General features: G+C 37.4%; 1 protein-coding gene across 2 annotated transcripts; it reads right to left on the bottom strand.

The window, feature by feature from the left end:
* Positions 1 to 34,331: 34,331 nt before the first annotated feature.
* Positions 34,332 to 67,933, bottom strand: LOC125823424 (putative tRNA pseudouridine synthase). 2 transcript variants are annotated; one of them, XM_049502809.1, is made up of 8 exons: positions 67,728 to 67,933; positions 67,619 to 67,654; positions 59,524 to 59,636; positions 59,265 to 59,413; positions 36,511 to 36,655; positions 35,639 to 36,061; positions 34,649 to 35,075; positions 34,332 to 34,433 (listed from the first exon to the last, which is right to left on the bottom strand). In XM_049502809.1, the coding sequence occupies exons 1-8, from the start codon at positions 67,918 to 67,920 to the stop codon at positions 34,417 to 34,419; spliced, it is 1,503 nt and encodes a 500-aa protein (XP_049358766.1). In that variant the 5' UTR covers positions 67,921 to 67,933; the 3' UTR covers positions 34,332 to 34,416. The 2 variants fall into 2 exon arrangements, with proteins under 2 accessions (XP_049358766.1, XP_049358765.1); XM_049502808.1 differs by lacking the exon at positions 34,332 to 34,433 and having other exon boundaries at positions 34,611 to 35,075; positions 67,728 to 67,920.
* Positions 67,934 to 72,089: the final 4,156 nt, after the last annotated feature.

The following is a 72,089-nucleotide window of genomic DNA, read 5'->3' as shown; positions in this document are numbered from 1 at the left end:
ACTAGGTGGCGTTGGAAAGAGAACTCAAAGACCTTCTATTTGATACCTTATGGGCCACCTAAATTTATATGTGCTAAAAGTTATGGTCGTTTGAAGTTGACCCCAAAACTAAAATAGAAATTTTAGTTGTACGAATCGATAGTTGACTTTTCGAAGTACGAGTTATTACAATATCTCCCCCTTGGTAACATTCGTCCTCGAATGAGATCACAAGAAGACAAAAGGAGAAGGAAAAGCATCTAACAACCCCAACTCAAGTACATAACATGCAATTCACATAACTTTAACATATTAACTTAAATAGTACCTCACAAAGGATTAGTACCTTGGTTTGGACACTCTCCGAATGGAAAGAGTTGTGGGTATCTCTTTTCATATCCTCCTTAGTCCCCAAAGTAGCTTTCTCAACAAACTGATTTCTTTATAAGACCTTGACTGATGCAACCTCGTTGGTTCTCATCTTGTAAATCTAACGATCAAGAATCTGAACAGGCACCTCCTCATAAGATAGGTTGTTCTTAATACCAATATTCTCAGTAGGAACAATAAGTGAAGGATCACCCATAAAGTTCTTCAACATAGAAATGTGAAACACCAGATGATTGTTGCTAACTCTGACGGTCGCTCCAAATCATAAGCTACATTGCCAACTCTCTTGGATATCCGGTAAGGACCAATATACCAAGGACTGAGTTTCCCCTTCTTGCCAAATCTCATAACACCCTTCATGGGTGAAACCTTAAAGTAAACCCAAGCATCCACCTCAAACTCTAAGTCTCTTCTGCTAACATCTGTATAGGATTTTTGACGACTTTGTTTTGTCTTTAACCTTTCCTGAATAATCTTCACCTTCCCTATTGCTTGATGAACCAAATCTAGTCCTATCAACTCGGCTTCACCAACCTCGAACCAGCAAATAGGTGATCTACATCTTTTACCATTAAGAGCCTCATAAGGAGCCATTTGTATATTGGAGTGATAGCTATTATTGTAAGAAAATTGTAAGAGAGGCAAGTGGTCATCCCAATTACCCTTAAAATCTATGACATATGCCCTCAACATATCGCCTAAGGTCTGAATCATGCGCACTGCTTGAGCATCAATCTTAGGATGGAAAGCAGTACTCAAATTTACATTTGAACCCAAACCTTTCTAAAAAGACTTCCAAAACTTAGCGGTTAATTATGCACCCTGAAATGATATACACAAAAACTCCATGAAGTTGGACTATCTCTTCAATATACAATCTGACATAGTCCTCGGCTGAATTGGTAGTCTTTATCGGCAAGAAATGGGTTGATTTAGTTATCCTATCTACAATTACCCAAATCAAATCATGTTGCTTGCGAGATCGCGGAAAGCCAGTAACAAAGTCCATATTAATCATCTCCTAATTACATTCTAGAAGATATATGTTCTGATCCATACACCGGGTCTTTGGTGCTCTACCTTGATTTGTTGGCAATTTGGGGCCTTAGTAACAAAATCTGCAATACACCTCTTCATACTACTTCACCAATAGACTTTTCTGAAGTCACAATGCATCTTTGTGGAACTGGGATGGGTCAAATATCTGGAGATATGTGCTTCCTCCATGATCCTTTCTTGGAGCTCATCCACTTTTAGCAGACATAGCCTACCTTGATACCACAATACACCATCTCCCCCTTGTTCAAAAGCCATCACCTTTTTCTTATGAACATTCACTTTAATTCAAGAAAAATAGGTTCTTGGTCTTGTTTCTCCTTCACTACAGACACTAGTGATGATTCATCCCCATTCATCACCACCATTCCACCTTCATTGGAATCTAACAAACGGATTCCCAAACGTGCAAATTTGTTAACATCTTTGGCCAATTCTTTCTTACCTTCCTCAATATATGTAGTACTTCCCATGGACAACCTGCTCAAAGCATCAACAACAACATTAGCCTTACCTAGGTTATAGAGGATGCTTATGTCGTAATCCTTGAGTAACTGTAAACATCTCTGTTGTTTGAGATTAAGCTTTTTCTGATTGAAAACATACCGAAGACTCTTGTGTTCGGTGAATACATCTACATGAACACTATAGAGATAGCGATGCCATATTTTCAAAGAAAATACTACATCAACAAACTCGAGATCATGATTTGGGTAATTCTTCTCATGAATCTTAAGCAGTGAGGAGGCATACACTATAACCTTACCATTCTGCATCAATACACAACCAACTCCCACTCTGGACGCATCACAATACCTAACAAAGCCTTGTGTACCCTGCGGTAGGGTGAACACTTGGGCAATAGTTAACCAAATTTTTTAATTACTGAAAGATTTTCCGACAACCTTCAGACTATTAAAAATTACTGTCTTCTGAGTCAATTTTGTCAACGGGAATGTAATATATGAAAAATCATCGACAAACCATCTAGAATAACCAGCTGAACCCAAGAAACTCCTTATATCAGTTGGAGATGTGGGTCTATGACAGTTCTGCAATGCTTCAATCTTCTGAGTGTCAACACAGATCCCTTCACCACATATAATGTGGCCTAATAACACCACAAACTCAAGCCAAAACTCACCCTTAGAAAATTAGCATACAACTCCTTATCTTTAAGAGTTTTGAGGACTATTTTGCAATGAGTAGCATGATCCTTCTCACTCCTCGAATAGATCAGGATGACATCAATAAACACGTTAACAAACATGTCAAGATATGGCTTAAGCACTCTGTTCATAAGGTCTATGAACATTGTAAGAGCATTAGTCAAGCCAAAGGACATAACGAGAAACACATAATGACCATAATGGGTCATGAATGTTGTCTTAGAAATATCATTGTCTCTTACTTTCAACTGATGGTAGCTAGATTTGAGGTCTACTTTAGAAAAACAAGTGGCTCCCTGAAGTTGTCAACAAAAATCATCAATTCACGAAAAGGGATACTTATTCTTAATACTCTTTTGTTTTGATACAACGTCTTACCAACAATGTTTATCTCTTCTCTCTTTTTTGCTTACAAAGTAGAACTAGGCAATACAATGCTTGTTAAAAGTAAAGAAGAGAATATGAGATGATTCAGACTTGTACATTTTTTCCTGTTGCAATCGAGCTCTCTTTTATAGTGTTTGGAGTCTTGAATCTTTCCTTTGAAGAGATAGCAACCCAAAAGAGTTGATACTCAAAAAAGAAGGCAAGGGATCTTTATTTTCCAAGAATAAAGCTTAAGATGAATCTCCTGTTTCCGTGTAGACTTAGCCTTGATTCTTTTGTGATCTTTAACTTCTTTGATTGAGTGTTGATTGTGATGTGTCTGTTGACGTCTTAGGGTCTAATATTAATTGATTGAGTATGTGGTTTGATTTTGCTATCGGGGGCTGCGGGTTTGATTTTGGGAAGAGGGGTCAAAAATTGGCACGTTGGGCAGTTTGGCGAGCTGGGTCGAGCTCGCCGAACCACTCGACGGTTCTCCAAAGTCTCCATTGATCGCCTTTAATTTTATGTTTTGGTTGAGTGTGGTTCTGTAACTTTCGACAAGAAGCCTGAGCTCACTCGCAAAAGTATCCCTTGATCGCCCTTTCTGCTCCCCTAACCCCTAAAACATACTGTAACTTTCGGCGGGCTAGTATGAGCTCGCCAAATGGTGTCGGTGATTCGCCGAATGGCCCTGCCTATCGCCGACCTGCTATTTTCTGGGAATTTTTTAGGCCAATCGGTTTGGTGAGCCCGATCTGGCTTGCCAAAGTATCTCAGCGACTCGCCGAGTGGTTCGGTGAGTCCTATTGCAACCTATATTCTGCATTTTTCTTGAACTATTTCTTACTATTTTCGATGTATTTTGCAGATATGGCTAGACCAAAAGTAACATGTCGAGACATGCCACCTTGCAAAAGGGTAAAGAGAATCACTATCAACGAGGATGCAATTGCATCCAAAGCAAAGGCCACAAAACTCCCTACCACAGGTGGTAAGGGTAAAGTCAAAGGAAAGGTATCGGCTCTTGAGTCACCGGAGGTCAGCTCCGACAGTGAGGGAGTGTACGCCACTCACTTTACCATCTCTGAGAGTGAAGGAGAGCACCAGGACCCTCAGGTTGCCATCTCTAAGATTGAGGATGAGCAATTGCTATTGGCCCAGAGAGCTAAGCTACATTCCAAGAGGATGTATGATCCGTCTAGGATCAGGGTGCCTCAGACCCATACCTCTCCTCCTGTCCCAAACCAGGTTGTGGTCCTAGCACCACCTGCACAGGTTCCTCCTCTGTAACACCCCGTATTCAAAATAGACAAAAATACAGATTTTGAGAAGTTGCAGATGCAACTTACGGTCACCATCCACGGACCGTAGGTCAGACCACGGCCCGTGCTGGTGGACCGTGGGTCACCACTGCAACCCCTCCCCAGCCAGCTCAGAAAATTGGCTAAGTCCCGACTCACGGACAAACCCACGGTCCGTAGATCAGACCATGGTCCGTGGTCTGTGTCCGTGGATCGAGACTTCCTTTACCTAGCCTCTGACACAAACTACGCTCGACCAGCACGGACCGTCATTCGATCCACGGTCCATAGGTCTGACCGTAGATGAGGGTCAGCAACCAGTTAGCTGAAATTTGTTGATGGGTCAACTTCAGATGGTCATAACTTTTAGCACAAAATGAATTATGTGTCCCATGACCTATGGTTAGATATATAATTGAATTATCTTTCCAACGCCACTGAGTTTGCTAAATTCCGACCTCTGAGTAAAAAGTTATGCCTGTTTTAGTGAAGCCCTGTTGGGCAGACTCGACTTACGGACCCAATCGACGGACCGTCGATTGATTGACGGACCGTCGGTCAGGTCCGTCAATCACTCCGACAGCAGCTAATTCAAGGGTCTTTTGGTCTTTTCCTATTTCATTTAACCCCTAAGATACGTCGTTTAAACCCTAAATCATGAGATTTTAATTAGTTTAAGCCTAGAAACATAACTAGAACTTACCTAAGTCAAATCATTAATCAAACTTAGAAGAATTAGAACGCTAAAAGGAGAAAAGAAGTCAAGAACCCTAGTTCAAGAACGCAGCAAGTTTCCTTCAGTTCCAACCCCGAAATCGAAAGATTTCTCCGTGGAATTCGTCACCAGGTATGTGGGATTTCACTAGTGGGTTCCTTTCGCCCATTAGGTCCCTAGAATTCAGTTAGATTCTTGATTCCATGATTATGAACAGACCTAGGGTTTCTAGAATTTCAACAGATCATCATGAATTAGTTATTTAAATGTTCCAAATCAGATTATCATGTTATTGCTTAGTTTATCGCATGAATTTCAGAACCCTAGCTATGTATTTCTTTAGTTCTTGAATTACACATGCTAGGTCAGATATTTCAGTATTCAGTTTTACATGCTTCAGTTTATGAATGCATCATTATCAGATTAATTGTTGCATTCTCAGTTTGCATGTTCAGTTTCGAGCTATCCAGTATTTACAGAAATTCAGTCATAACTAGTTAACCACTTAATTCATTGGGAATAGCATAATACCGAGTTGGACTAGGGTTTCACCGTACCCATATAGTCCCAAAACTACGAGCCACGTAGGTGTAAGTCTCCTCTGTGGGCAACATCAGTTTAGTGATCATGCCAGCATGCCTCTATACCTCTGGTAGGGTATATTGGGTCCTCTCGATGTGGCGTATACATCGGACTCCACATTTAGCTCATGTGGTTTTATGTCGGTTATTAGTAGCTCCCACAGTTCAGTCAGACTCTTTTGCATTGACCATATTTCAGTACAGTCAGTATTCAGTCTCAGCATATTATAAATTTGGTCATTGCATCAGTTAGCTCAGTATTCAGTATTTTCAGTATCTATATCATGTTCAGATTATTTCATTGCTTTATTGCTTTGTTCAGTTATATGTTATTTCAGCTTTACTCTATCCTGCATGCTCAGTACCCTTCAAGTAGTGACGCATACGTGCGCTACATCTTCTCGTGATGTAGGTTCAGGTTCTTAGTATCCAGATCACGCTTAGATCAGTTCTCGATCTTCAGTTCAGCAGCATCAGTGGTGAGTCCTCATTCTTCAAGGACTAGTGACATGTTTATCTTTATCGTTTTTAGTCTTTAGTTTCAGTTTTGCTAGACATAGTTGGGGCATGTCCCAACATTTCTAGTCAGATTAGAGGCTTATTTCAGACATAGTTAGATTCAGCTTAGTATCTTGAGTTTGATATTTCTTTTGTATTAAACTCTCAGATTTGATATATTTAGTTACAGTATATGGGTATTCCCATCTTTTCAGATTTATTTATGATTTAGCTTCCGCATCAGTTTATTTTCTTTAGTATGTTCATGATCATGCCAGCAGGGTTAGCTTGGGATCACTTGTGGTCCTAGGTCCCGTGTCCGCATCTCGGGGGTAGCTCGGGGCGTGACATCCTCCCTGGTCTATGAATAAACTAAAGGCTGATGGATTGAGGACCATCATAGAGGAGAAGAGGTTGTCTATAGATGGAGTGATAGACAAATATATAAAGATCTGGCGCACCTTGAGGTCCTACAAGTTCCAGATTTTCACTAGACCCCGTTGCCCTTACATTCTTAATTGGGTTCGAGAGTTTTACACTGCCTACGGAGCTCTAGTGCAACAAGGGAAGAGGAAGGCTACCACATTCAAATCGGTAGATGATGTGGTCGTTAGGGGCAAGAAAGTAAAGTGTGACAGTGATGACATCAACGCAGTTTTGGAGTGCACCAGCAACATTTCAGATGACTATCAATACATGATCAAGACAAAATCATTGGAGACTATGAAAAAATGGTTGTCCCCTCTGTTATCTGATGGTACTCCTAGGTGGATCGAGGCTGGATCGCCCATAGAAAAGAAGGACCTCAATGTAGCAATGAGGTACTGGTTTGGCTTCATCAGTAGTTCTATCATGCCATCCCAGAATGAGTCTATCCTCCACCACACGAAGGCAGCCTGTCTTGGTTGCATCATTGATGCGACAAGTCAAAACTTGGGTATGATTATTGGCCAAGAAATGGCCATGAGGGCTAGGCAGCATTAGACTTCACTTTCGTTACCAGTGTTGATCACCAAATTGTGCAGACGAGCCCAAGTGCCTCGCGATGAGAAGAAGGACGTGAAAGTAATTCCCACCTCATATACTGACATCCAGCGGATCGAGGCTGAGTACTTAAAGGATGTGGCTGAGAATAAGAAGGCAGCCCCGATGGATTCTTCCCCGAATGTGGACATTGAGACTCTATTTGCAAAGACAGTATTGCATTGGGCCTTTAGGTATATCTAGTGCTACCCCTTTCATTACTCTATGTTCCTCTACCGCTCTCTTGCCTCCTAGGTATGGTGCTAATCTTGTTGCTGCTTCCCGACCTACACTCACCCAAGCTGCGATACTACGGATGGGAAAGCTAGCCCATTCTGCTGATAGGCGTGCCTCCAGGCTAGAGGCTACAGTCCCTGGGATGATTGAGAGAGCCCTTGATGAGTCCAAGATTTGGACTCATTTAGGGCTTTGTTTATATAGATTTAATGTCCTCAAATGCTTAATTTGTGCCAATAACTGGTGTAAAACCCTTGATTTTTAGGTATATGGAGGGAGGAACAAATCAAGGACACTAAAAAGTAAAAAGGAGCAAAACAGGTTAAAGAATGGAAGATGGGCGAGCATGAGAATCGCCAAGATCACTCGGCGTGTCGCCGAGTGGCTGATCAGACCGCCTAAAGTTCCAATGTGCCAAGCTCTGAAGGAAAGAACCAAGTTGGCGATGAAAAGGACCAGTCGGCGGATCGTCGAGTGATTCTGCGAAGCCAAGATAGATCGGCCAAAGTTAAAGAACTTGAGGATGCTGAATGCCAAAACAAAACGGTGATAGAAGAGACCAAAGGGCGGCTCGCCGAGTGAATCGGTGAGCCCGACTTACTTCACCAAATGAACTTTAGTAGGATATATTTGGCGACTATAAATACATTTTTGAACATTCAGTTTCATATCTTTTATCAATTTTTAGCTATCAAAAGAGTTTTTGTTAAGTTTGGAACATCTTGAGACATTTTTCTCTAGCTTTCCTTAGCTTTGAAGGATTGAAGAAATTTACTTTTGAGAAATTAGAAGTGGGTCTTTGAGAATCTTCAAATTGGACCTTTGTAAAGACGAAAGCTCTCTTACCTAGTTGATGGATAATCAGTTTGGTAACGGTTTTTTGCCTTTTTATGATGTCTAGCTAAAATTCCAATTCTTGGGGTGTGATTATGTGATTATGGGCTGATTTAGCTTATGGGTATTACTAATTGTTAGTTTAAATGCTATTTAAAAGTGAGTTCAATCATTAATTATGGTTTAATTTAAGAATCATAGTTGCAAATGCAGTTCTTCCTTTGTGTTCTTGGCTTGCTCAAGAGAGAGGTTTTAGAACTAAAATTATTGATTGATGGTTTGTGGGTATTGGGTTGACTTGGGTTTGGCTCAAGAGAGTGAATCCTAAACCTAATCCCACACATTCTGTAACGACCCTAAAAACGAACTAGTGAAACTAGAGCCTCACATGTGAGTGAATCCTATGTCTTTTTAGTATTGTTTAAGTTGTGTATGGGATTAGTCCCGAATTTTGTACTCTAAAATATTAGATGGTTTTGAGACATCATGTATAAAGTCTAGAAAGTCTTCCGCTTGCTATTTTTTTTTTTATGAAATGTTTTCTTGGTAAAGAAAGTTTTTAATTCCTTATGGTTTTAGTGTCTATGTGATGAATGAATGCTAAGAGGCTTGTATTAGACCTCTTTGAGGTCGAGTACGCCGGTTACGAGTAGGGGGTGCTCCCGGGTCGTGACAATCTTGGTATCAGAGCATAAGTTTTCGGGATGTTTTTAGGTTGTCTCAAAACCACATCTAGTAGAGTCTTGTTCATAATGTGAAGCGCGCCACATTATGAATAGGAGGCTATTGGGTGCTAAGAAAGTTTCACTTCTTCATTCTTTTAGTCGTGCCATGGAGTTTCTCCCTATAATGTCTTCCCTTGTTCCGTATGTGATGGTCATTTGAGTGTAACCTTTGAGGATGTTTTAATGTTGCAAGGGTTGAGGGAGAGAGAATGTTGGTTGTGATGCCAACTATGACTTGGTGACTTAGTAGGTGTGAGGTGAAAGATTGTGGTGATGACTTTAATATGAATGGGATTCCTTTGGTTATGCGTGTTGTTGGTAGTATCCGACTTAGTCATGAAGAAGTTTTGTGATGTGTTGAAGGAATCTGTGAAATGTGTGGTGATTTAGAAATGCTAGGTGTAATGAGTATAAAAGCCTAGAGTTGTTTTGATCCGACCTTAGGATGGAAGGAGGTGAATTTGAAAGAACTAGTAAGAGTTTCTCCTAAGTGGGGGAAATATGTGGTTAGATGATAAGGTCTTTAAGTGTGGTTGATGTTTATGAGTTAGGCTTAAAGGATGTTTTCATTACAAGAGGTTTAGCCAATTAAAGAGTTGGGTAAGAATGGTTTTGGTAAGATTGATGGTATGTTGAGTAGTGAAGTTGTTGAGAAGTGTTGATATCCTTACCTACTTCTATATGTGCTTACTCAAGCCTAAAACAAAGAGTTCCTAGAAACTTGGGTTATGTTTTGGAGTCTTATGTGAAAAAGAGTTTTCCATGGTTTCCTTATGTCATGCATGTTTTAAATGAAATCTTGTTAAATGAGAAAATGAGTTTTCATAAATTTATGTTCCTCATGTTGATGTGCATCTATAATGATTTGCCTAAATGTTGCATGAGTTGACTTATGAGCATGTTTAAAAGTGTTTTGATGATGTTGCCTCAAGTGCTTCTATGAGAAAGTTGCATAATGTGCATTTAACATAAATTGTCTATTTGTTTTATGAGGTGATAGTGTGAGCATGCTTACTTGAGTTTTGGAGAAGGTTGCATGATGTGCTTTAATGAGAAAATTGCATATTATGTCCTTTGATGTTATGAAGTGCATGAGATGATTTAGAGAAGGAAGTACCTCCAATGAAATGAAATGAGAAATGAGAAAAGGTAAATATGATGCATAAGGAGTTAGTAGATGTTGTGCCTACTTTCTTGAATTGCATGAAGTTATGTGGGACTTTCTATGTGGAGTTGATGTTTCCTCCTATATTTATACATTTGTATTGATGTTGTATGCATGTTGATGGGCTGTTTACTTGAGTCGTTACCCCTTATGTGTTTAAAGTGTCATTCGAGGACGAATGTTCCCAAGTGGGGGATAATGTAACGACCCTAAAAATGAACTAGTGAAACTAGAGCCTCACATGTGAGTTTGGAGTTGAGAACTTGATGAAATGATGAGAAATGACTTTTGAAGTTTAGTTTAAAGAGATTTGAGGTCAAACGTCAAGGAATGACCGTGACGTCCGGAAACTATTCATTTGAGCTAGTGAGTTGTAAGGGTCAACTTTAAATAGTCATATCTTTTAGCTCAAAACGAATTAGGTGAACCATTACCTATCCAATTAAAGGTCTCCGAGTCCTCTTTCCAACGCCACCGAGTTTGCCCAATTCTGACTTTGGAGTGAAAAGTTATGCCCGAAATAGGAAGCACTGTCAAAAAGGACGTGCTTAGACGGGATTAGGGAAAACTTTTAAGTTTAATTTTGTGGGTCCTTAATGCTTTTCCTAAGTTTAGTCTCTATTATTCTTTGACTTTCCAAGCAATTATAAAACCCTTTTTGACCAAAATTCTTCCATTTAAATCACTCCAATTAGGAAGAAAAAAAGAAACCCTTCCTCTTTCAAAAATGTTCTCTCTAGAACCCCATGGAAGATCAAGGTGAAAGATGGAGCTTGGGTGGATGGTGGCTACTGATTTCTTCTCCAATTTCGTTTGGTTCTTGAAGATTAAGGTATGGGGACTCTTCATCTTTGATTCCTTCTTCAATCAAAGAGTCAATCCAAAAGATTTCAAAAGTTGTTCAAAAACTCAAAATCCTAATTTCGATTCTAGCATGGGTTCTTGCATTAAATGTTTTTTAATGATGATTTATGTTATTATTGATGGTTTAAGAAAGGAAATTCCATGAACTCATGTCTTTGCAAATTTCCTAAAGTTGGCTTATGAAGTGGGGTTATTGTTTATGATTGAATGATGATAGAATTATGCTTAAATTGAGTTGAATAGTTGATTTCTATTATTATCTATGCTTATCTATTGTGAATTATTGGAGAGTTGAGGAATGATGATTGTGGCTTTGGAAAAGGGTAAGTTGGCCTAACTTCATTGTTAATGTAGAATTGATATAGAATTTTGATAGATTGATGTGTGATCCACTTATGGTGGAGGTGTCTACTTATGGAGTGTATTATGATTATGGCCTTGAAGGCATTATATGAGGAATTGAAGTGTTGACATGATATCATATATGTGAATGTGATGCAAAGGATTGTGATGAGGTGTTTATGTAATATTCTAATTGAAATTACGTATAACTTTAAAATGAGATGAGGGATATATATATAGGTGTATATGTATGCATTTTGGGCAGCACACAAATTTTTGGGCAGCACCTTTGAAGGACAGCTGCCCAAGGGATAGACATCACTTGTTTGACTATATATTTTCATCCCTCCTTTAGTAATTCCGTTTTCCTTAAGCCTTAGAACCTTAGAAACTTATCTAAATATATTGTTCTTCAAAATCACAAGAGAAAACTTGGTTCTTTTGGCTTGAATTCGAGACACACACTTCTTTTTGGTAAGTGACAAAATCTGTTTCTGAGCTGGGTAGTATTTGGTATTTTATGCATATCTCTCGATCTAGAACTTAGTTTGTAATGAACAAATATGATTTGGAAAGATAACTCGTATACCTACAACTCTTATGTTTATGTAAAATGCTAATTTAACTGTTATGGATACTAAATATGGGACGCAACACAGGGCAAGTTCTGCCCAGATTTCGGAAATTGAAATCCTGCATGTTCAGCTGTAGTGTTTTGAATATATCTTTTTGTACAAAATGTATTTTGTGGTGATTCTTGTTTGTTTGCAACCTTAAGAGATGTAGTTACATCTTTCATGAAGGTTATAAAGTCTAATTTTACTGTTTTCCTGTTCAAATCTAACTTGCGACTTGGGGTACCAGGCTGGACAGATTCACTGTTTTGGGAGCATATTTGTATTTGTACATGATAGACTTACTTGCGATGATGATCCTGTTTTACGTCGACATTACTGAACTAATAGAAGTTAAATAAGTTATGTAATTATATTTTTAAGGTTATATATACTCGTGTACAAGCTGAGAACCTTGATACGTTGGTCGGGCTACGGTTTGAATTCTTGATGTTTTGTCGGACTGTTTCTATGCTAAAGCCCGAGGTTTGTGTATAAACTTGTACTTGTACTCTTGTTAGTTTCTTGTATATTTGAAGGGTTATCTTGATACCTTGGCTACTTTTGTCACTTGGCATTGTCATATTGGTATCCCTTAAGGCATTAAAGATGCTTGTGTAACTCACCCACTTGTACAGATTGTTTGATCACCTAGCACTCTTGTTGGGACCTTGTCCTTCTTGTGGCTGTGACTTTGTCACGCTTGGCATGCCTCTTGATTCGGATCATTTGTCATCTTGACTCTGGATTTTTAGTCCGTCTTATGAATGGAAGTTGTCCATTTTAAGTACGAACTAGAAAGCCATTTTTAATATGGTTCTTGGTTCTCTTGATTCTTGGGCTTTGACCCTTCTTGATACAGGGCGTCGACCCTTCTTGATACTTGCTCGTGCTTGGTGTGACGACATGATGTATATATTGGGCGAGTCTTGTTATTGAATCTCTTGGAAATTGGTGCTATGAGCATTCTTGACACTTGGATCTTTAAGTGTAGAACTTGATGCCCTTAATGTGAACTCTAGTTTACTTGATAGGTTCTACACTGTGTAGGTAGTAGTATGGGATGCTATCTACACATGACGCAAGTAGCCTTTGAAGGTGCTAAAGTGAGTTCTCTAAGTCTATATGACTAAAGTGTGAAGTCCCTTAAATACATGAATATGTCCTAAATGACTTTAAAGAAGAATGTTGACTTATTGTCTAAATGATTTGTTGAATGAATAGCTTATGTTAATGAAGTGAGTTACTTGGTATGCTACCTTGAAGCATGATGGTTCTTGTCTATAGTAACCTTGAGGAACACTTAGGTGTGTATGAAGAGGTTGTATGGGCGGCCATTTCATGTCTCACTCAAGTGTGTCTTAGGGTAACTTTAGATAAGGGTCCTTGGATGATGAAATGAGTTACGTGGTGAAAATGTTGAGTATGTCTATAATGTGGTTAATGTCTTATATGTTGGTTGTGTTCTATAATATGTCTAATATGTCAATGTTCATGAAGTTTTACTAAAATGGCATAAGGCATGACTTTCAACCAAATGTCCTTTTTAGCATGTTTTTGCATGGTTTCCATACTTAGTACTTAATTGTGCTAACCCCTTTATTTCCCTTGTTGGAATAAAGTGTAGGGATTTGGAGATGATGACATGTCATGGCTATTTGATAGGTTTCTAAGTGTTGAAGATGAAGACTTGGTGAGTCCTCATATATTCGAGGACAATACCCAATATGTTCTTTTATGTCTTTTTAGTATTGTTTAAGTTGTGTATGGGATTAGTCCCGAATTTTGTACTCTAAAATATTAGATGGTTTTGAGACATCATGTATAAAGTCTAGAAAGTCTTCCGCTTGCTATATTTTTTTTTTATGAAATGTTTTCTTGGTAAAGAAAGTTTTTAATTCCTTATGGTTTTAGTGTCTATGCGATGAATGAATGCTAAGAGGCTTGCATTAGACCTCTTCGAGGTCGAGTACGCCGATTAAGACTAGGGGGTGCTCCCGGGTCATGACACATTCAGCTCGAGAGAGTGAATGGATTAAGGTGTGGGGTGCTCTTATTTTGCATGCTTGTTGATGTTCAGGAGAAATCAACCTGATTTGGGTTAATTGTTCGAGAGAAAGTTTACCTCCACTATAGTCTAGCCTACTCACTTATATCTATCTATTTTCTAATAGTTGCAATTACCCATATGTCTATATTAGCCTATAATCAATCACATCCCAAGAACCTGTCTCATTATTGTTAATTCGTATTATTTTTGACTGTTTGTAGTTGATAATCAAAAACCAAAACCCCCATTTGATATTCGTGTCACCCCCTAATTTGAATGATGTCTTTATTCGATAATTTTTATTCCTATGACTGATTTGACCATGTTCATACTTCCCAACTGAATCTGTAACATGTACCGCATGTGGAATTCGACCCCAACTCATTTAGTTAGGTTATATACTGATTAACGATCGTTGACACTTAGAATTGGATGAAGTGTCTTTGAAAATGTTAAAACTAATCATCATTCACTGCTGCTGTAACACCTCTTCGTGTGTCTATTGATACCCTCGCGGCAAGGATAGAGGTTTGTGAGAAGGGCCAGGGAACGACTAATGAGGTGACTGCCCTAAAGGCCGCAATTGCTGAATTGAGGAAAGACGTGGACCAGCTGAAGTCCATGGATATGTAGATGATTTTTGGGACTGTGGAGATCCCCGACTGATGTTTGCGTAATCAAGACACAACTTCCAATTCTAGTGTCTACGATCGTACAATAGTAAAATAACCCAACCGAATGGGTTGGGGTCGAGTCCCAAGGGAGCGGTTCTGAGAATTAATGGTCAAGCACGAATTCACTTTAGTCAAACATAACTAAAAATCATTAACAAATAAAAACATTATAAATTAAAGGATTTGACACAAGTGTCAATTATAAAATGGGGGGGTTTGTAGCAAGTAACAACTAAAAACAGTGCAAATAAGAGAATACGAATTAGGAGATGGGGATTCTTGGTATGTGATAGGAATATGGGATAAACTAGACAATTGGGTAAATGCTATTGATAGAAAATAGTTGAATATTTGTAACTAGGCTAGACCATAGTGGGGGTAAATTCTCTCTCGAGCAACTTTCCCCGAATCAACTCAGTTTCTCTCGAACACTGAGTTGCCACTTTAAACACAGCCTCCGCCTTAGCCCATTTACTCTCTCGAGCTGAATGTGTGTGAGAGGGACTAGGGTTCACTCTCTCGAGTTGAACCTCATGTCGACCCAATACCATCGGCCATCGATTTAGTAGTCTTGGTTTTCAAACTCTCTCTAGCAAGCCAAAAACGCGAAGATGAAGTCGTATTTGCAACTACAACTTCACTACGTTCAAACACAACTACTAAACGAAATCACAAATAAACAACAAATAGACTAAAAATAAGCAATACCTAAGAGTAAATTTAACTCATATTTACATAATCACACCCCAAGAATTAGGGTTTTAGCTAGACATGCTAAAGAGATAGAGATCGATACCAAAAGGTGTTACCATCCAATGGGTATGGAGAATTAAGTCTTTAAACAAGTCAAGGTTGAAGAATCTTGAAGACCCACACCCAATTTCTTGGAGTTGAAACCCTTCAAGAACAATGTCTCCCAAAACATAGAGCTAAAAGCTGGAAAATGTAAAAAATGTCTAATATCCGTCTAAAATTTTTTACAAGAATAAAAACTGAACTAGTATTTATAGATTTCAGAAAATGTGTTGTGAAGGATCCACTCAGTGCAGTTATTCCGGATCGCCGATCCACTCGGCGATCCGCCCTTTGGTCTAGTTCATCGCCGTCTTGCGTTAGCCTTCAGCATCGTCGTGTTTTGGATCATTAGATGACATAGTACTGCTTTGTAGAACTGCTCGGCGACACGCCGACTACTCTTTTTCACCGCCGATTTGATCCTTTCCTTCAGGGCTCAGCACACTGGAACGATAAGACCTATTGGCGACTCGCCGAACCGGTTCGGCGATTCTCAGATCTTCATTTCTTCGTTCTTTTAGCTGCCTTTATTCCTTTTTTGCTAAGTGGTGTCCATGCTTTCCCTCAAACTCCAAATACCTGAAACTTAAGGGTTTTCATCAGATATTGAGACAAAATATGCATTTGAGGATACTAATTCTATCAAAATATAGCCCTAAATGAGTCCAATTTGAGGACTTATCAACACCTCCAACTTAAACTTTTGCTTGTCCTCAAGCAAACTCAAGTTCAGCCACTCAAAAATGAGGTCTCAAACAGTGCTACACAAGACTCAATCATGAATGCACACAACAAGACTCAATTTACTTATACAAAGATCAAATGTGTACCCAAAGATTCAAGTTGTGACACATCAATATCAAAGAATCTCATGCTCACAATACTTGTTTCAAATGCAAATTCAAGCTCAACCAAAGTGTTCAAATGCCCTCACATAAGGAATGATTCCATATTCACACATAATGATTTGCAATTTAAAGCTTCGTAATCAAATGCAACGCTCACACTCACAAAGATTAAAAGAATGCATGATTTCACCCATAGGTTTCCCCGTATTTTCCAATCAACATTTGTTTCAGCTCACTCAAGATCAAAAAGGTCTTTTTAAGGCTTGTAATGGGGATGAGTGCAAAGGTATGGTCATTTAGGCTCAGTGACTTTCATTCTCATGAAATGTGGTGCTCACAACACTTCATTTCCTATTCCTTCATCATTCTCTTTAGTGCTCATAAGTCATCCAATTATTCACTTCCCATGGATTTTTGGAAACCCCATTTTCTTTGTATTTTCACAACTTTATTCCACTTCTTTTTCATTCTTTTTCTTTTTCTTTCTTTCCTTTTTTTTGGTATGGAGGGGTTCCATTTTTCTCAAAACCATGGGTAAGAAGGACTTTCTTGCACTTCTTGATTTACCCTTTCTTTTCACCACACCCCGAACTTAGGCTTTTGGCCTAAGTTGGCTATTCAACTAACCAAAACTTTATGAGGATTAGGGGTAATAGATAAAGAAAGGTTATGTTTGCATCAAGTTTCTTGCAAAGAAAGGTAAGGTTCAAGGGGTGTTAAAAAGAGATTCACACAAGCTCACAAGGTAGGCCACAAAGAGGAATATGTCAAATTGGTTCTCACTCTCAAAATTTGCCTAAGATCATCTCAAGAGTTCACATCACTTTAGTTAATTGGACCAATGGGGCAAATTCTAGGATTCATCATATGCACAATTCATGGTAAGCTCATCACACTAGGCATTGACACTACAGTCAAACAAGACTCCACAATTTTGCTAGGGTGCAACGGTCATCACAAGAGACTCAATTTGATAATTGGCAAGTCACAACGAGATGCAAAGAGTTCACATATTGTCTATGCAACTTCATTTGGTCTCGTTGTAGCCGCGCATTCATGATCGTTCAATTGAGAGCACTATTCAATTTATCGGTATTGATTGAAACCGAGACTTCAATTTTGCAAATGAACAGCCATATTCAACACACGAGAGGTGGCAAAATTTTTTGGAAGGGTCAAAATTATTTTGCAATTTTAAACAAAAGGAGCCACAAGCTCAAACATCCACAAAAATAGTATTAACACAACATTATAGCTCACAACCCAAATACTCAAACAAAACACGATTCACGAGTGGCACACAAAGGTAGGCCTCACCCCACCACAATAAAAAAAAACATTTGTCCTCAAATGCAAATAACAGAATATCCAGAATTTAGAATAAAGAAAGACAGAGAGGGAGGTAGAGAAAAATCATGTCTACACAGTCGCTCCATTTATCTGGGAATCAGTGCCCAATGTGTCGGTCTGGAATTTGATAATAGCTTTCGGAGCTTTTTCAGAAGATTCAGCGGCAACTGACTTACTAAGATTGTCCAAGTCATGAGCCGCCAAAAAGGAGTGGATAGCTGTGAAGAATCCACGTCTTCACGAGGGAATAATGGGGTCTCGGGGATTTGTTCTCTTGCTGGCACTGGGTTTCTTACCCTCATTATACGTTTTGGGAGGATTTGTTGCCTTTGTATTTTTCCTGAAATTTTCGCTCTTATTTGTCGGGTTGGCATATCTCTTTCACCTACTTTCGGTCTAGCCATTTCTGCAAAGCTTCGGGAAAAAGTTAGAAAGTATTCAGACAAAATCAAGGCAGTTCAATTGCAGAATCACTTCGCTGAACCAATTAGCGAAGCGCGCAACCACTTAGGCGGTTCGCCGAGTGCAGTGCATAGAGAATACAAGGGTGCAGACAAAGGGCAAACCAGAAATCTTTCGGCGAGACGCCGAATGCGTTCGGCGACATCATGCTTCTCACCGAAAGTTACAGAATTCAACATCATATTTAGCATTAAATTAAAGGCGATATGGGGATTTTAGGCGAACCGCCGAGTGGTTCAGCGAGCTAAACCCAGCTCGCCAAATGACCCAACGTGCCTGCTTTTGACCCAACTTCCCGAATTCAACCCTACAACCCCCGAAAACAAAATTAAGGCATGCACAACTCAAATTAGGCTTAGACCCAGTGACAATCATGCACAACCCATGATTTTTCATCTAATTTAAAGCGCAACCTTCAGGAATTAACTATTTAACTTAGTACAGGAAAAATTTGCGAACCTAATAGGCAAACAAATATTCTAATCCTATCATAGAGGCCTCGCACACATCATCAAAGTAATGCCATTTCATTTGAGTACAACTTTCAATACAAGAAGCTTAGGGCTTGGAAACCAACATTTGGTGCCGATTAAGATGCAATTGAGATGCTAGGCAGCAATGCAATCCAAATCCAAGCACAAATCAATGGAAAAATACTATAGAAATGCAAAAATATAGAAACTAAAGTGCAGGTGTGAGTTTGTGAAGTTCGAAAGTGAGGAAAAGTGAAAGAGTTGGAAGTTTAAACCTTTGGCCTTTTAAAAACCATCTAGTTCTCGCCCATTCGATGACATTAATCATGCTCGCCGACCCACTCGGTGACACACTGAGCGGTCACTTACCTCACCGAGTTTTACAGGACCTCCAGGAAATATGGGGGTCCAAACGGCGTACTAGATCGCTGTCACCGACCTAGTCGGCGATTCACCAATAGTTTCCTAGGCTCGCCGAATTTTACAGACTCCACTTTGAAGTTGTCTTGAGTCCCTTGAGTCAAACGGCGGATTAGGTCGGGTTCGTCGACCACTTTGGCGACTCGCCGACTAGACTTGTTTCTCGTCACCCTGCACTTTTACAAACACTTTCCACACTTCAACATGTACAAACAACACACCATTATTTTACCAAAGCAAAGTAAAGCAATAAAAAGGGTTTGGGGTTGCCTCCCAAACAGTGCATTAGTTAACGTCGTGGCACAACGTAAGTCCTCATTCAAACTTCATTCATGAGGTTTGCCATAGTGTCACTAGGCAACCCCCTTTGTTGTCTCGAGACCTCAAATATCGCATTTCCATCAGCTGGTAGTAGGCAAATTGGACCCATTTCTCAAGATTGGGTTGGATTGCAAACACTATTAATATCATCGATACCATCTCGATGACCTGCCATGCTACCATTCACCTCTTCCTCACTCATTTCCTCTGCCTAAAATAGCAATACACAAAATAATACTACAAATAAAGTAAGTATCACCATAACTAACAAGAACAAAATTTAACATAATTAAAAATTCTCAAGTAACACCACTCCCCGACACCATTTTGATGTTTGTGTAATCAAGACACAACTTCAAATTCGAGTGTCTACGATCGTACAATAGTAATATAACCCAACCGAATGGGTTGGGGTCGAGTCCCAAGGGAGCGGTTCTGAGAATTAATGGTCAAGCACGAATTCACTTTAGTCAAACATAACTAAAAATCATTAACAAATAAAAACATTATAAATTAAAGGATTTGACACAAGTGTCAATTATAAAATGGGGGGGTTTGTAGCAAGTAACAACTAAAAACAGTGCAAATAAGAGAATACGAATTAGGAGACGGGGATTCTTGGTATGTGATAGGAATATGGGATAAACTAGACAATTGAGTAAATGTTATTGATAGAAAATAGTTGAATATTTGTAACTACGCTAGACCATAGTGGGTTATATTCTCTCTCGAGCAACTTACCACGAATCAATTCAGTTTCTCTCGAACACCAAGTTGTCGCTTTAAGCACAACCTCCGCCTTAGCCCATTCACTCTCTCGAGCTGAATGTGTGTGAGAGGGACTAGGGTTCACTCTCTCGATTTGAACCTCATGTCGACCCAATACCACCGGCCATCGATTTAGTAGTCTTGGTTTTCAAACCTCTCTCTCGAGCAAGCCAAAAACGCGAAGATGAAGTCGTATTTGCAACTACAACTTCACTACGTTCAAACACAACTACTAAATGAAATCATAAATAAACAACAAATAGACTAACAATAAGCAATACCCAAGAGTAAATTTAACTCATATTTACATAATCACACCCCAAGAATCGGGCATTTAGCTAGACATGCTAAAGAGATAGAGATCGATACCAAAAGGTGTTACCATCAAATGGGTATGGAGAATTAAGTCTTTAAACAAGTCAAGGTTGAAGAATCTTGAAGACCCACACCCAATTTCTTGGAGTTGAAACCCTTCAAGAACAATGTCTCCCAAAACTTAGAGCTAAAAGCTAGAAAATGTAAAAAATGTCTAACATCCGTCTAAATCTTTTACAAGAATAAAAACTGAACTAGTATTTATAGATTTCAAAAAATGTGTTGCGAAGGATCCACTCGGCGCATTTAGTCGGGATCGTCGATCCACTCGGCGATCCGCCCTTTGGTCTAGTTCATCGTCGTCTTGCGTTAGCCTTCAGCATCATCGTGTTTTTGATCATTAGATGACATAGTACTACTTTGCAGAACTACTCGGTGACACGCCAACCGCTCCTTTTCACCGCCGATTTTATCCTTTCCTTTCGAGCTCAGCACACTAGAACAAAAGGCAAGGATAAGACTTATTCGGCGATTCTTAGATCTTCATTTCTTCGTTCTTTTAGCAGCCTTTGTTCCTTTTTGGCTAAGTAGTGTCCATGCTTTCCCTCAAACCCCAAATACCTGAAACTTAAGGGTATTCATCAGATATTGAAACAAACTGTGCATTTGAGTACACTAATTTTATCAAAATATAGCCCTAAATGAGTCCAATTTGAGGACTCATCACCAACATTCCAGTTGATGCAGATGTGCTTCTGGCTACCACCGGAGATGAGGTTCGAGCTGAGGAGGTGGCCGCTGCTGAGTCTAAGGCAGAGACGGATGAGGAACAACTCGGTGTCCAAGAGGAGACCATATATGAGGGCCTTACAAAGATTGAGGAGGCTATGGTGGATTCAACTGTGCAGATTTCATTAGCAGATACGCCCATGGCAGACTCTGGTGGAGCTAGTGCTGATGTGACCTCGGGCATTGATGCCCCAACTGATGGAGCGACTATGTAGACAAGACCTTTCTTTACCTCCCTCAATATCGTTTTTATTGACTTTTGATTATTTTGTTGCATTTGAGGACAACTGTCTTTTTGTTTGTGGTAGGGTGAGGAATTTCCATACATACCTCTTGTGTGACTATATTTTGTATATATTGGGTTTTGTGTTTTAAATTGTGTTTTTGGTTTCAATCTTGTAGATGTCTGAGCTTATGGCTCCTTATTATGAATGAAAATGGTTTTTGATCGCCAATAGATAGTTAAGTGTTATTTAAAGAGTAGATATCATGACTATAGGATTTAATTAATAAAGCTAGGGCTAATCAGTTTAAATAAATCCAGCATGAATTTTGAATCTGTATAATTAGTAAGTTTAATAATTTTGGTAATAATCCGTTTAGAGTAATTAGCTATCAATTATAGCAGGTTGATCGGTAAGTTCTGCCAATCAGTTTTAAAGTTGTGTTATCAGTTGATTATTTTAAAAAATCTTGTATGTCAATGGCTACATCATGTTAAAATTTTAGTACAAGTTTACTAATCGCTTAGACAGCATGTCTATAGGCTTCTAATAATTTTCAGCATGTTTTAAAATTGAAATAAATCTGCCACGAATTTTTCTGCATCATGATTAATTTTTTTCTGCATATCTTTCTTAAAATCTTCTACTACCTGCTACCCTATTAAGTCATGCTCGCTTATAAATATTTGTTCTACCACTTAAAATCAATTAATAATCATTTTCTGCATTTGCTACTTGCTTGCCATAGTTAAATATTGCTATTAAATAATTTTTTGCATTAATAAACTGCTGCCATTTAAAATAAACATTCTGCATTAATAATCTGCTGTTGCATTCTTAAGTTGTTTCTCTGCAATAAAATTTATGTCTGGTTTTAAATGAGCTATAATCATGTTGTGTATATCTCTCTTTTGTCAAAGTCATTGTTCAACTCTCTTTTCAAATCTTTGAGTTGACTATGACATTTTAAAAATTTGTATAAGCACTATCTCCTAACCTATAGCTAGCGGAAAAGTCAAAGGAATTACGAGGCCTAATTTCAATTTTCAAATTAAACCAAGGCGTCCCCGGGAGTACCACCTACCCAAGATTTTACAAAAAGGGATTATGTTTATTTATGTGTTTATGTGTAAACAAAATCTTTTTAGTTGTCTTCTTCAAATAAACTATTACTAATTTTCTAAGACCGACCTCAAATAAAAATTGTTTCTTTGGTCGAGGAGCGCGATTAACAATATTGTGGTATCATCCCTATAAAGAAACAACATTTTTTAAAAAAAATAAAAAACACTATTCATAATTTGCTCAATTTTCAAAAGTAATTCTTGGCACATTTTATTCTTGTTTGGGGTAGCTTAATAAATAAAATTGATTTATCTTTTATATCTATTTGTGTATAATTCTATCTTCTCGCTTATCTCCTTTAATTGTTTCATGCTTAATATTTGTCTAATGTTTTATTTATTATATCACTTAGTTCGCATGCTTAACTAACTAAATAATAACATAGACCTTAATTGCTACTTGTAACTCCCACATAAATTGCATGAGATACGGTTGAGACCCACATTTGTGGACCTCGAGGGATTTTAATACTTTTTCCTCACGACAATTTGAACCCTTACCCGATCTCTGGTTCATTGACCTTTAGTTAGATTTATTTAGGTTAGATAGATGCCCTAACGCGCCTTAATTCATTAGGTGGCGACTCTTCAATCTCTAAAACCCAAAAGAGTTATTAGGTCGTGCCCCGAAAACCTGTTTTGTGAAAAATGGGGGGCGACAATGATCAATACCAATGACTTGAATAGTGCTCTTAATCGAACAAAAATGAGTGTGCGGCTACGATGAGGCCAAATGAAGTTGCATAGACAAAGTGTGAACTTTTTGCATCTCGTTGTGACTAGCCGATTATCGAATGAGTCTCTTGTGATGAACATTGCACACTAACAAAAGTGTGGAGTCTCGTTTGATATTGGTGTCAATGCCTTGTGTGATGAGCTTACTTTGAACCCTGTTTGATGACACCTAGAGTTTTCTCCGTTGGTCCGGTTGACTAAGTGATGCAAGCACTTGAAATGATCTTAGGCAACAATTTTGAAGAGTGAAAAACAATTTGACAATATATCTCTTTTGTGGCCAACCTTGTGAGAGGTGTGAACCTTGCTTGAACCCCTTTGAGCCTTATCCTTTTCTTGGAAGAAACTTGAACAAATGTGACCCCTCTTGTTCCATTCACCCGTAACTCTCATGAAGTGTGGTTTGTTTGAATAACCAACTTAGGCCAAAAGCCTAAGTTGGGGGTGTGGTGAAAAGAGAAGGTAAATCAAGAAATGTGAAGAATTCCCTTTGAGCCATGGTCTTGAAAAAGATGGAACCCCTCCATATAAAAAAAGAGAAGGAAAAGAAGAAAGAAAAAGAAAATGAATGAAAGAGTTGAGAAATAAAGTTTTGAAAGTTATAAAAGAAATGGGGTGTCCAAAAACTCATTTGAAGTTGAATAATGGGGTGAATTTTGAGAATGAGTAAAAATGTTGTAGACAAGGAAGAAAAGTGATGTTCAGACCACATTTCATGAGGGTAGCAGCCATTGAGCCTAAATGATCATACATTTACACTCAGCCCCGTTACAAGCCTTGAAAAGACCTTTTTGATCTTGAGTGAGCTTAAACGAATGTTGATTGGAAAATAAGGGCAAACCTATGAGTGAAGTCATGCATGTGTCCATCTTTGTGAGTGTGAGAGTCGTGTGTGATTCCGGTGCTATTAATGGTTGAAGAATAGTGTGTGAATATGGAATCATCTTTGTTGTGAGGGCATTTGAGTACCTTTGTTAAGTTTGAACTTGCATTTGAAGAAAGTATTGTGAACTTGAGCATCTTTGATAATGATGAGTCACAATTTGAATTTTTAAGTGCACAATTCATTCTTGCAGAGTAAGTTGAGTCTTGTTGTGTGAATTCATGATTGAGTCTTATGTAGCACTGTTTAAGATATCCCTTTTGAACTACTGAACTTGAGTTTTACTTGAGGACAAGCAAAAGTTTAAGTTGGGGGTGTTGATGAGTCCGAGATTTGGACTCTTTTAGGGGTTTTTATATAGATTTAGTATCCTCAAATTCTTATTTTGTACCGATAACTGATGTTAAATCCTTGATTTTCATGAATATAGATTGAGGAACAAAACAAGGACACTAACAGGCAAAATGAACAAAACAGGCTAAAGAGATGAAGATGGGAGAGCTTGAGGATCGCCAAGAGCACTCGGCGTGTTGCCCAGTGGCTTATCAGACCGCCTAAAGTTCCAGTGTGCCAAGCCCTGAAGGAAAGAACCAATTTGGTGAAAGGAGCAGTTAGCGGATCGCCGAGTGATTCTGTGAAGCCAAGATAGATCGCCCAAAGTTACAGACCTTGAGGATGCTGAATACCAAGGCAGAAGGGTGATGGAAGAGACCAAAGGGCAGCTCACCAAGTGATTCGACGAGCGCGACTTACTTCGCCAATTGACACTTTAGCAGCTCATTTTTGGCGACTATAAGTACATTTTTGAACATTTTTTTAGTAATACTTTTTAGAACAATTTTGTTAGACAGTTTTCTCTAGTTTCTCTTAGCTTTGAAGGATTGAAGAAATTCACTTTTGAGAATTTGGAAGTGGATCTTTGAGAATCTTCAAATTGAAGCATTGTAAAGACGAAATCACTCTTACCCAATTGATGGATAATCAATTTGGTAACGGTTTTTACCTTTTTATGATGTCTAGCTAAAACCCCAATTCTTGGCGTGTGATTATATGATTATGGGGTGATTTAGCTTATGGGTATTCCTAATTGTTAGTTTAAATGCTATTTAAAAGTGAGTTTAATCATTAATTGTGGTTAACCTAAGAATTGTAGTTGCAAATGCAGTTCTATGTTTGTGTTTTTGGCTTGCTCGAGAGAGAGGTTTTAGAACTAAGGTTTTTGATTGATAGTTTCTGGGTATTGCGTCGACTTGGGTTCAGCTCGAGAGAGTGAATCCTAAACCCTTTTACACACATTTAGCTCGAGAGAGTAAATGGATTAAGGTGTGGGTTGTTCTTCATTTGCATGCTTGTTGGTGTTCGAGAGAAATCACTTGATTCGGGGTAAATTGTTTGAGAGAAAAATTACCTCCCTTATTGCCTAACCTACTCTCTAATATCTAGCTATTTACTAATAGTTGCAATTACCCATATGTCTATATTAGTGTTACGACCCAAGGGTACCCCCTAGACGTAACATGGCACATAACACCCCTAAAGGCACTATAAAAGCCACTTAGCATATAATCACATAAGTAAAGAATAATAAAGAGTAAAAAAACACCTTTTTCAAGTCTTTGAGAAGTTTTCATAAAAGAAAAGCGGCAGTCTACACATAGTCTCATTTAGCCATCTATTACAATCGAAGTCTCAAAAAAACAAAATAGGGTCAAAGCCCTTACAATAGGAAATCCAAAAGTTTAGTATAATAAAAGAAACGAAACAACAACATAGCACTTGTCCTCGGATCCATGAGGACATACCACAAGTTTTGGTGAATAGTCAATCCAAGCTTTGAACTAGAAGGAATCACCTCAAACACCGAAACCTACATTTTGTAGAAAAATGTAGAAGAAATATGGGTTAGTACAAAAATGCACTAATTATGGTAGCTATGCATGAAAACCTTCAACATACTTAAAAGGGACATTTTAGTTGAAATGTATGCACGTTACCAAGTTTAGAGTTCATCATGAAAATTAGTCTAAAAGCATAAGATACAAACATATTCAACATAGTGATCACCATATCATAATGGAAACAAACCATAAGCACCCTCAAAGTATCCTTGTGCAATGCATGAATAAGATCCCATACTCCTATCCACACTAAGGAAAGCTTATTAAGTGATTATAGTTCATAACACACCCTTTAGTTCATTCTATCATAGTGGAATTAGCTTTAACCGATATAGACCATGCGAGCTTAATCATGGAATCCGGTGTCTACCCCACACCAAAAAAGGGTTGTCCTACTTGCCAAAGGTAGAACCAAACTCTTAGCTTAAGTGGATCCACTAGCTAAAGACCTATATGGGCACATAGTTTATGGGATAAGGAGATAGCTTCTAGAAACCCAGACTCAACTATGGTAGAAGGTTTCCATCTCATGAGATAACTACTTTGGGAACCCGGACTCAGCTAGTGTAAAAGGAACCCATTTGGGAAGCCGGACTCAACTAGTAAAAAGCTTCCAACTCATATTCATATTTACTCGGTGCTAAGCATTAATTCCCATTGATTTCATATTAAGTCTTTACTTAAGTCGATAATTATGGAAGAATGTCTTGACACCCAATCGAACAACTCATATTAAAGCTCCTAGATTTAATAGGTGAGACAAGTCTTCAAACCTTAGAATCACTATATGTGACAAACCTTTCACATTATATGACATTCATACCTAAGTGTGTACATGAAGATAATCATCCAATCAACACCACAATTAGATCATAATATAAGCACTTTACTCTCAAACCAATCCAATTGTATATACACAAGTCTCGTACACATAGCTAGTTCTCATGCTTTACCCTTCAAGGGCTATAGATCACTTTCAACCAATCAATCTAGAATCACTACATTAGATATAGATGGTAACATGAATCAAATAACTAAACTACTACAAGTACTATTTCATAGTTACTACAATTCACCCAAATCACAAGTCATAAATTAGGGTTATGGGGAAATCTTGGATCCATGGGATATTTGATCATAAAATCACCATAAAAGAGTAATTCAATCATAATATAAGACAATTAAATCATTGAAAACGTTTTTAGGAAGAATCAATAACTTGGAGTGAAAACCCTAGGTTTTGGAGACATTTCTGCTTTGAAATTGAGAGTTTAAGGACTTCATGGATAAAAATCTAACCATGAATCAAAACTACCATACCTTATATGAATATTCTTCATGAATTTGGGTAGAAAAGATGAGTTCTTGATTCCTAGACTTCAACTTCTTCTTCTTCTTCTTCAATAGAGGTTTTGGTGAGAGAAATATTGGAGAGGTTTTGATTGGATTTGGGGATTTATGAATTATGATCTTAGATGGGTTATTTTAGGTGGTAAAAATACTTATATAGGTCTTTAAAATAAACTTAAAATGACACCACATAACCATTTAATAAAAAGGAATTTACAAAAGAACCCCTAACTTTAACTACCAAATGGCAGTTTCAAGCATGAACTATGGTTGGTGACCTATAGACCGTAGGTGGACCTGCTGGTCGTCCTGCAGGTCCGCAGGTCATGATCTGGGGCTAAGAAAAACAGGGGAGGTCCAACCTTGACCCACGACCACCACCTATGGGGCATGGGTCCATCCACGGATCGTGGATGCCCTCGTGGGTAGGTTGTTTTTTACGGCTTTTTGGGGTTACCTCAGGGACCTTCTCAAGGACCCTTGGTTGGTCCTTGGGGAGTGATACCTTGAGGTCTACACCCAAAAATACTTATATTGAACACCTGAGGTTATTTTACAACTCTAACCTTTACGTTAAACCCCATTTAGGCTACTAGTTTACACATTAGGCTCTAGCTTAGTCTTCTAGTTTTAGGCGGCGTAAGAATTAGCCTATAATCGATCGCATCCCAAGAATCCATCTCAATATTGTTAATTCGTATTGTTTGTGACTGTTTGTTGCTGATAATCAAAACCAAAACCCCATTTGACATTCGTGTCACCCCTTGATTCGAATAATGTCTTTATTCGATAATTTTTATTCTTATGACTGAGTTCACCATATTTATACTTTCCAATTGAATCTAAAACACATACCGCTCTCTGTGGAATTCGACCCCAACTCATTTAGTTGGATTTTATACTAATTTATGGTCGTTGAACACCTAGAATTAGATGAGGTGTGCTTGAAACATTAAATCAAGCATAAAGGCAATCCATCATTGATGAGGAGATGCAGCAGCAGCGGGTCCGAGAAGATGATGTTGGCCCATCTGCGTATTGAGCACTACTGGGTGTTCCGACTACTAATGAGAGCGCTACTAATGGCGTCCCTAGTGTTGATCCAGTTGGTTCCGGGATATCGGACCCACCCGCTTCTTGATAGGTCTTTGGTGCATTTGCGCCACATGTTTGTTTCACTATATGCTTTACTTTTTATTTTGTGCATTGAGGGCACTTGCACCTTATTTTGTTGGGGTGGGGTAAATGGGTTGTGAGTGATAGGGTGAAGTCTGAGCAACCCAACTTATAATCCTCCATTGGGGTTTCTTGCCTATGTTCTTTTCCCCCAAGGGACTGTTTACTTTTATGTTGAACCGGCATGTTTAGGATTGTATGTGTAGAAGTAAGTAGAAGAATGAAAGTATGATGGCAAAAGAGCATGAAATTGATACCTGTCCAAAAAATTTGAAATGTGCTAGATCTATAGGCTTAATAAATTGAATGTATTAGATCTTCATATGACATGATAAGGAACCGGTATGATTTCATGACTTAAGCTAAAACTTGAACTGGGTAATTCAATAATCCGATAATGAAACAACGTGCCAAGTGTGTAAGAAAAGTTTGAATGTTCATGCAGTATGTGCCATTCTAGAACTTGCCTCGTTGGTCCTGCTAAGATAATCTAGGCTAGAAGTTGGGAAATGATCACAGCCCCTTGTTCAAATAAGTCCACTTAAGCCTAAAAGTCAACCAAAAGAAATAAACTCTCCCTTTGATCCAAATATTTGAGTCTAACGAATACCAATTTTTTCAATACACCTAATTCACCTTCCCTAAAAATATTGTTTTGGCCCCAGTCCCTCTTTGGACATGTGCACCTTAACTTAGGCCAAAAGCCTAAGTAGAGGGTGGCCAATTCAAAAAGTTACCTTAATCTTGGCCCTGGTACAACATCAGATATTGTGCACCTCAACTCATGCAAAATACATAAGTTGAGGGTGGCTATGAAAAAGAAAACCGAAAGAAAAGGGGTATGGAAAGAGTTTTGTGTAAAAGAAACAAAACGATAGAAAAAAAATGTGAATGAAGTCAAAAGAAACAAAAAGAGGAATGACAAAAATGCTGAAAAACAAAGAAAGATGAAATAAAAGGAAAAGAAGAAAGTGAAAAATAAGAGCGACAAAGTCAAAGTCTCATCTGTGTTGAAGAGAGTCAAGGGAAAGAGCAGAAAAGAAAAGGATGTCAAGAATTGGTTGAGAAAAGAGGTAAAAAGTCAATGTAATTTCAAGGAGGGTAGAAAAGTCACTATAAAGTACCCAAATGTACCCTACCTGACCTTGAGCCTACGTTACATGCTAAGAAAGTCCTATAGTGATCCTAGTGACTAGTTTGGTGAATCTATGCAGCGAAAATAAGGGCAAGCCTATGGTATTGAGAACTAACTGTACTTGAAGTCACTTCTAAGCATGAGTGTTGAATGAATCCTTAAACTTAAAATTCATATCTATTGTGTGAAAAATGATTTCTTTTGAAGTGAGGGCACTAGTTACATTGTTGGAGAGTTGGTACCTTGGTGATTGTAAAAAGTGTATGTTGTGATGTCTATTGGTCGATCTATGTCATATTTTGATCCGCATGAGTTAGCTTGTTGAGTCTAGATGAAAAGATTTGCACTAAGTGATGGAATTGATTGAAAAAGTCGTGTGATTGCTTGAGTTTGTATGTTTTCTTCTACATAAGTGTTGTTTAGAGTTTTAGTGTGTCGCTTGAGGACAAACAACAAGTTTAAGTTGAGGATGTTGATATACCGTGAGTTTACGGTATTTTTGATGCGTTTCACTTAAAGTTTGTGCGCGTCTTGGGCTATTTTGTTATTAGAAATAATGTTATGTAATATTTTGCAGGAAATTGATTCGGAAGCGGATTAACAGAAAAATGGATTGAAGTGATAGCAACAGCAACCAACGATGCCATCGACGGAACGTAGGTCCAACGACGGCCCGAAGGTGCTGCAGTAGAAGTGGAGTTCAGGGAATTCTGACCAAGTGTGGAACCACGAGAGTCACCTACGAACTGTAGGTCAAGTGACGGACCATCTTATACATCTGTCGATGCGATTAGCAAGTATCAAGTTCCAGTACCTGAACCACAGAGGCAACCCACGGATCATAGGTCAATCAACGGTCTGTAGGTCAGGCCGTCAGTCAAGTCCGAGTCCGGCCCAATTTTATTTTGTTTTCCTAGTTGGTTTAAGACTTTAGTACTATAAATATATGTTGTTATTTCTGTTTTTGAGAGTTAGACACCATTGTAAGGTTTTAGTTTTGTTCTTTTGGGATTAGTTTGCAAACTCTTAGCAATTTAATTTCCGGAAGTTGGTTATACATTTTCCACTTTGAATTTCAATTCAAGATTTCGGGCTTCATCTATTCTAATTGTAAGTTTATGAATTCTTCCAACTTAATTATGAATTGTGAACTCTCAAGCATGAGTAGCTAAATTCACAACTAGGGTTGTGGGAACCATGAGCAATTAACAATGTATGAATAATAATTAAGTAATTCTTGAATAGTGTTTATGTGTGTATTGTTAATCCCTCGTTTAGAAGTCTTTTTAACGTAGGACAACGTTAGAACTCACCTCATTCATACTTGTCGGACCAAGGAGGTAATGAATGAGAAAATCATTAAACAACAGAGATTTAGTGGATGTTATCTAATAGTCTGATTTCAATTTAAGTGAGGGTGAAAACCAAACTAAATTGATATAATGACTAATATGGGGTAAAGGTAAGGGTTAGTAAATCATACACCCATAGACGGACTACGTTGCGTGGTGAAATTCCCTACTTGGAGGACCAATCACTTAGGGATACCTAACTTACCAACCTTGCATGACAAATACTAGGAAAGGATTACTATTATTAGGATTACTGCGCTAAGAGCTCATGGGGAACACATATGCCCTAGTTTTCATCTCATATTGATAATTCAAAATTTGAATCTTGTTTACTTGTCACTTAATCAACAATCAGTTAATTTAATTACAAAATCCCCCCTGTTTACTTTTCTCGGAAATAATTTGACTAAACGGAGATAATAGTGAGTTAAGTTTAAGTCTAGATCATATTCCTCGTAGGATCGACCTCAACCTACAAGTTGGGTTCTTTATTTGACAACGACCGCTTATACTTCTTTAGTGAGGTATAATTTGGGCGTATCAGTACTCTCTAGATGATGGACTAACTGCTGATTGGTGGAGGTAACCTAAGAACTGTAGAAGTATATACGAGTCGTAGGTGCCCAACCATAGACGACACTACCCAAACCAAATTTCCTTATCTTTCCTTTTCCTACTTTATTTAGGATTTGTTTTCTATAAATATTTGTTGTATTTTTCGTTTATGGGTTGTTAGACTTTTTGAGATATGTACTTTTGGCTTTTAGAATTATTTTGCAAACACTTTTGGCATTTAATTCTTGGAGTATAGGTTTATGAAATTTTATTTTTGTTCTTCAATTCAAGATTCCGGAATTCATCTATTCGAATTGTAAGTTCATGATTTATTCTATTAACCCTATTGTGAATTGTGATCACACATGCATGAGTAACTAAATCCACAACTAGGATTGTGGGAACCATGAGTAATTAACAACGTAAAACTAAAGTAACTCTAGAATAGTGTTTATGCATGTAATGTTAATCTCTTCGTTTTGAATGATTTTTAATGGTGCATTGCGTTAGAACTCGACACATTCCTACTTTCCCCACCACAGAAGTAATGAATTAGAAAGAGATTAAACAACGGAGATTTAGCGTGATAATCCACCATCTAATGCGGAAACCCAAATAAGTGAGAGCTAATCTGAGGTCAAGGGTAAGGGTTAGTAAAGCATACACTCGTAGATCGACCAAGTTGCGTGGCGAAATTTCCAATTTGGATGACCAATCACTTAGGAGATACCTAACTTACTGACTTTGCATGTTGAACACTAGGAAATAGTTACTATTATTAGGAATATTGCATTAAAAACTTTTGGGGAACACATGTGCCCTAGTTTCATCTCATATTGATATTATAAACTGCAAATCTTGTTACTTGTTACTTGTTGCTTATTAATACAAATGAATCAATTGTTATTATATGTTACAAATCCCACCTTTTTATAGAAGTAATCTGACTAAATGTACAATCAATAGTAAATTAGCCTAAAGTCTAGACCATATTCCTCGTGGGATCGACCCTAACCTCAATTAGGTTCTTTATTTGACAACGACTGTTTATACTTCTTAGGGAGGTGTAATTTAAGCATATCAATGGGTAGTTTTATGAATTAAATCAATTATATAGGTCTTAGGATAGGGGTTAAAACAACATAGCTTAGGTAACAAACACATAGGGGAGAGACTAAAATAGCCCAAACTTAAAAGCTGACGGGGTGACCTAGGATCCCTGAACGGTATGTATAAGTCACCACTTGTCGTTTAGGGAGCCGTACAGATCACCCAATTTCCTTGTTGCCTTAAATGGCCAGGCTACTTCACCTAAACTACTAGTGATTCCCTAAACGGACCATTTAGGGTTCCATGAAGGGTTCATGAATCCGTTTTGGGTTCGTGGACTTGCCCGTTAACCTCTTATACCTTCTCCAAAGTCTAAGGTGTTACAATAGTTGTAGCACCTTAGGTTCCGGGGGAGATCTAAGACAGGCCATAGTGACTATTGTATACAGAGTTCAGGTCAGACTTATCTGTGTGTGCATTTTGTTCCTTTGGGAGTTGGAGCTCATTTTACTCCAGATTGGTCTTCGCAACAGGTTGCTCTTGGTGACGATTGCTACGAGTGTGGTGAAGTAGGCCCTTTTGTTAGAGATTGTCGTAGGGCCCCGATGTAGTTGGCTAGGGGTGGTCTTGAGTTTGGTGGAGGTAGACATGGCAACTCATCGCGTTCTTCATGCTGAGATTCAGACTCCTATGCTTGTGGATGTTGGTCACTGGTCCAGAAAATACGTACTCACAATTCTAATGCATGACATTTTTGCTACTTCTTCAGCCTATTTTTAGTACAATAATATTTATATTACTTGAGAGTAATATGTATAGAACTACCTGTTGTAAATTCTTAGAAATAACTTGTCTTTTTTGGATTGCTTTTGTGAAAATATTACTAAAGTTTTTGGATAAATTATTTGGAATTAAAAAAAATGTTGATTTGGTCAAAATTTCTTCCCCAAAATAAGCTAATTACATAAAATGGTCATTTAGCCACTTCTAATTTCAAGTGCAATGCTTTTTCGGTATTGTTTTTCCTTTCTACTTTGTCGTCTTCCAACAACTATTGGCTTCTTCCTTCATTCATTCTTCTTTCTTGTTTCTTTGCTTCTTTCTTTCTTCCTCCTTCTTCTTCCATGTTTAAAGCTCAACTTTAAAAATCGACGTGCAATAAACCTAGATCTTTTTGAGTGAATAATATATATCAAAATACTCAAAGCATTGAGAGGAGCTCCCGTTTAAAATTTGGGACTATTTAGAGGAGATTTGAATTGATTGAGATTGAAAAAAAAAGATATATATACTTCATTGTATCAACAACGTATATATATCTCTGATACATGATTATACATTATTGATACATGATTGTAAACTATGTATACAATATCAATAGATTGTATATACATAAACATACATTATATATACATATAAGCATTTTGTTGAAAATAATTTTTGTTTTTACGTATTGATAAGTAATCCTAAATTATTGAACTTAGAGAGAGAATGAGAATTATATTGTATTTGAATTTATAAAAGAAAAGTTGGTTCAAAAATAAACTATTTTCTTCTTTGACAAACAAAAAAAAAGTGAAGATAATGGCAAGTCACAGTTACTATTGCATATGCCAAGTAGGTAGAGTAATAGTTGTCTGGTGGTCATAATAAGCAGCAATATTGATTGTGGAACAGACTTGTCGACATGCATGCCCAAAAGGTCATTTTTCTTAGAATGGCCTCCAAGTTGCCAATTTCCATCCTTGTTTTAGCAAATACCAAACAGAGGTTTTATCTTTGATTGCTGCTCCTAACAATTTGACCATCACAAGACACCAGACTCTGCACAGGAGAAACACAAATCATTTCAATGATACAATTCCATAAAAAAAAAAACTTCTGCACCAAGTACCCAATGTGATACAAGATGGTGCAGTAAGAGGCAGAAACATATTTTATTGTTTCTACACACACCTGACCTGGGCATAACATCCAGTAAGCCAGGAAAGGGGAAAGGGCTCAACAGAACATCAAATTAGTGATAATGCATAATGTACCTTGAGCCAATACTGATGGAAACTCAGTTCTGCTATCATATTGTGCCTTCCACAATTTCCAAGCAACCCTTACTTCTTCTAATTGAGAATCTGGAATGCTTGTGTTTGCATCCAGTATTTCTACCCACTCACTCCAAGGGGACTTTGAAGGGTCTAAAAATCTAGACAGCTGAGGTAACATTGTAGAGTAATAGAAGTCATCAACTGCCTTGAGAATATCATCTGATTCCAACAATGTCAACATTTCAGGTCTTATTATGTTGCCTGGATGGTTTCTCAAAGCAAAATTGTTCCCCTTCAAAACCAAAACTTCTGATGGGGCAAGGGGTAAGACAATCCTTGAAAACTTGCATAACGACATTCTCAAAATATCATGTGGTAGAAGATTGCGTTTTATCGCAACTGCTGTCCCTACCATTTTGCGTATCTGAAAAAGAGCAACAATATAGTTTAGACGCATACAACATATCTTGTCAACAAAAACACACATCACAACAAAGCACATGTAACTGAATAAAGACAAGAAACAACTGCATGTAATGAAACTCAAGAAAGTTAACAACAGTTCATTCTGCTTGGTCATTAAGCTGCCATATTGAAAAATCACTGGCCATTTTTTTGGCTCATGCATGGACTCAAGGGCGAGTATCCCATATAGTTATGTATACAACAAGCACAATAAAGTTCTAACAAATTTTGGTGTATCAAATAAAAAAAGATACCAGTGTATTTTGCAGGATCCATAAGAAGGATTCACATTTATGTCCACCCCAATTGAAATGTGTACATCAAAGCAAATGAGAATCTTGGTAATGCAACTACAATACATTTCTTCCTGTGGACAGACAGATCCTTGCTTACCAAGTGGCACCCTTGTTCAATGGACAAGTATCCAGGTGTTATAAATATTTTTAGCAAGTTCAAGAGTGTTCCCTTTTAAAACGTTTTAGAAAGACTGAACAGGGCAAAATGATAATCAAAGAGAATTACTTGATGTAACATGAATGACTCTCCACAGATGGAAACTTCAACATAATTCATGCCGAGTAACTTCTCCAATTTTCCACAATGACAGTGAAAAATCCTTCGGAAATGAGCAGAGCTAAGTTTATCTCTTGCATCGGGTTCATGGAGCCATCTTGCTTGAATTGGTATAACAGAATTGAGATCCTTTGAATGACTAACTTTTTCATTACAGTTGCCTTCTGGATTTTGATTTCCAGCCTCAACAATCGTCACAACCCCCTTCTCTTTACCGTTTTGTTCTCCATCACTTTCCTCAGACCCAGATATTTCTTTCTCACTAGAGGGCCTCCCTTTTTTTAAGAGACTGTCATTTTTTAACAAGTTTCTGGCAGGAGATTGTTTCCTGTACTTAGATCGTATTGTGTAATTGTGGAAAGGATGTTCTCCCTGCAACCCAAATCACAAACAGCAAGTGAAGAGAGCAGAATCATTGTCTTTTATCAACGGAAAACGACTAGATATCATAAAATGAAATCACTCATCTACTGAATTGGCACGTAACATTTTCTAAGTTTCGTGAACTATTTCTCCCAGTGAAACCTAAGGTCAGTCCTCTTAGGACTAATATGAAGAATAATTCTTTTTTTTTATGACAAGGAAACCTCAGCCACTACTCTTTGGGTGCACACAAGGTAAAACCCTTGCTCCTACGCAATAGCTCGCAAACCACACTAGAGAGCTCTTTAAGATACAGACCAGAGAAAATTGAAGTTTTGTAAGGTATGCCATACGAGCACGATACAAATCACTTATAAAATGAGGAATATAGAAGAAAATTTTAAAGAACATGAAACACAGCCATTAAAAGAAGATCAATCTAATAGACTTGAAAATACCTCAAAAGAATTCAGTATGTCATTAAAATTGGCTATATGGTACTCGATTTCAGAAGAAGTTGAATCATTCTTTATCCCGATGATTTCAGCAGGAATGAGATAAGAATACTTGCGTGCATTACACTCTCTTCTGGCATCAAACCTCCTGAAGCTCGTTTAAAATGAATTAACTATAAAGGAACAGAAAACAATAACTGCTATATCATTTTCAAACTGAATAAAGACATATCATACAGCAGACAGACTAACAAATGATCAAATCGACCAATATCATGCAACAATGTAATGAAGGAACCTCTCCCCCACCTACTAATAACTAACTGACACGAAAAGAAAACCATAACTGCTACATCATTTTCAAACTGAATTAAGACAAATCAAAGACAGCAGATACACAGGCAAATGGCACAAATTGACCAATATCATGGAACAATGTAATGAAGGAAGCTCTGTTCCACCTACTAATAACTGAAACGACTCAAAAAGAATACAAAATGTGAATTATGACTTGCGAGAACGGATGACATGGATCCCGAGGGACATGGATGTATTTTAGAAAAGAATACTAAATACCAGAAGTTTGGGAGAAAACAAAAGATTTAACCAAAATCAACATTTGGAGTAAACGAGCTCAGAATCGAGATTTGAAAGCTCCTGTAGGTTCAGAAAATGATTTAGGACTTGGTTGGATGGTCTCAAGGGACTCGGGAGTAATTCGGACACTTAGGTAGCAAACTAGTGAATTAAGAAAATAACAGCTTACCACGGTCAAATATATGCCTAGATGACACTGGATTGGTAATTTGAGTATTCCAACGGGTTTATAGGGTTTTTTGAAGTGATTTGCATATTTGGTTTCCATCCCAATGGATTCGGATGTGTTTGGGGCAGCAAAGGAGAGCCAATTCTTTTATTGTTGGTGCCATCAATTGTTGTTCTTCACAGTTGCGTGGACTGTGCCGTGGTCATGTAGGAGGCTAGGCTCATGACTCATGGTTTTGTGGGCTGGTAGACGCAATCGTTAAGGGATTGGAATGTGTCCCAGGGGTCACCGTGGTCGCGTACGGGGAGCTCACAGCCGCGAAGTGCAAGGAATCAAGGACCCACGATCGAGAGAGGTGGGCCTGACATTCATAGAGAAGGAATCTGGGTAGACTTATGAATCCCCACTTCAAACTTACTATTCAAATTACATTTTTGGGAGCTCTAAATCTCGGATTATGGCGATTTTTTAAACAATCAACTCAAATTGATAAGAGGGTAAGTATCTAACTTTGATTCTAGTATTTTCCTATGATTCCTTAATCCTAATTAGCGCTTTAATCCAATTTGGGGATCGATTAATGATTGGAAAGATCTATAGGCTTATGAGGGATCCAATTAATGATTGGAAAGATCTATAGGCTTATGAGGGATCCAATTCTAGAAGATCTTTATGGTTTTGGACACAGTGGCTCGACGTTAGATTTTAGTTGACCGAATTCTTATCATGTCAATACGGGACTTCATCTTCGACAATCGTATCCTCCCTCCAGCAAATAAGGTGGGGTGAGCAAGGGTATGACTTGATAATCGAGGAGATCGTAATTTTTAATAGATTGGGAGCTATAAAAAGCATTACAGAAAAGAAAGTCCATTCGTTGACATTGTGGCACTTGGTTCAAGGTAAGTTCAGACTTGACCTTCGATAGGGGATAGTTTGCCTTAATAAAACAATTAATGTAGTGTATTAAGGGTAAGGGTGTGCCTTATGAGGTGCTGAGAGGTTATGGAAACATCGGGTGACTTGACATGTGTTAAGTGCTTAATTAATTTAATTACTTCAATAGTTGATACGTAAGAGGAAATTCATGCTAAATGACAAATCCATTAATATTGATGCCAGATAGGCTTTATCTTGAGCTAATTGCATATAAGATGACATGATTACTTGAAAACTCACTCTATGGAAATTTTCCTATCATGCTTTTATCTGGTGAATATAATCGTGATTGAGAAATTGATACGAGACAAGCACGTGGAGACTATCTGTGCTAAATATGAGTTATTGATCATAAAAGGTGCATGTTGAGATCGTTCGTGATGAGAATGATAGCACGTTGATACAGTATGCACTGCACATGGAGTACGACATATGGACAACCCAGTTCTCCCCATGAATCGTTGGGCTGACCAACCCCAAGCCCATCCAGGTGTACATAGGTGTTGAGGATATTGATTTATTTGGTGTTGTCCATGAGTTTCCACTTTACATAATATGCATTGGATTGATGATATGCACATCTCCATTTGATTGAGTTGATTTGTGCTAAATCCCACCATATTAAATGATTTATTACATATCGATGAGTTATATCTTTCTATTTGTCTATTAACTATTAAAGATTATCTTATGTCTAAGTGTGGTCGTAAGCATTTCAAAGACCAACCCTCACCACTACTTTGTCGAGGTCAATGATTTATTCTTCTTGTTACATATCGATTATTTATTTGTTACTTTCTATTTGTTACTCTAATGAATCTTTAGGGAAGGATCGATTCACGGGGCGAATTATAAATCAACTCATTAAAGGGAGGCTGAAACCTTAGAGTTCATTAAAAGAGAGAACTATGATCTCTCAACTCTTCAAAGGGAGGCTGAAACCTTAGAGTTCAATGGAAGAGAGAACTCAGCTTTTTGCTAAAAAATGACTTAACGATTTATTCATCAAGAGCCCTTTTAAATAGGAGTCTTATTACATCAATAGGAAGTCTAATTCTTATAAAAGTAGGAGACCTAAATCCTATTCCAAACTAATAACTATAACTTAACCTAATCCTTATGAAACGCATCCACAACATTACCCCCCTCTTACGTTGAAAAAGCTTGTCCTCAAGCTCGAATTTCACAACAATCATCCAGAAAATCTGGATCAGTATCAACTTATCCAATTCCAGCCCTAGCTTGAAGTTGACATGGATAAATTTCGACTCTATCAGTTTGCTGAAACATGACTAATCCACCCATCAGGTTGCTATTTTCATGAGGTCCAAGTCGCTGAAATTCTTCCCAACTCATTGAGTCTTTCGTTCGTTTAAGTTGATAATACAATAATGGTGCTAGTCCGAACATGTGAAATCCAGCCACACCAATATTTTTTTTGCTTTCGTTGTATGTTGATTTTTTTCAAAAGATTGTTCACAATGATGTGCCTGAATTAATGGGTTATTGGTGCCATTATAAGTAGGTGGTGTATTGCCTTTTGTAGTAGGAATTATTGATCTGCTAGTTGTTTGCGCACTTTTTGACTCAGGTTTGTGCAGTGTTGTAAAAAGCGCAGAAAAGAGCGCTTAAAGCGAGAAGTGAGGCGAGGCGAGGCCCATGCGCTTTTATTTCATGAAGCGAGGTGACATTGAAAAGGCGCTCGCTTCTACTGTAGAAGCGAGAAGCGCAAGAAAAGCAAAAGCGTAAAAAAGCGCGCTTAATTTGAAAAAGTGCTAATTAGGATTTCTTTTTTCAAAATTGTAAGGTTTTTTTTTTTTTTAATTTCTGAAATCCTTATGCGACTTAATATACCTCTTTCGCGACTTCAAATTTCTTTTTTGGACTGCTGCGAGACTAAGAAGCTGCGACTGCTGCTGTAAGTTCTCTTCTTCTTCTCTTCTTCTCGTCTTCTCTTCTTCTTCTCTTCTTCTTTGTGACTGCTCTGCGACTTTTTTTTCTATTTTTGGTTGCTGCCAAGCTGCCACTGCTGTAAGTTCTCTTCTTCTTCTTCTCTTCTTCTCTGTGAGGCTGCTGACTGATCTGCTACTGGTTTTTTTTTTTGGTTGCTGCTGGGTGTTTTCTATATTTTTATTGCTGCATTTTTTTTTCCAATTTCTGTTTGCTGCTCTGTTTTTCAATCTCTATTGCTGACCTGTTTTTTTTTTCAATTAATATTACTGCTCTGTTTTTTCCAATTCTTTTGCTGCTCTGTTTTCTTTTTTATTTCTATACAGTGACTGTGATCAGTGATGTGTGTATGCTTGTTGCTCTGTTTTTTATTTTTATGTCAATACAGTGTGACTGCTCTGGTTGCTGCTCTTAAATCTTAATAGTCTTTATTTTTCTTACTTAGTAAATTTGTTGTTTTGTTACTAAGTGACATTTCTTTTTTTTTTTTGATAAAGTTAAAGTTGTATTCTTCAGCATTAAGGGTATCCTGGCTACCTCCAAAAACTTACAATCTAAAACCATAATTACATAGATCCTAGGAAATCTACCAATTGTTCTACTTCTTCTATACCATCTTCTTTACACCAAAAAAACATGTTAATGCAATTTTCTTTAACTTTCTGAATAGAGTTAGTAATATTCTCATGACACCTAAGGTTTCTTTCTCTCCAAATAGCCCACCAGACACAAGTAGGTACTATAGACCACCATCTTTTTTGGGTCTTGCTGCCCCCCCTCCTCATCCAGCAGCTCAAAAGATCAGCAGTATGTTCTGGCATCACCCAGGGCTCTTGAGAAATGCTGAGAACCATGCGCCACACCTGGCCAGTAACCCTACAGTGTAGGAATAAGTGGCTAAGTGGCTGTTAGTTTCTTCCTTCTGATGACAAAAAAACATCTGGAAACAATCTGGAAGCCTCTTTTCTTGAGTTTTTCCTGAGTGAGACATGCCCTTCTGATGACCAACCAGGTGAAGCATTTCACCTTGGTTGGGGTGTTGCCCTTCCATATTTGTTTCCATGGACCAAGAATTCCCCCAGAGTGAGTCATGACCTCTCTCTTATACAGTCTACACACACAGAGCTTACCATCAGAGTTATGTTTCCATCTTATACTATTTGCTTCTGTAGTAAGGCCCGTGAATTCACCCAATTTGAGTAGCAGTTCAGCAATTCTATCCACTTCTCAATCATTTAGATTTCTCCTGAAAGTGAGGTTCCATCCCTGAGGGGACCAAATCTCAGCAATTTTAGCCTCAAGATTGGTACAAAAAGAAAAAAGATCGGGGAAGACCGAGTTTAAACACTCTTGTCCAATCCACTTGTCCTTCCAAAAAAATATTTTGTTACCCTCTCCCACCTTGACCACCAAATTCTCCTTTAGACTATCCCATAAATTTCTGATTGATCTCCAAACGGATACCCCATACGTGCTATCTACTACATTAGACACCCACTCCTCCATCTGCCCATACTTGTTGAGAATTGCTTTCCTCCATAATGCCTGATCTTCAACCACAAATCTCCAAAACCATTTAGAAAGTAAACTTTTGTTCTGGACCCTCATATTTTTTATGCCAAGACCTCCTGTCTTCTTACTTAGTAAGGTTGTCTGCCATTTAACTAAGTGTATTTTTTTCCCTTCTTTGTTCCCCGACCATAGAAAATCACGCCTCAATTTATTCAGCCTCTCTTCTACCTTTGAAGGTAAAGGGAAAAGTGACATAACATATGTAGGCAACGCATCCAGAACTGAATTGATCAGAGTGACTCTTCCTCCCAGAGATAGATAGTTTGCCTTCCAATTAGCCAACCTCTTCTCTGTCTTCTCAATGATTTCATCCCAAATCTCAAGCTCCTTGTGATTATTCCCCAAAGGCATTCCCAGGTAAGTAGTTGGTAAGTGCTCTATCTTGCATTGCAAGATGCTTGCCAACAGCTGAATATTTGCCACTTCCTTGATTTGGAAGATGCTGTTTTTCCCCCGATTCACAGCCAATCCGAAGATGGCCTCAAAAATCACCAAAACAACTCTAATGTAACTAACTTGTTCTGCCTTTGCATCGCAAAATATTAGTGTGTCATCTGCATATAAAAGGTGATATTTGTAAATTGACCCCTGACTGATTACCAATGTTGAAACCCTTTATCCAGTTGTTCTGATTGGCCACTCTAATCATACTGTTAAGACCCTCCATTGCTAAAATAAATAGGAAAGGGGAGAGAGGATCTCCTTGTCGTAGTCCTCTCTCAGAAGGAAAAAAACCAGCAGGTTCTCCATTAACAAGTATGGAGAACCTGACAGTTTTGATGCAAAAACCTATCCATTTAAGCCATTTGTCTCCAAACCCCATCTGCCTCAGACTATTAAGTAGAAACTCCCAATTGACATGATCATATGCCTTTTCTATATCAAGCTTGCACATAATTCCTGGGATCTCTCCTTTAATCCTTGAATCTACACTCACTTGCTTTTAACGCGGCATCCATAATTTGTCTTCCTTGAATGAAGGCCATTTGGTGATTGTTCACAAATTTGCTTATCACTTTCTTTAATCTCTCTGCCAACAGCTTACCAAAGACCTTGTACACATCACTAATGAGACTAATGGGTCTGAAATCCCTAAGTTCCATAGCTCCTATCTTCTTTGGAATTAGAGCCACATAGGTGGCATTGAGGCTCTTCTCTATCTCATGTCTTTCATGAAATTGTCTCACTGCTTTCATGAAGTCGGTCTTCAGTATCTCCCAGAAGATTTGGAAAAAACTCATCGGAAAGCCATCTGGTCCGGGGGCCTTATCACTAGCACATGATTTTATGCAATTAAAAACTTCATCTTCCTCGAATTGCCTCTGCAACCATACATTTTCCTCTTGTGTAATGCTTTCCGCTCCCTGTACATTAAATTCTGGCCTCCATTGTTCAGTTTCTTTGTAAAGATTTTGATAGTAACTGATTATGGTTCCTTTAATTTCTTCTGAATCTGTTACTGTAACCCCTTCAACCATCATCATGTCAATGGTGTTGAATCTTTTTTGTGTTGTAGCCATCCTGTGAAAATACTTGGTATTTTTGTCTCTGTGTTTAAGCCAATGTACTCTAGACCTCTACCTCCAAGCTATTTCCTCGTTTTTTGCAACATCTTCAAACTCCATTGAAAGATGTACTTTCTGAAGTAACTCATCCTCTGATAGTAATCTCAACTCCTTAGTTTTTTCTAAAATTGACAGTTGATTTAAGATTTCCTCTTTTCTCTGATTCCAATTGTTCCTATTTTCCAGTTTCCATTCTTTTAGCTTCCCCTTTAGCATCCTCAACTTAGAGGCTAGAACATAAGAGCCCGTACTAGTGATATTGAAAGATTCCCACCAATCTTTAACTTTGTCTGAGAAACCCTCCACCCTTAACCACCATTGTTCAAACTTGAAGTAAGACTTCTTCAAATTTAAGTCTCCGCATTCAAGCAAAATTGGATTGTGGTCAGAACCTATTCTGGGAAGAATGTTCTGTTTTATCCGTGTAAAGGTCTCATCCCACTGGGAAGAGAATAAAAACCTATCAATTCTGGAAGCAGATATGTGATTGTCCCCCCTTCTCCATGTGAAAGACCCCCCAAATAAAGGAGGGTCAATGAACTCCATCTCATTGATCCATTCAGAGAATTCAGTCATTGGCGTAATAATTATGTGCCCTTCTGATCTTTCGTTTGGATATCTTGTAGCATTAAAATCTCCACAAGCTACCCAAGGCCCATTACACAGTTCTTTGATGTTGATGAATTTTTGCCAAAGTTCTCTTCTAGTTATTGGATCGCATGAGGCATACACAGCTGAAAGGTCACCATGTGAGTGCCTGATTAATGTCTTCAAACTTGCAGGTCACCATTTGGTTTGCTGCTATTACCAGCTCTCCTCTCCACACCCTTTTATCCCACATCACTACGATGCCACCACTTCTGCCTATAGCATCCAAATGAAATTCCCCCATCCATCTATTTTGCCATAATTGTTTGAATACATTCACCTCTGATCCTCCCAATTTTGTCTCAACCAGAACGTAAATATCAGCCCCCCAATGTTGAAATAATCTCCTAACTAACCCTTTTTTTTCTTCTCCATTTACCCCCCTTACATTCCAAGAAAGGATTTTGACTTTCATTGGAAATTTGTGTTTGATATTCTCCCCTTGTTTCTTGATTCCCCTTCTTTAAACTTAACATGAAATTCCAAATTTCTTATCTCCTTTGGGATTGTGTTCTTTGCTTTGATAGGTGTTGTCTCCACCTTCTTCTGCCTCAAATCCCCCCTCTTTTGATCAATTCTCAGAAATAGATCAAAAGCCGCCTTATCACATCTAGTCCCAAAATTCGAACCCAAAACCAATCAAATTGTTTTTGGGCTTGAATAGCTCCCGTCGTCGGGGACCACCACTCCAGCTCCAATAGATGGTTGCTCCTACTCCATCTCCCTGCAAGCACATTCTCAGCATCCCTTCTCGACTGAAATTCAAAAAGGAATTGGATCCCGTTCAAATCAAATACTTGTATATTATGGATGCCTCTCCATGTGTTTTGCGCCCATTTCCTAACATCGTTACGAGAAGGTATCTCATCGCAATCTGGGAAGCTGCCAACCAGATTTCTCCTCAAAGGATCCTTATCTCCATTGGTGCTGCTCTCTGGTGCTGATTGAAGTTCATAAGGGAGCCATCTGCTCTTTTGAAGAGCTTCCTTATAACTTCCTTTTCCTTTTTGTCCATTCCTGGTTATTTCCCCTGCATTTAGAGTTTCTCTCTGTGAAATTTCAGCCTTATTAATAAAGACCTCAATTTTCTTAGAGAGATCAGACCATCCAGCATTGAATGAGATTTCAGGGAGAATAATAATAGATCTCAACTCTCCTTTAACCGTAATAACAGACACAAATCTACCATATTTATTGTACTTCAAAGAGCAATAAAACAAAGTAGTTAAATCTCTGCATCTCCAAGTTTTGAAGGATTTTCCTTTGATTTCTGAAGATTCATTAAATCTTCTGCATAGCCACTGTAGAGCTACTCCATTCAACTTCATTCTTCTCACATACCGTCCAACACTCTCCACCCATTCAAACCTAGAATTTGAGGCTAGTTTGGTATCAGTTAAGTCATAAGACTTACCCCCTAATTTGAAAAAGATTCTGTTATCCATCTCTCTCCTAAAAATTGATGAAAAGAAAAGAAAGTGCTTTAAACGAAGAGGGAGTGGGAGGTGAAAGCCCTTGTGGCCTGGATCGAACCACGAAAAGGTTGAAATTTTGATATTTGTTGACTCACGCGCCGGCGCGTGCCGCGCGTAACGTCAAAGTCTGAGAAGAAGAGGTGGCGCGTGCAGGCGCGTGGGAGACTTTCAGGGGATGGGTCTTTATGGGGTTGAGTCGCGGGTGGCTGGTAGAGGCTTTGGTGGAAAGAGATTGTCAGAAAAGGAAGAGGGAGGGAGGATTCCGGTGATTAGAAGGATCGCCGGTGGGTTTAAAGGTTGGGAGATGATTTAAAAATTACATTGGGATTCGTGTCTGGGAGCCTTTTTCTTAAATCTATCCTTCCTATCTCTTAAGTGACACTTCTTTTTTGCTTGTAGTAACTAGTGAAGTTGTATTTTCTTATTCAAAATGTCACAAAAAAGGGATCCGGCGTGGGCGTATGGAACTCCTATGGGTAGTAACACAAAAGTCAAATGTAGCTTTTGTGATGTGACATACAATGGCGGAATATTTCGTCACAAAAAGCATCTTATCGGTGGCTATAGAGATGTAAAAGTATGTCCGAACGTCCCGGATAAAGTGAAGGAAGAGATCAAAGAATATTTGTTGAAGAAAAATGAGTTTAAAACTCAAATGAACCATGAAGCATCCATGGTTAATCTTGCTGATAATGATGAAATGGATGATAATGAAGTTGAAGTGAATATGCCAATGGGACCTCCCTCAAAGCATCAAAGGATGCCTTCAAGTAGTCGGAGTGGGTCTTCCATCAATAGCACTATCAAGGGTCCTATGAATCTCTATTTCTCGCAAAAACCAAACGAAAAGAGAAAAGGTGGACCTATTGACTTAGAATCTTCTAGAAAGATTTTGAGGGATCGTGTTGTATCTGCTTTTGCTAGGTGGATGTATGATGCAGGGCTTCCTTTCAATTGTGTTAATTACACAGAGAGTTTTGGTGAATTCATTGAGGCAGTCAGCCAATATGGCCCCAGAATGAAGCCCCCCACCTATCATGAGGTAAGAGTTCCTTTTCTAAAAAAGGAGGTGGAAAAGACAAACAAGATAGTAGAAGAACATAAGGTTCAATGGAAAACGTATGGTTGTTCCATTATGATGGATAAATGGACAGCAAGGAATGGAAAAATGGTCATTAATGTTTTGGTGAATTCTCCAAGAGGGAGTGTGTTCCTTGAATCTTATGATGCTAGTGACTCTTCTACCGATTCTAATAAGATGTTTAACTTGTTTGAGAAGACTATCATGAAGATAGGCAAGGAAAACGTGGTACAAGTTGTGACTGATAATGCAAGTGAGAACAAAAAAGCGGGTAACATGTTGAAGAGAGTGTTCCCACATATTTTCTGGACTCCTTGTGCTGCTCACCGTATCAACTTGATGTTTGGTGACATTTTGAAAGAAGCCCCGTATTCTACAGGTGAACTTGAGTCTTGATATTTAATTTTCTTTTTTAAACTTCATGTTAGTTTTCTTTTCATTTTAACTACCATTTTTTTAACAGTTTTTGGTAAGGCTGTTAAGGTACATGCTTATATCAATCGAAGGGCATTGTTGTTGAATATGATGAGGAGATACACAAAGCAAAGAAATTTGGTAAAACCCGCCAAGACAAGATTCGCAACAGCCTTTTTGACTTTGTATAGTTTTTATAAGCAAAAGAAAAATTTGAGAACTTTGTTTATGTCAACTGAATGGAATGAGAGTATCTATTCAAAGGAAACTCTTGGTAAAGAATTTGCGAGACACATCATTAGTCCATTTTTTTGGAATGACGTTCAAGCACTCAGAGTTGGTGGTCCTTTAATTCATGTACTTCATATGGTGGATGGGGAGAAAAAACCACCAATGGGTTACATTTATGAAGCCATGGACAGGGCCAAAGAAAGTATTGAAAAGACATTCAATTATGATACAAGGAAATATAAGTGTGTTTTTGAAAATTGATGCAAGGTGGACAGATCAACTTCATCAACCTTTGCATGCAGCGGGACACATTTTGAACCTAGGGCTCTATTATAAAAATAATGACATGAAGTCTTTAACTGAAGATGTGTGGCAGGGATATCATAAATGTGTTGAGAGGATGATCCCAGATAAAAATTTGCAAGACAAAATAGGGGAGGAGCTTGGTGTGTAAATGAAAGCGGATGGCCTACTTGGAATTGAATAAGCCATTAGAGCTAGAACCTTAAGGTCACCAGGTGAGAATTTCATCTTTTAATTTTGTTTAAAGCTTCACCTTTTAAGTTATTACACATCTTTTAAAATAACTCTTCTACAATTGAATGGTGGATGCAATATGGTCATAATGTCCCAAACTTGCAACAGTTTGCTATTAGAGTGCAAAGTTTAACTTGTAGCGCATCCGGTTGTGAGAGAAATTGGAGCGTGTATGAACATGTGAGAAACTACATTACATTATTACTAAATTAATAGGTATCTTAATCATCCTAAGTCCTCCTATTAATTACTTTCTACTATGTGCACATTCATAGTAAAAAGAGAAATAGGCTTGAGTTGACACGCCTCAATGATCTAGTGTTCATCAAATATAATAGAACATTGGCGCGTCGTTACAATGCTCGTAATACCATTGATCCAATTTTGTCGGATAGTATTGATGAGGCAAATGAATGGTTAACCGGAGCACCCCAAGATCACCAAGATGAAGAAGTGTATGAAGGAGAAAGTCTCACTTATGGTGATGTTTCTATGGCAAGTGGTGTTGAGGAGAATATTTATAGTTTTAGGGGGAGTACTTTAAGGGGCAATGAAAGAGGAGCTAGAGGTTCCAGTTCAAGTCGAAACCTTGTTGATGAGCCTTCTGATGATGAAGAAGATGATGACCAAGTAGAACCCTTGGTTATGACACTTGAAGAGTTTGAGGATCTTGTTGAAGAATAGGAGTTTGATTCTTTTGTGATTTAATTATGTTTTTGATTTTTTGCTTTATATGTTATGACTTATGAGTATTATTGACTATCTATTTACTTTTAATCTAAGAATATATTACCTCTATTTAGTTATTTAATATTTTTTTTATTTTTATACTAAATATCGCTTTACATAAAAAAAGCGTGTGCTTCGCTTCTCGCTTCTTGCTTCTGTGATGCGAGCCCTTGTCGCTTTTTTCCGCTTCTCGCTTCCCAAAACACTGGGTTTGTGGGTTGCTGGTTTTGTGGAGTCAATTTCCAATCTAGACAATTGTTCTTGGATGACTTGGACAATTTTTTCGCTGAGGCGTTGTTCCATTGCTGCAATTTTAAAGTCCATTAGGATTTCTGTAATGGTACGTTCTCCTTGAAATCGAGAACTGATCTCATCGCCCATTGTGTTAGGCTCTGATACCAAATTGTTATGAATCTTTAGGGAAGGAACGATTCACAGGGCGATATATAAATTAGCTCGTTAAAAAGAGGCTGAAACCTTAGAGTTCATTAAAAGAGAGAACTCTGATCTCTTCAACTCTTCAAAGGGAGGCTGAAACCTTAGAGTTCAATGGAAGAGAGAACTCTAATCTCCTGTTTTTTGCTGAAAAATGACTTACCGATTCATTCATCAAAAGCCCATTTAAATAGGAGTCTTAATACATCAATAGGAAGTCAATTTTTATGAAAGTAGGAGACCTAAATCTTATTCCAAACTAATAACTATAACTTAACCTAATCCTTATGAAACTATGAAACATAAATCCTATTCTAAAATAATAAATAAAGCAACTAAAAATATAATTAAATACTTAATTTAAGGGCTTCCAACGCATCCACAACATTTACATATCGATGATTTATTCTTGTTGCTTATGACTAAATAGCATTTACTGGGATACATCATCCAGTGGCACCGATAGAAGTCGAGAGTTCTGTAACAAAGTCTCGACCGAGACAACAATGAATCAAGGCGGTGATTCTTCTCATTTATCTTTTCAATTTACTTCTCACATGCACAATTTGTTTGTTTGGTAATTTTTGGTTGAGGAACACTTGGGCACCTAACTGGAGAAATAGAAAGCTTGAACGAGACCAGAAAATGAACGCCTGGAGAACAGAAATCTCGATGGTAATCACTTGGCTACTAAACTCCATGGAATTTGACATAGGTAAACCATATTTGTTCTTCCCACTGCTAGGGATGTTTGGGAGGCTGTTAGAGAGACTTAATCTGATGTATATATATAGTAAATGCCTCTCCGATTTTTTAATTAAAACTTAAACTGTGGAAAGCTAGGCGGGGGGGAGTATACTGAGATGGTTCCCTTATGGCAAGAATCAGATCAATGCTATAACGATGAATGAGAGTGTCTTAATGATAGCGTATAAGTAATGAAAAAGGAAGAATATGAAGGAATATCTACTTTTAGCAGGTGTCATAAAAAAAAATATCTACTTTTAGCAGGATTGAACCAAGAATTCAATGAACTTCGTTCACAAATTCTTGGAGAAGCGCACTTTGAAGGAAACTTTCTTTAAGATTAAGCGAGAAGAAACAAGGAGAAATATGTCACACGGTCTTGTTAAGTCTTATAATTAAACAAAATGCTCCCAGGCACTTTTCCCTAGGTGGCTTCTAGAGATCCCTTCAGGGTGTCTAGAGCCCCTTTTCTGATGGTTCTCTGCCATCGGAATCTCTTCCTTTTCTTGCCTTTTTTTTCCAGGTAGCATTTAGAACATGGAGAACAGGTTGTATTTTAGAAAGGGAGGAAAATCTTATGATCTTACAGAATCAATATCTGCTTCAGTGAGATGGTTTGAATCGGTGGAGAGTACCAGGATGTCTATCAGGCGTATGATATTGAGTAGGGGAGCTTTACTTTGGTTATGCAAAAGATTAAAGGAAGCTTTTGAAAGCAGGGGGGAAAACTTCAAAACATGAAGATGCAGAGACATTTCGACATATATTTATTGCTCCCTGAAGTTCAATAAGTACGGTTCATTTATTTCTATTATTTTACAGTGAAGGGGCAGAGTAGATCAGTAATTATTATTCCAGAAAATACATTTAATGAGGGATGGGGGAATCTGGTAACAAAAGTGGAGAACTTCATTGAGAGAAAAGTAGAGAAGAAAGGGGTATTTATTACAAAAAGGGAATTAAATCTCAATACAATCGTTGGGAAGGGGGATTACAAGGGAGCTCAGCACAACAGTAAATGGAGCAAGAGAGAAATGAATGTAACCCCAGTGAGAATTCAATGTTGACAGTGTCTTCCGATGTAGATGACAGCAACATGTTACGACAATGTCTCGTTGGCAAGTTTTGTGGAGGAGATGCGCCAATTCGAAATGAAGTGCATAGATGGGCCCAACAAATGTGGAAAGGAGCTCATAATATTCAGGTGTACAACATGAATGGCTTCCTCTTCCTCTTTGAATTACAGACCAGAAGGATGCTTGAACATGTTATCATGGGTGAATGGAAGAGACAAGGTCTATTTCAAAAAAAAATGGAAGAGACAAGGTCTAACCTTGAAGCTGGAATGGTGGTCTCCAACGATAGGAGTCATCCCAGATGAAAAAAGGTTTGATTGGTTTTGGATTAGGGTTTTAGGGCTACCATTGCAACTCTGGAACAAGGTAATGGAAAAGATAGGTGATGAATGTGGAGGGTGGCTACAAAACTTAAGAGGAGACATAAATTAAAAATCATCTGAGATGGGCAAGAATCAGAGTTAGAGGACCAAGGGAGAAGATCCCAATGAAGTTAATGGTTCTTACCTTAGCAAGTAAGGACATCTCTTTTCGGTGTGGGATAGACACCGGATTCCATGTTATAACTCACATGGTCTATATGTCGGTTAAAGGTAAATCTCCCACAATAATGAACTAAGGTTACTTCTAGAAGTATCTCACAAGTGTTTTAAAGATGTTTAGCATGCATTGATCGTGCTTATGATTTATGTTTTCTAACCCTTTTTAACTTATGATTTAGCTTGGTCATTGCATGTCATATAAAGTCCCTTTTTCGGATGACTTCATACACTTGTGCATTGCTATCATATTTAGTACATTCCATGTACTAATGCATACTTGTGTCTACATTGTTTCTCTAATGTAGGGTCGGACGCTTCCATTCCGCGTACTCGGGGTTAGTGATCCCATAATGAGCTTTAAAGATTGGTTAGTCCTCATGCTCCAAGGACCGAGACTCCTTTATTTCTTTTCATGTCTTTTCCTTTTAGATTGTTGTATGTGAGGTATGGGTTATGTCCCAATCACTCCTTTGATGTAATAGATGGTTTGAGACTTATGTTTAGACTTCCGCTACTTGTGTCAAACTCTTTTATATGAAATGCTACTTTAAAACTCTTTTGCTTCTATTATCTTGTATGATGTACGCTAAGTGGCTTGTGTAGGGCGTCTCGGGGTCTTATGCGTCATGTCAGGTCTAGGGTGTACCTTGGATCGTGACAATAGAGGGCAACCAAAAATATGGAGGAACTTATGGAAGAGTCCATCCCCAACCCAAGGTAAAATGTTTTGCTTGGTTGGTGGTTAAAAGAGCATGCCTTAACCACCTTGATTGGAATTTTTTGCTTGAGACCCTTTCCAAAAGGGATTTGGAGGCAGATGGATGAAGTTCCGCATAAGCACAGCTAAATTCTCTATCCTTATCAACGGCACCCCTATAGGATTCTTCTCCTCACAGAAAGGTCCAAGGCAAGGAGACCAACTATCTCCTTTCCTTTTCATCATTGCCATGGAGAGCCTAAATGATATGTTGAAAATTGCCCAAGAAAATAGTTGGTTTAAGGGATTCAAAGCTTCACATAGGGAAGGCTCTAACTTGGAGATTACTCATTTGCAATATGTTGATGATACATTGATCTTTTGTGAGGCCAAGTAGGAACCAACTCATTATTCTCAGGGTCTTTTTTGTTTTTTTGAAGCAATCTCAGGGTTACACATCAGCTGGAATAAGAGCTTCTTATATCCAGTAAATGAGGTTCCTAATTTAACTTCATTGGCTTGGATTCTTGGTGGAAGTAATGGGGAGTTACCAAGTGTCTATCTGGTCATGCCATTGGGAGATCAGAATAGGTCTATAGATATATGGAATGGGGTGGTAGAGAAGTGTGAGAAAAGGTTGGTGAACTGGAAAAGTCAATACCTCTCCTTAGGAGGAAGACTTAACACTAATCAATAGTGTTTTGGACTCGATGCCTACTTATATGATTATCCCTTTTCCCTAACTCTGATGGGGTCATTGAGAGATTGGATGCTCTAAGAAGAAATTTTCTCTCGGAAGGAAATAGTGAAACTAAGAAATTTCACTTGGTAAAGTGGGATGCACTGATTCGGAGTAAACAAAAAGGGTATGGGGGTGAGGAACTTAGAAACTCAGAATCAATGCCTTATGATGAGGTGGCTCTGGAGATTTGCATCTAGTAAGTTAGCACTCTGGAAAGAAGTAATCTAGCTGAAGTATGAAATGGCAGATCATTGGATCACCAAAATCAATTATGGAATCAATCTTTGGAAGTCCATCAAGAATCTGTGGCCAAAGCTTAGAGAGAATTGCAGTATATGAACAGAAGATGGCAGGAAGGTTCTTTCTGGGAAGACAATTGGTTAGAACAAGCTCCCCCAAGGGATACCTTCAATGACATTTACATCCTAAACCAATAGCAAAGGGCCATTGTGGCTGAAGTTTGGTCAAATTAGGGACGGAATTTGAGCTTTAGAAGACTTTTCAATGACGGGGAGATTTTGAGGTTAGTTGAGTTCTACAGCAAATTGGAGCAATTCAAAGGAATTTCAATTGACCAAGATAGATTGGAGTGGCAGGGCCACAATCATAGTAGATTCAGTGTGAAAGAGGCCTACAAAAAGTTACCTTTATGATAATCAGATTGATGACCGACCTTGGAAGCTTATATGGAAAGTTAAAATTCCTTATAAAGTTTCCTGTTTCACTTGGCTATTAGCTAAACAAGTTGTGTTACGCAAGAAAATCTCATGAAAAGGGCTATCCATCTAAGCCCTGGGTATTTTTTTTTGTGAAGAAAAGGCTGAGACAGTAACCCATCAATTTATACACTGAAGGATTACCTTTCAACTATGGGAAATTTTCCTAAGTATGAAGGGTCTGAGCTGGGTGATGCCAAGCAAAATAGATTAGAAGATCAGGAGCAGTTAGGCTAACATTTCGGATCATAAGGATAGATGGAAAATTATACCAGCTTGCATCTGATGGGCTGCTTGGACAGAAAGAAACCTCAGGTGCCACCAGAACAAGAGCAATAGCATCCAGAAGATGAAGATGAAGTTTTTAGTTTTGTTTCATTTTTGGTGTAAACAGGAGTATATGGAAGATCTAGAATCAATTATAGATGTCTTAAGATCTTTGTAATTTTTTTGTTAAAAGGGTTGAAGATCTTCTCGATACTCCACCTCAATTGTAATTAGGAAACCTGTAACTTGTTGTGGTACAGGTTTTAGATTTTTTGGAAATAGAATACAAGTTGTTACCTTCTCAAAAAAAACATCCATCTATCTTATTAATAGGATGTCTTCTTATGTTCTAGGTTTTAAAACCTCTTTGAGTATGTTCAAGACATACTTTCCTACGTCTATGTTTATCTTTGAGAGTCTTTGGGAGTACTGTATTTGTTCATGTCATGACCATAATAGGAGTAAACTTGATCCAAGTACTAAAAATGTGTTTTTGTTGGCTATGCTCTCAGTCAAAGGCATACAAGTGTTATAACCCAAATACTAGGAAGGTTATTGTCACAATAAATGTCACACTCTTGAATCTCCGTTGTTTTTGGGAACTCACTCATCTTCACGGGAGAAACATAGTGAAGATTCAAGGGATAAAAAGGATTCTCTTGACCTCACACGTGAGAAACAATTATCCTAGTTTTATGATAGACATGAGAATAGTACTTTTGGTAATAACAACCTAGATAAGGTAAGAGATCCCAACTTAAATAATGAAGATATGGAAACTCAAACATTAGAGCCTTTTCATGATACAATTAATGACAAGGACAGGGAATAAACAAAGAAATTACAGGTTTACATGACGAGAAACCAAAACCAAGAAAAGAGATGACTCTCATCAGATTCAAATGTCCACCCCGCAAGATCGCACTGATATACAAGGTTACTCTCTAGAACCTACTTTTTATTTACCCCTTCTTACTCTAGACCTTGATCTTCCAATTTTTAAATGTAAAGGGGATAAGAAATGTCACAAACCATCCCATGTCAAATTTTATGTCATATAGAAACTTGTCCCCTTTCTATATAGCTTTTCTTTCTCAATTATCTGGAATGGAGACATCGAGAAACATGCAGCATGCTTTGAACGTTCTAGAGTGGAAAAAGGCAATTCTAGAAGAGATGAATGCTCTCAAGAGAAATGAAACATGGGAAATGGTAGAACTACCACGTAAAAAGAAACAGTGGGATGCAAGTGGGTGCTCACCATCAAATTTAAATCAAATGAGACCCTACAGAGGTATAAGGCGCTTTTGGTAGAAAATGGGTTCACTCAATCCTATGAGATTGACTATCTCAAGACATTTGCTCCAGTTGCCAAGTTGAACTCAATCAGAGTTCTTCTGACCTTTGTTGTCAACCTTGATTGGCCCCTTCAACAACTAGATGTAAAGAATGCAATCTTGAACGAAAAACTTGAAGAAGAAATCTACATGGATCCTCCTCTGGGTTTTGAAGAAAGGTAATGAACTAGAGTGTGCAAACTAAAGAAATCTCTCTATGAGCTTAAACAATCTCCAAGAGCATGGTTTGAGAGGTTCACTCAATTTGTAAGAAAACAAGCACACACTCCAGGGCAAGCAGATCATACCATGTTCATTCGACATTCACTCGAGGGAAAGACAACTATCCTGATAGAGTATGTCGATGATATTATATTTTTATTTTTATTTTAAATGGGTAACTTGTATTCCTCAGCATTAAGGGCTATGTTGGCCACCTCCAAAAAGTATTAACAGAGAAGAGAGAAAAAAAGAAAAAAAGAAAAACAGAAATACTTACAAAGAACCTACGAAATCAACTAATTGGATTTCCTCTTCTATATTTTGTTCTTTACACCAAAAACCTAAGGAAGTAATTACTTTCCATTTAATCTTCTGTATTGAGCATTCTTTTCCTTCAAAAATCCTCTGATTCCTTTCCTTCCAAATATTACACCAGATACAAGCATGTACTGTCCTCCACCACTTCTTTTGACTCTTGCTGCCCCCCTTCTGATCCAACAACTCAATAAATCTGTTGTGTGTTCTAGCATACACCAGTTTAGGCTAGCTAAATTGAAGAATAAAGCCCATACTTGTGTTGTTACTTTGCAATGCAGAAATAAGTGTTTGTTGGTTTCCAGTGCGTCTTTGCATAGTAAGCATCTAGAGGCTATGTTGATGCCCCTTTTCTGTAATGCTTCATGCGTCAAACAGGCTCTCCTAGCTACCAGCCAAACAAAACACTTCACTTTAGTAGGAGCCACACTCTTCCAAACAGCACTCCATGGCCCTGTTTTCCTTCCTCCAGTTACTGATAGACCCCACTTGTACAATCTGTTGACAGAGAATCTTCCATCTGGGTGTTGTCTCCATAATAGACTGTCTGTTTCCAAGTTAGCGTCTGGAAAGCCTTCTATCATATTCAGTAGCTCAATTACCCCTTCTATCTCCTAGTCATTTAACAACCTTCTAAATACCAAATTCCACCCTTGTTGAGACCACATCTCACTGATTTTGCTATCCGGATGCCTACTGATAGAATAAAGTCCAGGAAACAAACTTTGAAGAGATCCTTGACCAATCCAGTCTTTTTTTTTTTTTTTGATGACAAGGGAAACCCGCAGCCGCTACCCTTTTGGTGCGCACAGGGTAAAACCCCCGCTCCTATGCAATAGCTCGCAAACGACATAGGAGAGGTAACCCGCACTAGGCAAGCCCGGTGCGACGAGCTCGACCCAGAAAGCAAACCCCTTGCTTTCGCTGGCAAGGGGTTTCGAACTTGAGACCTCCAACATGGAAGTCCCAAGCCCAAACCACTGGGCCACCCCGAAGGGTTTGACCAATCCAGTCTTCTTTCCAGAATAAAACCTTATCCCCCCTCCCAACTTTAGTATTAACTTCTAGAGTCGGCGAAAAGCTTCTGATAGTCCTCCAAACTCCCACTCCTTGGGTATTTTCCAACCATCGTTGGCCACCAGAATCCTTGCCCACTTCATGTGATTTTTTATCTTTGTTTCTTCCTCAGTTGCAATCCATCCTCCACAGACTCCTCCAATTTCTTGAAAGACTTTCTGAGACCACAAGTGCAGGGGAATGCCCACCACTCTGATCCAAGTTTATTTGCATGTTAAAGAGTTGGGGATGCTTCCTATTAAAGGGTTCCACCATTCCAGATAGAAGTTGCAGTTCTTCCATCTCCATTGCCCTTGTAAGGTTTGCTCCGCCATGTGTTTGTTTGGAAATTCAACCATTAAGCTTGTAGATGTTGACACCAAAAGCTTTCTTCCAGTTTGTTGAGGACCACTTCTAATGTCAGCAAGTGTTGGCTTTTCCTTCAACTCCTCTCCGCAAGAACCAACTACACATCTCTTGAGTAGGCTATCTGCTTGATCGTCCATTCTATCAGTCACTTTTATGTTGCCATTCCTACTCTTTATCTCAGCAGTACGGAGACTTTGTGACTGCCATTTACTCTCTCGTACAATTGCTGCAAAAGGGTACTTGGCATCCGTCACTCTCGGAGGAGGTATCTGTACCTTTCTCCTCTGCCATTTAATGAACCTTTCTATCTTTAATGCAATATCCATCCACCCAACATTCAATGTTATCTCAGGAATGATTAAGCCAGACCTTCCCCCTCCATTCAATGAGATTATGCTTATAAATCTCCCATGTTGATTGTTCTTTCTAGTGCAAAAAAGGTCTGACTCCTTTTCTGAAAATCTCCATCTCCTGATCTCCTTCTTCTGATCTTTCGATGCTTCTTCCATACAAAAGCATATCCATTCCATAGCTTTTCTGCTCACAGTGGACCTCCGTATCATCTTCCTACTCCTTTCCACCCATTCATACCATTCAGACATGCCATTTTCCCACCTTGTGATATCCAATGACATAAACCCTGCGTTGAAATAGATCCTATTGTCCTCCATGCTTAAAAATAGAATTTCTGGTTGAGAGAAGTGCTCAAAAGGGCGAAAAAAGAGTGACCACAGAAGGTGATAAACTCAGGGAGGTGAGAGAGAGGTTTTCCAGTAAGGAGTGCCGGAAAATGTCAAGAAAAGATGTTTCTCCCTCCTAGGAAGTAGGAGAGAGAAGATTTTTGGTTTTCGTGCCTGAGAGCATTTTTCTTTTGATAGAGTTAACTAATTGTCGATGATATTATACTTATAAAAGATGATTTGTCAGAAATGAAGAACTTAATAAAACAATTGGCCTCAGAATTTGAGATCAAATATTTTGGTCATTTGAAATATTTTTCTTAGCATGAAAGTAGCGAGATATCAAGTGACGGCATTATTGTGTCACAAGAAGTATGTGCTAGATCTAAGAGACAGGGATGAGTGGTTGTCGTCAAGCTGAAACACCTATTGATACGAATATAAAATTCGGAAACAAAGAAGGAAACTGAGTTGACCAAAGTCAATATCAGAGACTAGTGGAGAAATTGATCTACTTGTCACACACTCTGCCTGATATAGCTTTGTTGTAAGCTTAGTCAGTCAATTATTGCACTCTCTAAAGGAAGAGCACCAAGAAGCGGTCTTACATGATTCTAAGATATATAAAAGTTCAGCCAGGAAAGGATTGTTTTTAAAAAGCATCAACATAGGGGTACTGAAAGCTTTACCGATGCAGATTGGGCAGGTTCTACTACTGACAGGAGGTCAACGTCTAGATATTGTACATTTATCTAGGGAAATCTCATGACTTGGAGGAGTAAAAAGAAGAATGTCGTAGCCCGTACCAGTGGAGCCCACGGTCGTTTTTGAGCGTTCGTGAGTTGGAGATTTTGGGTGAGCTGATGGGCAAATCTGCAACACCAGATTCTCTTTCTGTTTATTTCATTATTGTCTTGTTTCGTTTCTAACCGTGCATCACTACTTTCAAATTTATGTTGATTACTCTTAGAGACACCTATATTCATATCACCAGATTTCGGGTGTGATTCCATCATTTTCCGCATTTATGATTATCGAAACTCAGTTATGACTTATTGTGATTCACATGTTTAATTTTTTCTGCTTAAATTAAATGGAAATTGAATAAAACTGGAAATGGTTTTATCGGGTTGGGGTGTACTGCCATCACGGCTTAGGGATTTTGAGTCATGAGGTTTACCCATATTCAAGTAACTAATGCACTACCCAAAACATAAGGCGCTGAACAACTGATCAGCAGAAAGGATAAGAAAACATAATAATGCACACAACAGTCTGCACTAGAATGCTTTTGATGCTATGTCGTAGCCTTCCAATTAATGAAGTACATTAGGGAGTATTTTCTTACTTTATGAGTTATGCTTGTTTCAGGTTAGCCCAACAAATTTACTTGCTATAACCCGCAGGAAGGAAGGAAATATGTTTTTTTTTTTCACTTCTAACCTTAAAATCTGCGAATTTACAAGTTTCTTACAAGCAAAGTTACAAGTTTTTCCTTCACAATTAATGATAATGAAAATTCAATTCTCAACTAAGAACAGAATGAACAAAAGTCGCTAGGTAAATGTGCTTCTATCTGTGGTTATCAATTGGACAAGAACTAAAGTGAAAGTCACAGGCTAATTCAGAAATAAGAGAAAGAAACTAACTTTTTTGAGGGTAGAATACTGAAAACTCTGATATTCTCTGGAAGACTTGAGTTCACACAATTAGCAAGAGTGATCCCATTTGGATCATCCTCCCATGCATCTGCAGGAATCTCCATTTTAAGAGATATCATTGTCGCCAAGGAATGAACCTAATATGTATTTTTGAAATAAAATCAGCATGATGGCAAGAGAAGACATACTTTTAGGGGGGAAACAAAAATAAATGTGATGCGCAAGTTATTCTAAATCTCTAGCTTACTCCTTTATCGGTTCGACTACTTCTCGCCCAGCCAATTTTATATAAATTTCCAAAATTACTGTCTCGAATACCACCAGCTTTGAAGATAGCTTTTTCCAGTTCACCTTCAATGGCTGCATTACAGAACTTGCAATGGTTTAGTGAAACCCCACACATGACATCTAGACTAACGGAACATGTATACAAGTCAAGTTTTATGCAGCAGGTAAAAAAATAGAGGATTGCCAAAGGGAAGGCTAACTCAAATTATCATACACAAAATATTGAACAAAATTCCACGAAAAGTTCTCCTCCAACAAAGCACATCCATGAAGCAGATGACCCAAATTTACAAGGATAATTAAACATTAAACCCTGCAAGTTCCAATTCACTCGATAATATGTTTACTTCAACACCCCGAATGCTAATCCCCCAAGCAAGACAATCCAGCAACCTAGATAAAATTGCTACTAGTGAATACATCAATCATAAATATCACTAAATAGTCCTGTATTAGTATATAAGCCATTTCCAGTTGTACTTCTATGCTGAATATAATGAGTAACATTAAGTGAAACCCAATAAAAGACCACCAAATATCAAGAAATAGTGGGAGTTTGCCACTAGTTATCATAAGTCAAGCAAATAAAAAAACACCTTGAGAAAAATTCTAGGACAAAACAAAAGACAGCACTTCCATTCCATTTCTTTTTCTCCTCTCACCATAGAGAAGGTTGGAAGTAATTATTTTTAAATTGGTAACATAAAGAAGGTTGGAAGTAATTGAGAAATGTAAAAAATTAACTTCTAATAAAGTATTACAATTTTCCTGTTAGATCTTTTAAGAACTGAATCATAGCATACAGGAGAGAAATATCAATTTATTTCAAAAAGTAGCAGGTAGATAACTGATCATGAGCCCATTTATTGTTTTCTAGTAATATGTTCAGCCAATGTTAAGTCTAGATTTTGATGAATATTTACATTCGGAGTTCATCTATTCTCTGTCTCTAGTGATATTCAATTCTTTGATCCTTCGTCTTAAGTTACAACATTTGGTATATAAACAAGAATCCTCTCCTCCAATCTAAACTTTGGCAATGAGTGGAATAGCTGAGGACCATACCAAAAATACCTTTTAACAACCAATGTGGGACATTTATATTTGTTAACCAGTTCTAGGGTTTACACATGAATTGAAATTCCTTTATTTTCTTTTTTCCTTTTTTCATTTGAGGCAAGGGTCTTCTGGAAACAGCCTCTCTACCTCCACGAGGTAGGGATAAGGGCGTACACTCTATACTCCCCAGACCTCACTTTGTGGGATTTCAAAAGATATCTTGTTGTTGTTGTAATCTTTTAGAAGAACAAAGTGACTCAACGGGCTGAAGAGTATATTCAGCAGAAAGTGAAGGCTGAATAGTGGACCTAATGCAAGGATAAAAGTGGCTCAAGAGCCGAAGGAGTATTCTTGCCGTCTATGTTGCTCGGACTCTCCAAAAATGTTGCCGCACCCGTGTCGGATTCTCTGAAAATGCACAATTTTTGGAGTATCTTACATGCACCTGTCGACATTTTTGAAGAGTCCGAGCAGCATAGCTTGCCGTACAGTTGGTGTCTCGATGGGCTAAGCTGAGAAGTGGAACTCGGAGCGACTGACAGACTAAATTGAGAGAGAGAGCACAAAGATATAAAACAGATGAGAGCTAATGTATGTTGTTGACTATGATAACATGTGAAAAAATTTGACCATTCAACACTTACCAAAAAAATTGAGAATCCAAACCCAGAACAGAATCCTTACAAATTACTTTGAGAACACTTTAACATGTTTATTGCAGCAGCTATGTTTTGATAAGCTTATGCTCTCTCTCATCGCGTCTGCAAGCTTCATCCAACATTATGTTCCACGATTTGATGGTCATTATGACCAGTGTTTCAGCAGAAAACTTTCTAAAATCAAAAGAAAAGTGGAAATAGCTTTAAGAGTTCACCACAAGTGGTCATGTGAACAACTGAAGCACAAAAGGCAGAGGTAGACTAGTCGAAATCAACAAATCTGAAGGCTATAGGCAATAGATCATTGTATCTTCGAGATAGTTCTTTCCAAAGTCAACTCCAAGCACATATGGACTCTTATCAAAAAAGTACCCAGGTTCTTCTGTCACTTACAGGTAGAAACTTCATGCACTCTGAATTGGCACGCTACACCAAATTTGAAGCTTCCAGGAAGTCAAAGAATCAGTCAAGAATATGGTGATAAGGCAAAAAGATGTGGTAGGATCCTCAAGCCCTTCAAGTCTCTACTCAAGTAAGCATACAGAACAACAGCAAAGAAAGAATTTACCTAAGTTGCTCGGACTCGGGTGCGGGTATCCGAGACGGATGCGAATCCGAGAGTCGGATTCGGCAAAATTTAAATTTTAAGATTCGGGGGTGCGAATCCGAGTATGGATACGGGTGCGGGGATACGGCTAATTGGTATACATGGTATATATAATATAAGGTGTAATATATTATATATACATGGTATAATTGCTTATTATTTTTAGCGTACCTCGAAAAATAAATTATATCAATAACAACAATAATAATATATCTAGTATAATCAAATAAGTGGATATATATATATATATATATAATAAAATATTATTAAAAATATTTATGAAATATATTTAATAATGAATTGCATATTTTGGTATAATTACATACAAAATAAAAGGAGTATAATTGTTAAAGAAAAGAGAGAATATAATAAACATTAAAAGTATTAATTTATTTTATAAATAAAAAAGGACACACTTATCTAGAGAAACCCTTAGCCTTTAGTTTTCTTTTTCAAGAAAAGTTGAAAAGTTGAAAAGACTTTACTTTTTCAAAAAAATAAAAAAGTTGTACTTCCTGTACTTTTTCAAGAAAAAACTCCTCCTCTTTCTTCTTCTCTTTACTTTTTCAATGAAGAAAAAACTCCTCTTTCTTCTTCTTTTTACTTTTTCAAGCTTCTTACAGCTCCGCCGCCTCTTTGAAGAGGTCGCCGGAAACTGATCTCTTTTCCCCAAATTTTTTTCTCGGCTCTGATCAAAGTGTCCGGATCGGATTAACCGAATCCGACACGCACTCCGCACCCGCACCCGCACCAGTGTCGCGTCGAGACGGGTTCGCCTTCAAAAATGAAGAGTCCGCGCAACATAGGAATTTACCCAGGTGAAAAAGTGAAATCCCCTAGTACATGAAAGAGTGAATAAGTGTTTTTGCTTTTACATAAGTAGAAGCCTTCACATCCTAGCAAAGGTAGTACATCACGAGATGTGTGGTAGGTGCACATCAATGGTTTAAATCATGTAGTGGAACCAGGTTTTATTTAAGAAAGGGTAGGGGCAAGCCCATTATCCACTGAATTTTATTTTTTATTTTTTTGTTTTTGAAAAAGTTAACTTGTATTATGAACAAAAGGAATACTCAGAAAAGTATTCCAATAATACTTGCAACAAAATTACAGAGGGAGGGGTGTCCCTACTAAGCTTCATAAATAATCTAAAATACTAGGAATATCCTCTTCTTCTTGAGGATATTCGTTTTTACACCAAAAAAAGAAAAGGACTAGACAGTTCATCTTTAGTTTCTGCAGAGATCAACTCTTGTTTTCGAAACATCTCTAGCCACTGAATTTTATTTTTTTTGAGAAGGTAACATTATCATCCACTTACTTTTGAAGTTGTAAATGTCAAATTCTCAATTATCAAATCAACAACAACTATGCGTCTATCCCTCAATCCCAAACAAGTTAGGTCGGTCATATGATCCTCACTGGCCACGTGATGGTGGTGCTCAAGTTTCAAGACCCTTCACTCGTAGCAAAGCTAAGGAGCTAAAAGCATTGGAACTACTTATGTCGAAGTGGGGGGCATCAAAGGACCACTTGGAGAAGTCCACTTCATACTACACATTACCTGGGTAGAAGAAAGATCAAGGAATAAAGCTCGGACTTGAAGAGGGAAAAGAAAAGAAGGTTGGGACAAAAAGCTGGAGCAAAATGTCACCACATTTCAAAATGCGGAAATGGGCTAAGAGGAGTGCCAAGAAGACACAAGAGAAATGTCTCCACGTTTTCCAATCGTTGGATCTTTTCCTTCCATTCTACCCTATTTTTTGCTAGATCCATACGAACTCCAAGAGATGATAAGTCTTTCAAGATAGTGTTCTTCCACATGATTTTAGGTCTACCTTTTTATAAATCTTCATTCACACTAGTTCCACACTTACAAATCGGTGCATCTAGAGGTCGACATAGGATATGACCAAACCATCTCAAATAACCTTCTCTCATTTTATCATCACTACCAACACTTGCAACTTCTACCAGATATAGTCATTTTTAAGCTTATCTAATCTTGTATTACTACACGTCCAAGAGGAGTGCCAAGAAGACACAAGAGAAATGTCTCTACGTTTTTCAATCATTGGATCTTTTCCTTCCATTCTGCCATATTCTTTGCTAGATCCATGCGAACTCCAAGAAATTACAAGTCCTTCAAGATAGTTTTCTTCCACATGATTTTAGGTCTACCTTTTTATAAATCATCATTCACACTAGTTCCACACTTACAAATCGGTGCATCTAGAGGTTAACGTAGGATATGACCAAACCATCTCAAATAACCTTCTCTCATTTTATCATCACTACTGACACTGGCAACTTCTACCGAATATAGTCATTTTTAAGCTTGTCTAATCTTGTATGACTGCACATCCACCTTAGCATCCGCAATTCCGGAACACTTATATTGTGAATACTTTTGACTTTAGAGACCCAACATTCGCTCTCACACAATATTGTTATTCTTACAGTTATATAATTTTTCCTTTTACTCTTGTAAATATCCTTTTATCACATATTACTCCGACAGCGCTTCTCCATTCAACCATCTTATTTTATTCTTAGTGTAAATCCTTCATTTATGTCATTTCAGTCTACTTTAACATCAAATCTAAATATCTTAGTTGTCTACATCTAGGCAACGTAGTCCGATCCAATTACAGCTTAACTTCACTCTTCTATGCCATAAATGTCAAGTAAAAGATGTTCGAAAAGAAAAACAATAAAAGATGTAGCTGCCAAAGACAAGTGGCACTTGGGTTGCACTAACCATATGTGTGGTAACAAGAAAATTTCCTCAAATTGAGAGAAATCTTCAGAGACAATGTGAAATTTGGAGATAACTCAGAACTTCCCAAAATAGGAAATGTCAGACTAGAATTGAACAAAAGGGATACAATTGATTTAAATTCCTTATATACCCTTTTGACCATGCGGAGGACCTACTAACTAAGCATCTGCTAATAGAAGCCTATCAAGTGAATTAAGGATGTCATGTGCAAAAGATAGAATTTCACATTTGTAGCACAAGTAAGCAAATTATGTTGACTAAGTTGTGATGGGATGGTTGGGATCCCTCCACCCTTAACCAAAGGTCTCGGATTTGAGCCCTGGGTATGGAAAAGATCATGTTGGGAGCGCTGCCCCAAGAAATGGGCCCTGCAATGCGCAAATTCGGATTAGTCGGGATCCAATGCGAGTACTAAACACCGGGTGGGAACCCAAGGAAAAAAACCAGTCATGTTGAACAGTCATGTTTTACTTCTTTTTATTTGGTGAAGTAATTAAATTGTATTAGAAGTCATCAAGGAGATGCAGCGGTTACAGCTAAAAATAAAATTGCTTCAAACAGAAAAAAAAAAAAAAACATGAAGCTAACTGAGCAAAAACCTGCAAAGCAGCCAAAAAGATACCCCCTTAAACCCTTCTGTGCTAGAATTAGGGAGCTAACAAAATCCAAAATTATCCATACTATTTAAGGGGGAGAGAGAGTGACATGAAAAGACTAACTAAACACCTAGTCTTAATGGTATTTATGGGAGTTGATATTCCATCAAAGGCCAAAGCATCCGCAGTTCCTCTCTTTCTAAATGCTCCAAAAAATTATTGTTGCAGTCACCCTCCCGATCCTTTTGATGGTGTTGTCAACTCTCCACATATACAGCTAGCATAAGCAACTTTGGTGGAGAGGGGCATAACCCATTGAAGGCCAAACAATGAGAAAAAGAAATGTCATATGCCAGCTGTTATGGGACAGCGCAAAAAAAGATGGTTGACACTTCCATTGTCTTGTTTAAAGATACATTATCAACTAAAGGAGACAGCTTGGTTGGGGCTTTTCAGATATGAGCACTTGCATTTCGAGGAGAAGAATTTTTTACAATACAACAGTCACTGGCATTCCAAATTTACTAGAATCTGGTATTTGAGAAGATAGTGTCATCGGAAGAAGCACAAGGAGTCTTTTCTGAAAAGGAGGAACTCAAAAATCAGGATTAGTGACAGAACTTGTCCACTGAAATAAATATTGGTCTATAACCGAACTTCAAATGGTGGAAAAAGGTAATATGCGACATTTATGAATAAGGAAGAAAATCTCCGAGTAATTTTTGGACAAAAATCCAAAGCTTTCAAGATGTTTAAATAAATAGCAAAAAATAACGAAGCAGGAAGGAGTAAGGACTATAGTATGACTTGCAGTATTTTTTCAAAATTTTATGAGTTTAACGGGATTAAGAGATAGATAACGGCGACCTACACTCCACAGCAAAATGAAGTGGGTGAAAGGGAGAACTGAATCATGAATATGGTGAGAGTCTACCAGGATTAAGAGACAAAGAAATTATAGCATGAAGCAGCATTGAAGTGTGCACATTCTCAGTAGGAGTCCCGGCATTTGCTTTGTAAGACATGAGACCCAAAGAAACTTGAAATGGAAAAAGACTTGATGGGTGTTGTTATTTAAAATTTTATTTTGCATTGCTAATGCACACGTTTGCATTGCTAATGCACACGTTTGCATTGCTAATGCACACGTTTGCATTGCTAATGCACACGTACCAAATGCAAAACAAAGGAGAGAAGTGTGTGATTTGTGGCTAAAAAATTGTACAAAAACTGTCCAGCCTCAGTATATCGACGAGCATAATTAGCACGGAATCTTTTACAAGGAAGAGCTTTGGTAGTGGGACAAAGACAAAGCAAGGCATCATATGCATAAAATACTGATGCCAAATAGCAAACCCATGGTGGAGAAAGCTGCATGATATATAATAGCCCAAGGAGGTTTAACTTGTCATGCAAAGCTACTCGTGAGACCTCACCAGAGTGTGGATACATTTGAATGGTAAATTATGAGGTAACTGAAAAAACTAAATGTATGTCAGAGAGCATTCAAAGTAGGCAATAAAATGAGGAGATGTCAACCATTAAAAGACTTCAAGTTCAATGCCAAAGATTGAAAATAGTTTAGGAGAATGGGTGTTCAAGACAAAAATGAAGACATAGACAACGATCAAGTAAGACTTGTAGCAAAGGATCCAAATAGGAAAGTGAGAAAGTGTATGCACCTGTTAGCGAGGCATTATACAATCAGATTGATATGCAATTGAAAGCTCAATATGAGTAAGAAATGGTAGTGTGATCCAATTTGCGCTAGCATGAAATTAAACAAGGTTTCCATAACACAAAGATATTGATTGAACACCAATGAGATAGTAGGAAGTCTGCTACATCCCACGCTCACCTGACATATGTATGCAATCAGCCTTATGCTTATCAATATGTAGATGGACAAACCTAAACAAATTTTATGTCCTTGCACCAAAGCACATTGTGAGATATTATTGAGGCATCATAACCAGTCAGGATTTTGTGTAGAGTGAAGGAGGAAAATGAATGTTGATGGGTTTATGATTACATAGGGGACCTAGTGTCAGTGACGTAGCTACCCTTATGTCAGGGTGTCCAATTGGACCTTCGTCGGAATATTATACCGTATATACAAGTAAAATGATAAACAAAGTGGCTAAATAACATATTTTGGACACCCTTGACACAACAACAACAATAGGATGTAGCCTAGTGGTTTCAGGCAAGAGTAAAGACACACAAACTTAAAGTGTTTGTGTGTTCGAATCAATGCTACTGATAATAGCACTAGCACTCTTTATAGCTAAGTTATTGGTGAAGCAATAATAGTTAATAAATTGAAAAGAGAAATAGGTAGAATATCTTACTGGAGAGTTGATGTTCATCTCTTTGCATTTGCAAACCTGCAATAAACAATATTAGGGGAAAAAACAACATTAAGGTATATGAGCTTGTGGTGAAAGAAAAAGAAAGGACCTCGATAATCAGAGCCCACGTATCCCACGCGCATCACAACTTTCTTTTTGATGAAAGGATCCCATTTGTTGCTTTGCACAGATAAGTCTTCAGGTGATGTCGAAAAGCACCGCACTATCTTTAGGGTGCCTGAACGTGAAAATCTCAGATTTGTGACAGGGATTTGAGGAAGCCGCACACAAAGTCCTGCCATGACACACGCAACTATCCACAATCAGCATTCACTGCCCATTTCTCTTATCTCACTCCAATTAACGCGTTTGGGAGTTAATTGAATTACATACCCTAATAATTATATCAACATGATTCTTTGCCCTATTGCAATTACTTCACAATTATGTTCTTAACTAATATTATGAAAAATAATCAATTTATATCTTTCAGATTAGTATATTTTAATTGAATAATCATAAAAACCAAGAACACAAGATTTTATGAATATCATGAAATGCATGTTTGATAAAAATATTAATATTATAAAAAATGTCATAAATTATTAAAATATTTGGCAAAAATATAATCTATCATGTCTAACTAAAAAATAAATGACTTGCAATGTGAAGTGTCAAATCAATTGTATTAAAACAAATGAAACTAAAAATATAACATAAGTTCTATATTCAAAACAAATTAGTCTTATGTCAAATTTCAACATAACATACATAAATATGATTTAAAAGAAAAGAAAAATGTAAGTCTATAACTTTACTCAATAATGAATTCTACTTTAATTTAAAAATTAGTATACTAACAAAATTATGTCAATTTTTTTTATAAAAAAAACATGACATAAAAAATAGGTAATACGAAAATTGCATGAAATAAAATGAAGTAAAGGTTGAGAATGAAAAAGAAATGAAATATAAAAAATAAAAAAATAAAAATATAAACATTTAGAATTTTTAGAATAAAAATTTTAAAATAATAGAAATAATAAATAAATTAAAATGAAAAAATAAAAATAGAAATAAAAAGAAAAAATAATCAGCTTGTAATTACATCATATAATTAGCAGCAATTCACAGCCCCTTCCTGGGAATTGGAGAGTCTAATTACTCCTTTCCAAACAAGCCCTAATTATCTCATCACTCATAAAATACATCTCTAAAATAAATTAGGAAAAAACAACTCATATACTCCTTAATTTTATCATTAGAGTGGATATATAGCTAGTTGAGAAAATTGAATAAAAAATATTAAATAAGTTTTGATTTTGTTTTTAGTGATACTTTGACCAAGAAAAGGTCAAACTCACTTAAAAATCTAATTAAGTTAATTTGGGACCAAATTAATATTTTCAAAACTTGTTAATCATTTCAAAAATAAAAAAACTCCTCATTCTTCAACTACTTTAATTCAAACATAACCAATTTAAAAAAAACATTCAAAACTTCTCACTTCTCTAACGTTCTTTCTACCAACAGCGCTCCTCTACAACCAACAGATTCTCTGTCTCGTTGGCGGCGGCTGTCACTCTGTATGAAACTCAATGTCGTTGTCGACCTCACTCTTCTACCAAGTAAGTTGTTGTTTTGTAAATTTTTAGGAATTGTGAACAAAAAACACTATTGAAAATAGGATTTTGAATTTTTCTATTGTGAAAAAATTGAATAATGGGTTATTAATGGGGTTCGTTGTTTACTGTTTATGAAAAAATCGAGAAATTCAAAAAATCGTAATTTTCTGAAAATCTTTAAAATATGTGATGTGTTCTTGTTGTTAACTGAAAACTCATTTTTTGTTGCTTTTGTTCTTTTTTTTTTAGCATTTTGTTGGTTCAAGTAGACATATTTGTTGAAAGTAAACAGTAGTGTCATCCATTACAATAGATGACTCATATATTGGTAGAAATATAGTCAATTCAATTGTACAACATAATTGATTTGTTGAAAGTAGTGTCATCTGTTGCAACAAAAGAGTCATATGTTGGTAGAAATTCCAACAGAGTGGTCATTAATTAGTTGTTATAGGTCACTCATATGCTATAACAACATAATGTTCATATGTTTTAACAGGTGATCCATACGTCACCAAAGATGAGACATATGTTATAACATGTCACTTATGTGTTGCAAAGGTTCATCTATGACAACAAATGGATCGTATGCTGCAACAAATGAACCATTTTTTAAATTAACTATAACTTTTTTGTTTATCTTGTAGATGAAATGTCAGAAGTAGGACAAACAACAAATGCTAAATATTTTGTTGTTTCCTCTTCTAACCAAAATTACATTTCCTGTCAATGCAAAGTATGTCATCCAAAACATGATTATTTCTTAATCATGTTAAGGAATTGACAAATACTATTAAGAATTTGACATATAATATTATTGTACTTTCATCAAAGCAGATTGCACAACCTTTGAAGTTTAGGAGATTGAAAAAATCAATTTTCAGATCACTGTCTAATCCCAAAACAAGACAAATATCAAGTCATGCTACTCCACTATCTGTTCTACCTTCAATAAATTTTGGTTCAACCTCAAAAGGCAAGGAGAAAGTCATTGATGTGCCGCACCAACATCCATTTGAAGGTTATAACATCTCGAGTGAATGTCCAACTCAACTATTGTCCTCGTTCTCCGAATGGATACCTCGAGAGTCTTTACAAGCATCATGCACAAAAGGAAGTCAGTTAACTATTATTAATGTTCTTGATGTCCACTAATTAATTTTATTTAATATTTATACAATGACACCAAATACAAATATGGGAACTAAGTACATGGCTAAATGCTCTAGAGTAGGACTTGAATAACTAGAGTTTGTAGTTGCATTTCCAAAGACAAAAGACTAGTTTTACCTAATGTCCCAACTCAACAAGTGTTGGAATGATGAGGTATAACCATGCTCACTTATATTTGGATTAACACCCGTTGATATATACATACATACATACATACATACATACAAATAACATATACATAAATCGTTGATGCATGTGTGCAACATCTGGATGTAATTTATTATTATCTATAAAAGAATTCAAAGCAACATCATAATTCATAATATTGATATACCACTGCTAATTATTTTTTTCAAAATATACACTGACAAGGCTAATTATGAGGAGAGAGTTGTTAACATTATCAAAGAATTTAGTATACCTGGTGGACTGCCTTGATACCTAACATATAAGGTTTATGTCTCAGTAAATTGTGATGGTGAGTTTCATTGAATTTTGACGATTGTTATATTGAAGGAACGATGCATTAAGGTGCGTAAATTAATGCTCTTATTGAGGAGAAATAGAAACAAAAAATTGCCCAGATTCAAAAGTTAGCTACAATGTTATCATAGTACCTTGAATACAGTAACTTTGTCTTACTATTTACAATTGTCTTACTATTTACAAATATGATCTTATTAGCTTTTTAATAAATGATACACAATGAAGAGATTGTGGACTTTTTATTGCTGAGCTTCTGAGTGATCGATTACAATTTATAGGTATCATCTTCTATTGTTGTTGAATCCCTTTGTATGAGATATGTTTCACTTTTAAAATTATGAGTTTTTAAAGCTCGAAGTGGCTATGTTAGCAACAATGAAGACCTGCATAGGTTGTCCAAACCCACTACAACAAATGATTTCGTCACTTATAAATCATATTTCGTCACCAAAGATCTCGTGTGACAAAAAATATTTCGTCAATCAATCGTCCCTAAACATGTGTCACTAAAAGTATATAAAGATGATTTAGTGCGTCGTCGCTAAAAAGATTATATTAACTACAAAAATAAAAAAAATGTCCCCAAATACGTAACATTTGTGACGGATTTATTTGTCATAAAAAATGTAACTTTTGTGGTTGAAATTATGATTTTGTCACTAAAAAAGCTATTAACACCGACAAACTACATAGTCACTAATTATTTAGTTCAATCAATGACGATCCCAACTGTCTCTAAAGTTATATGTATTTCATAGTTGAACAAATGTAATTTTGTCACTAATGACTACTTTTTATATACAAAAAAGTGTTTCGTCCTTAAATGTATACATTAGTGACAAATTTATTATTATAAAAGAAGTTTACAATTTTGTAGTTAAATCTATCATCTTGTAATCAAAAGTATTGCTTTTACCGACAACATAAAATTGTCACTATAAATTATTATAATTAGTGACAAATACATTTTTGTCACTAATATAGTCAACTTATGACAACCTAGTTTATTTTGTGACAAAAATATTTGTCATTAAAAGATTAATTTAATCGTTGCTAATAGTTAATCCATTTAACATAATTTTTTTGTTACTAAATACTAACATTTGATGGCATTTGATTATTTTATATTAGAATATATATGTATATATATATATATATATATATATAAAGCAGAATGATAGACTCGC

This window comes from Solanum verrucosum, unplaced genomic scaffold, assembly GCF_900185275.1.
Source record: "Solanum verrucosum unplaced genomic scaffold, falcon-dt-bn FXZP01000012.1, whole genome shotgun sequence".
Taxonomy (NCBI): Eukaryota; Viridiplantae; Streptophyta; class Magnoliopsida; order Solanales; family Solanaceae; genus Solanum; species Solanum verrucosum.
This window is presented reverse-complemented; position numbering and strand designations above follow the sequence as displayed.

Coding starts and splice junctions, on each gene's coding strand:
- LOC125823424 (XM_049502808.1), bottom strand. CDS start 67,920: ATGGCAGGACTTTGTGTGCGGCTTCCTCAAATCCCTGTCACAAATCTG. Junction 67,655..67,727: donor CGTGGGCTCTGATTATCGAG/GTCCTTTCTTTT, acceptor TGTTTATTGCAG/GTTTGCAAATGCAAAGAGAT. Junction 36,656..59,264: donor AGTATTCTACCCTCAAAAAA/GTTAGTTTCTTT, acceptor AACGAGCTTCAG/GAGGTTTGATGCCAGAAGAG.